The 72,089-nt window shown below is 31.8% G+C and overlaps 2 protein-coding genes and 2 non-coding genes across 4 annotated transcripts; 2 read left to right on the top strand and 2 right to left on the bottom strand.

Annotated features, from left to right (window-relative positions):
- Positions 1-25,191: 25,191 nt before the first annotated feature.
- LOC133031266 (uncharacterized) lies at positions 25,192-25,786 on the bottom strand. Its single transcript, XM_061104730.1, has 2 exons — positions 25,582-25,786; positions 25,192-25,472 (listed from the first exon to the last, which is right to left on the bottom strand). The coding sequence occupies exons 1-2, from the start codon at positions 25,784-25,786 to the stop codon at positions 25,192-25,194; spliced, it is 486 nt and encodes a 161-aa protein (XP_060960713.1).
- A 1,080-nt stretch (positions 25,787-26,866) lies between these two features.
- Positions 26,867-26,972, top strand: LOC115724235 (small nucleolar RNA R71). Its single transcript, XR_004013037.2, has one exon. It is a non-coding gene; the product is annotated as a small nucleolar RNA R71 (small nucleolar RNA).
- Positions 26,973-32,960: 5,988 nt separating this feature from the next.
- On the bottom strand, positions 32,961-33,072 carry LOC133031625 (small nucleolar RNA R71). Its single transcript, XR_009684727.1, has one exon. It is a non-coding gene; the product is annotated as a small nucleolar RNA R71 (small nucleolar RNA).
- A 28,969-nt stretch (positions 33,073-62,041) lies between these two features.
- On the top strand, positions 62,042-63,223 carry LOC115723454 (uncharacterized). Its single transcript, XM_030652942.2, has 2 exons — positions 62,042-62,729; positions 62,837-63,223. Exons 1-2 carry the CDS (start codon positions 62,054-62,056, stop codon positions 62,863-62,865), a joined length of 705 nt encoding a protein of 234 aa, XP_030508802.2. The 5' UTR covers positions 62,042-62,053; the 3' UTR covers positions 62,866-63,223.
- Positions 63,224-72,089: the final 8,866 nt, after the last annotated feature.

Consider the following 72,089-nt stretch of genomic DNA (forward strand, 5'->3'; position numbering starts at 1 on the left):
TACTCCACCATTTATGTTCGTTTGGTCAAGCTCGAAGGAGATCATCCTTTGCTTACTATTCGCCAGATAGAAGCTATAGATTCCATGTTTATGCTAGCGCTCCCACTCAATTGCACTACCGTGTTCCCAAAATGTACGTATCACCCTGACCTAAAAGTAGGCTTAACTAACAAATCAAAGAACACGAATAGCCTCTCGAGATTGAGCCTAATCATATCAGGATTAAGATCATTTGATCTAGGATCAACTAGGCGATATTGACTTGAATAGATATTACGGTAAGTTTAATAAATCTAGGTCAAAGTTCAATATCGGTCCCTTCCGATGCATACTCCATGCATCCAACCTGAGCTTTACTTTAACCAATGTTCTGGAAAGAACATAGTATTTCTCCAAATACAAGTAAACTCTTGTTGTAGATTATCATATCAGTAAAACCCTGTGTCTGATAAATCTAGGAAACTTTATTCACATAGTCATGTTTACTTTCCAATGTGTTGACAACACAATAAACAGGATCAAGTATGTGAAAAGGGTTTCAGATGAATTTATACATTATGTACATATAATCATGAAATAAATCATGTGAACCATGCAACATTAAATGTTATTTCTGATCTATATTAATAAGTAAATCTGATTATATTGAAATGAGTTTTATTTAGGGCATAAAACCCAACAAACTCCCACTTGCACTAATATAAAACAAAAAAGTGCGTTTCAAATAATCTCAACACCTTGATATACAAATCAAGTGTAGTAGTAGTAAACTCCTCGTAATAGGATCTGAAAGGTTGAATTAAACACAACCTTTTCTCCACCATTACTCTTCCTTTAATCACAAAATCATTGATAATCGGAAATTCCTCTCTATATGTCTACTCTCTTGGGATACTGGATTCTATATCTTTGGCAACTACTTTTGGTTAATCAGGAAATTAACACTAGTAGTTTAAGGCAATTTGGAATGGTGCCAAAAATGTATAGAACTTTCCTTAGACTGAATAAGTACCTTTCCTGCAACTTTAACATTCAGTCCCTCTCTGGTAGACCTAGAGACTTCAGATAGGTTTTTACACTTCTCCAAAATCACTATTCCACCCCCAGAGTAACCACCATCTTATCAGAAAGATTTACTAGCACGAAGGCAAATTTCGAACTCTGGTATGGTGTAGTCTAAGAGTTTTAAACACACCCTTATAGACTAACATATAGTTCCTCTTCTTAATCTTAAGATTTACTTGATTGTCTTCCAATGTTCTTCTCCTAGATTAATCTGATACCTACTCATTACTCCCACTCAACAGCAGGTGTCTGGTCTAAGGCATACAAAAGCATATCTAAGACCTCTCACTGTTGATTTAAGAAATTCTTTCATGGCTTTATCTTTTCTGGAATAGTTGAGACTTTTCCTTAGATAAATAAAATCTATGTCTAAGAAGTTGTGAAGCTTCTATAGATTGCCATTAGAAAGAAAATGCTTCAGCATCTTACTAAAGTAAGTTGCTTGCATTAGAGTAAGTAATTACCAGGTATACCACAAGCCATAGGTTTAGATAAACTCAAACCTATAATACTAGGAACAGGAAGTTTTGTTAAGTCTATAGAATAGACTTATTAACTAAAATTTCATTTTATGTCCTTGTAATAGAAAACTTTAGGTTATTCCATGTGAATGGATTAAACCATAGTTCTATTGGCTTTCTTCTTAGTTTCTTATCTTGACAATCCATTACTTGTTTAAACTCACAATGGATTTAAATCACTAGTGTCTCCCAAGTCATAAGAAGGTGAGTTCCTAGAAACTCTCCCACTACGACAAGGCACCGTGAATTATGTCTAAGAAAACTAAATGGTATTGATCTCTTCGGTTGTGACAAGACAACAGAGGCAGTGGGATCATCATATGTTATATAAGATGATAGAACACTTTTGGAATCAAGAATTAAATATCTCCTTTATTTGCTACTTGTTTTCAGACTTAGTCATTATCTTAGAAAAGTAGTATTTGTTTGAACAAACACTTTCTTATCTATTGACAATGGGATGGTCCACCCCTAATCACTTAGAATAGCTAACAAACCATGGTTAATGGTTCTAGCTTTTCTTAAGATTTTGATTAGGTCATCCATGAATCTAGTAATGATTTACATTAAGTATACAACCATTACATCATTCTGAAATTGTATTACCATAGAAGGAATTAGGCAACGACTAGTAACTAATTATCAACATGCAACTCGAAATTTCTGGGGAGGTAAGTTTGGATATAATTCAAAAATCAATTTAATGATCTTTGAACTGCATATCTACTAACTATTTCTCCACCCCTATCAGTTCGCAAGATCTTTAACCACTTACCTTAATGGTTTTAACCATTGCTAGAAATTAATGAAATTTTTCAAACATTTCAAATTTCTTTGCTAAAAGGTATAATCTAGAGTTATCGTTTTAAGAATACAACGAAAAACTCATATCCACCCCTGAATGTACATCCATCTGCGAATGAGATGAACTACTTTCAGTGGATATAGGCATATTAACTCTTTGCAGAGATTGATCATGTCAAATTCACTATGAACAAGATACAAATGCCATAGATTAAAAAAAACATGTGGTAGTGTCTTTTGATGACTTAGGTTTAGTTACATCAAAGAATTCTTAGAATAGTGCAAGTGGATCCTGGTCACAGAATACCTAACTCATATTCCATACAGCTTTAATCCATTAATAGAAGATGGATATTAAACACTTGAGAAAGTGTAACTGTATTGTATTCTGGAATTAGAAATATAAGAAAATTTCTGTTTGGATTCTAAAATTAAAGTCAAAGACTTAAATTCAACCAAATATAATGAGTAATTCTTTCTTGGACCACCACTACTAATACAAACTCTAAGTCAGATTTGCCCATACAAGTAGGAGATTTCTAAGATTGAGGATTTATATCAATTGGGAATAGAATTTCGGGATTATAATCATATGCGTCATTTAATTTCTTAAGAGAAAATATAATGACATGAAATGATTTATCGACCATTCATCCAATGATATATTATGGAGCTAATTCGAAATGAATAAGCTAAGAGGAATTAGGATAATTTCGTTTATAAATAAGTATCCAACGATGCTTCAATTAGCGAAAGACAAAGTAATCTTATTTATGTAATCTTCTTGTTTCATATCGTAAAAATACTAGTCTTAGGTGTCATCAATTGATGAACAGCTAGATGTCGCATATACAATATTTATCTTTCGAGATCTTACACTATTATGTATGTCTAATGGTGAAAATCCACTAGGGATTTATCTCATTAGATAAACAAACATGTTAGACCAACAATGAAGATTCGAAATTAAACTACAACTTAATAACAGAAAATAAATGGTTCAATATAAATTCATACACAATTCAGAAATTATAAACATATAGCAAGTAGGAATGACTAGTGAAAATACTAAAACATACAATCCTAAATAATTTCCAAGGTTTTCAACAAACTGATACAAAGGTCCCGTAGGCGAGAGTCAAAGCATCATTTATTGAATAGAGTTGTCAGCTCATCTAAAATAGAAACCATTCTAGCAACCTTTTATTCGATCAAAATAAGAATCCAACGTTGTCTCGGTAGGCGAGAGTCAAGGTTATTCTCATTTTATGAGCTTCCACCATTGTTTCATGTTTCATAAGTTTATCTCTAAGTAGTCACCGTAGGGGAAAGTCTAATAGAGACGAAAACTTACAAAACACTTATCAAATGAAATCTTACGGTGTTAAATGCGTTCAACGAATAACCATCCATAGGGGGACGAAGTCTAGCGTCTCGAGGTTATATTGAAAACATTTAACTTTTGTAAGACCAACAATGGAGATTGAATATCTTAATAATAATCAAGCTCATTATTTAAAGTGAGTTGTATTTTCTTTGATTCTCTTTATTTAATTTATTTATTTTAAATATATATTTATTTAAAATTTCCAATTTAGAATGAAAAATTCTAAATATAAATTTTAATTTAATATTTATAAATTTTACTTAGATGAATTATTTCCATCTTAGTAATAATTTCCAATAAATATTTAGAAAAATATTCAATTTAAGTTGTTACAAAATTAATATAAATTAATTTACAACTCAAATTTAATTTTCTATAATATATATTGCATTTCGAAAAATTAAAGTATTTAAGAATACAATTTTTGAAAATTCATGTTAAAATAAAAAATTAATCCTGGAAAAATTATTCTAATTTAATGTTGGCCCAAAATTAATTAATAAAATTAATTTACAACAAAAAATATAATTTTCCTATTTAATTAAATATATAAGAAAAATTTCAAATATTCAAGTATGATGATGAAAATCAACTTAAATATTAATTTTCTATTTAATTAAATACACTAGAAAAAATACTTCAAGCAAAAATATCACATATCTAGATTTTCCTTTGACTAATTAATTTAATTTCTAATAATATACTTTATTCAATTTATTTTAAATTAATCAATAAATGAAAAAATCATTGATTTAAGTTGATCCAAGAATTAATGAAATAAATAATTAATTTACAACTTAATCTATTTTTCAAGATAAAATTCGAAATTCTAGCATTTAAGAAATGCAATTTCGAAAATTGATTAATAAAATAAAAAAAAATATATTTTGAAAATTATTTAAATTTAGTTGAAAAATTAAATTTCAACTAAAAATAATTTTCTATTTAATTAAATGTCATGAAAAAGAAATATTTAAGTATGATGATAAAAATCAACTTAGATATTTAATTTTCAAATTAATTAAATGTATTAAATTCAAGAAATAAATAATTAAGTGTAGAGAAGGCTTAATTATTAATTTCTAGTTTAATACTAGGAAAAATATACTTAAAATAAATTGTACCAAAATTAATTAAATAATTAATTTCACAATTTATAATATTTTCCTATTTAATATTAGAAATAATAAGTAGTCTAGAAATAACTATCTAGAAAATATCTTATTTGACTAAGTATCTTTTCCACAAAATTTGAAAAATATCTAATTTAAGTTGTATTAGAAAAAAATCTAGAACTTAAATATTTTTCAAATTTAAATTTAATTAAATATCAAAAATTAAGTTGTAACCACTTAATTTAAAAATATTCCATTTTAAGTTAATATTCGAAAAGATATTAACTTAAAAAAATATCTAAAGAATCTTAATAACCAATGCCTAAAATTCCTCAACTTAATTTTGAAATTTGAAATTCAAAAAATATTCAGATTTAAGTTAGTTAGTTGTAGATAGCTAAATATCAACTTAAATAAGAATATTTAATGAAAAATTTAAATTAAGTTCCAGAAAGAATCTAGATGGTTATAATTCTATATTTAATTAAATACAACAAAATACATATAGTTTAGCTTAGAATAAAAAATTCTTTAAACTATAATTTTCTTAAATTAATTTCAAAATAAATGAAATTAATTATGTTGCTAATCAATTTTATTAGGTTAAACTAGTGTAATTAACCTAGTACAGTTGTTCAAATCAGGCAAATGGGCCTTCACAATTGGGGTGGTTCATGTGAGGGGGTGCTGGGTTCAGTATGTCGTACCCACTTCTATGGCTCCCAACTCTCACACAAGGCCCAAAAGAGAGGAATTTAACCTTAATAAGAACAACTGTTATTAATTGAATAAGCCCAATAACTAAATGGGCCTAAATAAATTCTATCAAGAACTATGATAATTTATTTTAGCAACAACAACCTATATGTATCTATAATCAAATTAAACACATAGGCTCACACAGGCACACTTTGGATGGGTCCTATCATGTTGCTAGGTCATACACAGATGAAAGAAGATTGTAAATATACCTGTTACAAATTATTATCTTGACCAAGGGAGCCATCAGATCATTAGATCTGGCAAAAAGTAACCATGGCTATTTGCAATCAAGTAATAATAGGTTTTGAAAACTTACACATAAGCTAAAACACATACTCCTGCAACAAGGTTAGCTGGATAGTTGGATGTAGGATTTATTTAATTTTAAATTAAATTTTTAATTACGAAAATAATTAATTAAATAATAAAAAAAAATTGAAATTTTTTAAAAAAAAATTGAAAAATTCGAATTTTTTTTTAAAAAAATTAAATTTAAAATTAAACCTACAATTTTTGAAAAATTAGGTTTCAACCAACCTAAATATCATTTCAAAAATTTGCTAACTACTTTTAAATTTTAAATGTTATTTTATAAATAAAAATTAAATAAAAAATTAGAAAAGATAAATAAATATCTTTTCAGATTTTAAACTTAATTTAAATAAATAAAATAACAAAATTTAAAAGTTAGCAAAATATCTTACATCTATTTAAAATTACATGATTATAAATATCTTATTTTAAATTTAAATAAGGTCAAAATATCTAAAAAGATTTAATTTTAAAAAAAAATCTTAAAAGATAAGATATAATTAAAAATATCTTAAAAGATAAGATATCTTAAAAATATCTTAAAAGATTTTATAAATATCTTATAAAATCTGACCTTAAATTTAAAAAAAAAATAAGATATAATCAAATTTAAAAATAAGATAGATTTTTAAGCAAGAAGATAGATACTAATTCTATTCAAATTCAAATTACACTAATATCTTGAATTAAATTTAAAAAATATTTAATTAATTCAAAATGATAATCAGAATTGAATTAGGAATAGTAATAGTATAAATACAAAACTATACAAAACATTGGAAGTTAATTCCATGAAAAAGCATGAAAAATCGAAGAAAAACAAAAACAAATCGAAACTGTACGGACAAATTTGCGATCGCAGGAAAAAATCAGCACAGCCCCGATTTTTCCAAATCTTCAAAAAATCATAACTAATTCAAATAAAATCCAAATTAAGTTCTGTAAAAGGCTAACTTGCTTAATTTTTTCCATACTATCCAATAAAAATAATTCCAGAGATAAAATCGCAATTATTTTTCACGAAAATTTCACAAACATCAATCAATCATCAAATAACACTCAATACAACATGATACCATCCAAAGAACATACAAACAATCATTTTAAAGTCCAAATTTCTTACAAGTAAATCAATTACCATGGCTCTGAGGCCAGTTGTTGGAAATTATTTTACCAGGATCTTAGATCTACTCACAAGTATGTTTATTAACATCCTAAATATGAACTTTCTAAAACGATAAATTAAACACATATAAAGTTTAAGAAACCTTACATTGGGTGCAGCGGAATATAATGACTCCTTCCGTTCAGATATCTAGCCCTTGATTCCTTTCTGTAGCAGAGCATTATCAATATCTGAACCTGGATCTCTTTCTCTGAATCTTTGATGCTGAACCTCCTTTGCTGATGATCTTTCTTCACGATCTTCCTCACTATGATTGAGGTATCACTTGATGTGTGCGGGCACTACTCAAATCACTGAGGATTTCGAAATTATCAAGAGGGAAGAGAAGAAGTGGCAGCTAAAGATAGGGAGAGAGAAGGCTCAGTTTTCTGAATCAGAAAGTCTGAAGAAAAGTGTTATTTTTCTGAAGCCTTCACTATCTATTTATAGCATTCCACTAGGGTTAGATTTGAATTATATGGCATTAAAATAATGAAAAAATCAACTTAAAAACCTACAATAGGTGGCCGGCCAAGCATTAGTGGATTGGGCCTTGGGCTTTGCAATTTTGCAATTTTAACACCTTTTGTATCTGATTTTCTCAAAAATGCCAATTTCCTAATTCAACCATTTAAATGCCAATTCTAACTATTTAATAACTATAAATAATTATTAAATAATATTGTCATTTATCATATTTATTAATTGAACCATACAAAGTATCATAATTAACAAATATGCCCCTATAAACTCTTTCTTTACAATTTCGCCCTTACTTAGTGAAAATTTCACAAATAGACATAGTCTAATTTGAGAATTATAATTGATTAATCAAAACCAATTACATGAGTCTTACAAGCAATATTATCTCAACTAGTGGGGGGACCATGGGTCTATATAACCGAGCTTCCAATAAGTAGATCAAGAATTTATCACTAAAATTCACTAACTTATTAATTCTTCGTTGAATCCACGCATAAAACTTAGAATTGCACTCTCAGTATATAGAATGTTCTATATGTTCCACCATATAGACACATCATTAGTTATCCATTGTTATAATCCTAATGTGATCAATGATCCTCTATATGAATGATCTACATTGTAAAGGGATTAAATTACCGTTACACCCTACAATGTATTTATTCCTTAAAACACTTGACCCCGTATAAATGATATTTCAGCTTATGTGAAATGAGTACTCCACCATTTATGTTCGTTTGGTCAAGCTCAAAGGAGATCATCCTTTGCTTACTATTCGCCAGATAGAAGCTATAGATTCCATGTTTATGCTAGCGCTCCCACTCAATTGCACTACCGTGTTCCCAAAATGTACGTATCACCCTGACCTAAAAGTAGGCTTAACTAACAAATCAAAGAACACGAATAGCCTCTCGAGATTGAGCCTAATCATATCAGGATTAAGATCATTTGATCTAGGATCAACTAGGCGATATTGACTTGAATAGATATTACGGTAAGTTTAATAAATCTAAGTCAAAGTTCAATATCGGTCCCTTCCGATGCATACTCCATGCATCCAACCTGAGCTTTACTTTAACCAATGTTCTGGAAAGAACATAGTATTTCTCCAAATACAAGTAAACTCTTGTTGTAGATTATCATATCAGTAAAACCCTGTGTCTGATAAATCTAGGAAACTTTATTCACATAGTCATGTTTACTTTCCAATGTGTTGACGGCACAATAAACAGGATCAAGTATGTGAAAAGGGTTTCAGATGAATTTATACATTATGTACATATAATCATGAAATAAATCATGTGAACCATGCAACATTAAATGTTATTTCTGATCTATATTAATAAGTAAATCTGATTATATTGAAATGAGTTTTATTTAGGGCATAAAACCCAACAAGATTTGCGTTGGAAGGTTGGTAATGGAACTCAAATTGTCTGTGCATCTGATCCATGGTTGCATGGTTTTACCTCTTTTAAGCCTCTGATTTTTAAAGATTCTAATAAAGCTATGATAGTCTCCTCTTTGATTACTGGTTCGAGATAATGGAATCACTGCTTGCTTAAACAATTATTTTTGGATTCTGATGTCACAAAGATTGAAAGTATTCCATTAACTATTTGTGATCAACAAGACCAACTCATATGGCACCATGAATCTACTAGTTTATATTCAGTCAAATCTTGTTATGCATTAGCTACTCAACTTGAAGAGCATCAGCCTACTACTAGTTCAAACCAGGCCCTGCAATGGTAAAAAAAAATCTAGTCTTTGTCTCTTCCTTCGAAAATTTGTTTCTTCTTTTGGCGGGCTATTCATGATTGTCTCCCTATTTTTGGTATACTCCACACCCGTCACATTAGCAATTCAGCTAGTTGCTCTTTATGTCACTGCAATAATGAGTCAATTATTCACGCTTTGTTCTATTGCAAACACACTCAAAAAGTTTGGCAATTTTCTTCATTTTGTCTCTAAGAAAACCTGTCAAACAATATGTCCTTGAAAGAATCAATGCTACATGTATCCACGATTTGGTCCTCAAAGCAATTAGAGCAATTTGCTATAATTTTTTAGAGTATATAGAGTAAGCAAAATAAAGAAAGACATGGGACCAAGCCTAAACTGCCTGATATACTGTTGTATTTTGCAGTAGACTACCTGGAAGAATATCATGCTGCTCATAACAAATAAGCTTCTAAATCTTCTCCCCCTGCTTTCGCTTCAAAGCTGCTATAGCAAGATTCTAACTGGTTGTATCCACCATCAGGTATACTGAAGTTAAACACCGATACTGATGTTAACTCAATGAACAATAAGTCTGATTTCGGTGCAGTCCTTAGTAACAGCACGGGTGATATTGTAGCCGCCATGGCTATGCCCTTTCAAGAATGTTTTTGACCAGAAGTGATGGAAGCAGTAACTTTTCTTCATAGTTTGTAATGGCTAAAGACATTCAATTACCAGTTCACTATATAGAGACCAATGCTCTTTAAGTTATTAAAGGATTACAATTATCTCGAAGATTTATTTCAGATTTTCATTGTTTGTTAAACAATATTTCTCTAATAGTTTCTAATTTCCTGGAGCTCAAATCTCAGCCAAATTTGCTCTTTTCGGTGGATACTAATTGTTCATGGTGTGAGGAATTACCTACTCCTATTATGCCTATTGTATTTGAACTATTTTTTTCAATATAATGGTATTTTATCTCAAAAAAAAAATTATATTATACTTAAGTGATATAAAAGAATAAGAGAGAAGTTGATATATGGTATAATGTAAAATAAAGAAAGTGAGATTTTAATGATATATTTTAAAAATAAAGTAGACGTTAATGTATGAGTACTCTAATATTTCATAACAATATTCTAAATTTTATAATATTTACTCACACTAATTTTAATGTATATAATTTTAAAGATAATTTACATTATTTTGAATTGTAGTGTAGTTAAGTTTTAATATCATCGTGCTAATCGTTCTATTAATAATTATTATATTGAAAGAATTCAATTTAATAATTATATCACTAGTTGTTAATCATATATATATATTTAAAAAAAAAAATAGCAAAAATGTATCAACTAAATTAATTCTTATTGTTGACTGAATTTTTAGCCAACCAATGTGGAGTCGTAATAAATGAGATTTAAATTAAAATTACAATAATAAATGCAGTTAAAAATACTGGAATTTGCAATAAATGTAAATAAAAGACACCAGAATTTAAAGATGTTCAGTCCTAGATGTCGGTGATAGCCTACTTCCCTTGTGTTTTCTTGATCTGAGTTGTAAAAGTCAAGAACAAGCTCTTGATTGCAAAGAATGAGAAATGTTTATTTTTCTAAGTATTCAAGATTGCGCACCCCCTCCTAGGTCATGGATGACCCCTTATATAGGGGAGGGGGTCAGTGCTTCTCGCTTTAGGAGACGCGACGAATGCGGAGCTACCTCAACTGTTTTCTTGAATTTCAGAGATAGTTGAAGTCTGATTTTTATGATAATATCTCGCTATTTTCATGGGTTGACAGTTGTCTTTGAGCCTTTCGTGTGATTTGAACGTTTGAATGAGCTAGTGACGATAAGAGGTGTGACATGGTCGTCAACCGCCTTTGGGGATGAAGGTCATACTTGGGGGCAACACCCTTGGGACCCTCGTTGAGGGGGGTGGCGACCACCATCGTTGGGTGATCTCCCGGGATCCAACTTGAGGGGAGGTGACAACCACCATCGTTGGGTCACCCTCCAGGACCCAACTTGAGGGGGCTGACAACAACTATCGTTGGTGACCCCCCGGGACCCAACTTGAGGGGATGACAACAACTATCGTTGGTTGACCCCCCGGGACCCAACTTGACGGGGGTGACAACAACCATCGTTGGGTGACCCCCCGGGATCCAACTTGAGGGGGGTGACAACAACTATCGTTGGGTGACCCCCGGGACCCAACTTGAGGGGGGTGACATCCACCTTCGTTGGGTGACTCCCTCGTCCGTTGTCAGTAGTTATACTGTAATGTGGATACCCTTATACCTTTGAGAATGTTATTGTATCTATGATAAAATGCATGACTTGTACCATGAAGGTGTAGAACGTAGGGTTATACCCTTAGACTAACACTTCATGGTTGGCGGTCATCAATCTCAATAGTTATGACTTTACATATTCTTTATTATTTTAGTCTCGATATTTTTGTGCCACGTGTTGTTACTCTTGACACGTCATCGTCGTAAAATTTTGAATAAACACTTATGAAAACAATAAATTAAAATTTATTGATTCTCATAAAACACAATAAATTAATTACATATATAAAGATATGTAATGAATAAATTGTTAAAAAAAAAATAGACAAGTAATGAACAAAATTCAAAGTCATCTATTCTTACTTTTTTTTTTTAAGAAAAAGAAAGCTGATCAAGTCCACAAGTGGGAGCTGCTGTCTCTTGGAAAGCAACAAGTTGGGATCAAATAATTATTTACATTTAAGGATGACGGTTTACAAATCCTTCATTATTTATATATCAAGTTGCTCAAGTTTTATTGCAAAGAATAATTAATTTGATTTATTAATTCATGTAAGAAAGGGTTGTGGCCAAGGGCTCTGTATCAGAATTATATATATTTATAGGATAAAGTTAAAGACTTTTCATGGCGTTGGATTTCATGAAGTGAATCTAGGACAGTTTTAAGTCATTCAACTTGAATTAATAATAATAGTATATATATTATATATTTAAATAATTTCTATTATATAATATTATGTATTATTAAATGTATTGGGAGCAGCAAGGTTGGATTGGAAATGCATCTTATGTATAATTAAATATTGATTCTAAATTTGTATACACTGTCACATGTGATGTGGGATTGAGTTAGTTTTAATGCGAAGCTTTGCATTATTATGTTATTATATATTAAATTGTACCATATTTAATTATCCATCTATATCGTTTCTTATTTCAAGGCCTCTTACTTGAGAGGGAAAAGAAAAATCTAAGAAGGGCACTGAAATATTCTATAAGTAGCAAAGATCCAAAATAAAATAAAATAATATATAAATATATATAAATATATATATATTTATATATATAAAAAAGACTAATAATGGTCTACTCCTGTTTCCAATACTTTGAGCTTTGAAATTTAGGTAAGAAGCATATCTTAAAAGGAGTTATAAGCTCGCTATTTGAAAAAATTTGGACTTTGCTGTCGTAAGCTACAGTATATGAAATACTAATGAGAATTGGAAAAGGGTTTTTGTAGCTAACTATTTTTTTTTTTAATATAATACTTTTATTTGTATAATTAAATATTAAATTTTATATAATTTTAAAAATAATTTTTAAAAAATATCGTTAATTAATAATAAAGTGTCACTTATAAAAGATACTAATACTACTTATATCCAATAACAATAATATTTTAATTTATTAAGAATAGATAATCAATTTAATACCTTATTAAAATTAACTAATTTTTGTATACTAGTTATAGCTAGCTTATCTAAAAGCAATTATAGAGTATTTTACACATTATTATATCATGTATGTTACTTAGGTGCTACTCATTTAATTATTATACTAAACCTTAGGATATGTAATTAATATATATTTATATAATTAGTAATTAGTATGCAAATGATGTTATTGTAGCCTATTGGTTTATTTGATCCATTTCGGATAATATATCTAATTATAATGTTTGTTTATTAATTTACTAATGTGTCTTTACATAGGATGACACGTTCAAATAAGGACTTAAAATTTATAATCAACAATTTATCAAACTATTTTCATTATGATCCTTGTAATTTTCTTAGATTATTTATAATTTTTTGTAAGTTGTAAATTCTTTGAAATACACATAACGAGACTATGAAATCATTCCCTACCAATACCTCATCCAATCCTAAGGATCCGTTTGGGCATAGATTTGGATAGGATTATTGGATTTTATTGGATTACATTAGATTGGGATTAGGATAATGTATACTATCTAGTGTTTGGTGTAGTCTTGATTGGACAAATTTTTTTAATTATTATTTTTAAGTGTAAAATAATTTAAATATTAGTAATTTAATTTATATTTCAATCATTTTTATTTAAAAATGAATAAAATATAATGAGAAATATTGAAAGACACTAATGGTGTCTAGCCCCCTCATCGGTATCATATCGCTATAAGTGTAATTAAGTATCGGGTCTCATGTAACTTAAGAAAATATCTTGTAGGAGCATCTCCAATGGAGCATAACATTTATAGTTGTAAAATACACACATCATCTTAAAATATTAATTTTTTTATTTTCTCTCTCATCCACATAAAATTTGTCACATTTTCTTAAAAAAAGTACTCTAATAGTTGGCAATTCTAAAAGTTGTCCACCATGATCCCACATCAAATTGTATTAATGACTTATTAGGTAAGAAATAAATTTTCTCTAATAAAAAAAACAAGTTCCTTCTCTCTCTCTCTCTAGCTTTCCTTCAACTCACAAGTTGGTGCCATGGAAAAAATGGGCTAAGACGCAAGGGAAACTCAAAGCTTCTATCAAGAAACGCAAAAAAATGGGTCCTGATTCAAGTTTTGATGTGCAGAAGAATAATCCATGGATGAGATACTTGGAATGGAACCCATTCACTTCTCAGAGTCAGAAGAGGAAGATATTAGAAACCTTCATGATTCAAACATTGCTCAATCCCCTCAATCGACTTTGAAGAATAGCATACATTGAGAGGAAATCAGAGTGGAATTTGCACATTTCTTGGAGGCAAAGCAATTCAGAGATGAAAATCGTCAAGCTTTCATTGCCATTTCCCAAGGTAAGACTGTATCTCCTCCTATCTTGAGATCTGGTAGTATTGTGCAGAACCTAGATAAGAAATTCTCTGAATCTAGAAAGAAATAGAGGGTTAAGATAACTCTAGGTGATATAGAGGATGAAGTTGCCTACTGGAAATCATCGATAGTATGTTATGTTCTCGGAGCCAACCCTCCTTTGTCAGTTTTAGATGACTTTGCTAGGCGTCTCTCGAAGGATAAGATTGACAAAATTGGTTCTCTATCCTATGGAATCTTTATCATTAGATTTCATTCAATTGAGGATAAATATGCAATTTTGAAAGGGGGATATGTCTTTTATAACTAAAGACCTATGATTATGAAAGAATGGGACCCTAATACTAACTTCAAGAAAGAAGGCATCAGGTCTGTCCTAGTATGGGTTATACTTAGTGATTTAGAACTAAAGTATTGGGGGGAAAAGTTTTTCTTCAAAATAATTGGCCAACTAGGGAACCCTCTAATGGTCGATTCTGCAACAAAGGAGAGGGATAAACTTAATTTTCCTAGAGCTCTGTTAGTAGTACGACTAAACTAGTACTTTTGTTGTGAAAATTATGTACGTAAGTATACGCAGTCAAACAAGTAATACAATGATAAGTAAGATTGTCTCCACAGGGATTGTAAACAAAAATATGTTGTAAAACCAAGTAATTACAATTTAAAGTAAGAGGAAATAACATGCAAATGGTTGAGTAATGATTCAAAATTGAAATTAACATGAATTAAACTTGCTAAAATTAAAACTACTGCTACTAGAAAAATTGCTTGCAAGATAAAAAAATGTAATATGGTAAAAATGGCTTGAATAGCTAATTCCTTCTAGTCAGGTTTTTTCCCAGGTGTTACAGCATCTGTTTAGCATTACTCCAACATTCTGCACAGAGATAACAAAAATTCCTCTAGGCTTGTAAGAATTTTCCAACACTCACAAATTTAATTCTACCACTTAGCTCAATATATTCCTATATCAAACCAACAAGCAGAACACTATTCAAACATTAATTTTATAAGTTATGCAAGGTAAATGAAATATTCCAATTCCACTTAAAAAGAAAAAACCTAAATCTAGTTTTTCACTTGCACCATTCAAGTTGAACTACTAGATCTAGCCCTTCCGGAACAAGATCTAGCTTAGCAAATTGTTATTCATGGCTAAGAAACAACAATCAAATACAATGAAACTCACTTGAATGAACAAAGCAAAAAAAAAAAATCCTTAAGTAAGCTTAAAAATTAATCATACCCAACTTAGACGTTCATAGCTATTCAAGCCTCAATATTCTAGGTCATATTCAAGTAAGAAAGTAAAATCCAAGATAAAAAATTATTTTCCATGGCTGTTGCCCGTATGTTTTTACAGTTCAACAAGTTTGAAGTCTCTAAAGACAAGAAATAACAAAGGAAAAAAAAGAAAGAAAAAGATAAAGAGAAGGTAAAAGAAATTCAAACAAAAGAACTTGTGTCCTTCTCCTTGCACTTGGGTTCCCCTTTCTCTTCTTCCTCCTCTGTACTTCTGCAATTAATTCTCTCAAAATGGCAGCTACTTCATTACGTGATGGAGGATGATGATATGTACTTTCTTTCTTTCCCCTCTTAGTTGTTTGGTTCCTAGGGTACAAAATCACTCCCCAAAATGAGAAGCCCAATTCTTTTAGCACTTTGGCCCACTAGGTTTAGTCCCCTTCCTTCCACAGCAGCCAGCTGGTGTATTTTGAGTGATTGAGACGAATTTGCTGATGTGGATAAGTGAAACTCGTGTTTCCACATCACTGCCAGAATGCTCAATTCGCTTCAGCATAGCTTCAGCAATCTGCCCCAATTTCAGCTTGTGTTCCACTTCTTCTTTGCTTCCTTTTCTTTTTCCTATCAATTTAATTCTTCCTTTTTCAACACAAACAAGCACAATTAATTGGAAGAACACACCTAACAATACCAATTTTTACAAGACTTAAAAGTTAGCTTACTAATTAGAAAATGAAACTAAAACTAACTAAAGTTAAGCAAACAAACACATTTTCACTACTCTTCTCACTATACTTTTAGTTTAAAAGCATAAAAAATAACTCTATACCATAGAGTTATCACACCCAAAACTTAGAGTAATGAAAAACAAAAAGAACTAAACAATAAAAATAGAAAATAACAGCGACACTAACATTCTTCCAGCAGAGAAAATACTGCTCTTTCACACTTGGTTTAGCGACGAAAAATGCTCTCAGAATTAGATGGAATGGATGTGTAATTAGTGTTAGTGAATATGCATTGAATTTGTGTGTTTCAATCGAGTTTTACATGCTATCTATGTCCTTAATACTTATCAAGAGTAATTCAATCAATAAAGTGTGCAAATACTTCCCACCAACACCTTGAATTTCTATAACAACTACCCTCGATCCTCAAGTTTAAAAAATTTGCTTCCATCAGTAGAATTAGTGCAATCCTCTCCACTAATGTAGCTTAGCTTTACAACTTAGATCAAAAGGACTTTAATAGGCTTAAAATGTGAGGTTTAAGTTCGGGTTCGGTAAAGGATGACATTTCTTAGGCTCATGACCTAATTACCTCAATTTATCAAGGACTTTTTGTTTCTCAAGCGCTCACCCAAAATTTCATTCTCAACCCACAATGTTCACTCAATCTAGTTCCCATTCTCTTGCTATATGTATGTACTATGTATATGTATTTTTTTTTTCAAATCAACTAGATAAAGAGAGAAAAAACAACAATACTTTTCTTTGGCTAGGGGTGGTACACCCCAAACTTAACCTTAAACTTGTTTTTTTTTCTCTCTTATTTTATTTAATATTATGATTGTACATATATGTATATGTATTTTTTTTTTTGTATTTTCTTTTCTTTTCTATTTTTTTACATATCTATATATATAGCAAGATAAAGGCTTTAGTGTTATGTGAATCAAAACTCTCACCACCCCGACTCACATCCCATCATCATCTCTAATGTGAACTTGTTCACCACATTTTGTAAAGTTGTATCCTCACTTTCCTAACCCCATTAATGTTTGATTAGTCCTTGATAACTTAAGCAATTAGGTTTGGGTTGTGAAGGATAACAGTTTGTGTAAATGTGTTGATATATTAACTTTGATGGGTGTTAAGAAAACTAGGTTTTTGGCTCAATTAGGGGTGACTATTGACACTTAAATATTCTCGAGTTGGCTTGAAAGGCTCAATCATCCAAAAATGGCTTAAATCATTTCCAAATTATAAAGCTCGCTAGGATTTTGCCTCAAGGATTATACTAACCAATTCTATATGCTAAAACTCTCTCAAGGTGTTAGCTATTCTAAAAACTCAAAGGATGGTGGGATAACTAACACAAGCACACAATAGTTGAAAGCATTCCTCGTAGGCTAGCATTTAGACAAGAATACACTTAAAATTAGGGCTGAACATCGGGCGGGTTTACCGGGTTTCGGGTTCGCGGGTTTCGGGTTCAAAAAAATGAAACCGAACTCGGACCCGGATAGAGTACGGGTTGGTGGGTTGGCGGGTTACGGGTTGGCAGGTTTTGGTTGGCCGGGTTTACCGGGTTGGCGGGTTGACCTGGTCAACTCTTTAAAAAAAATAATTTTTTATTCAAAGATAAATTTACTCAATTATCTGACCTCAAAAGTCATTAACAGCCATGTTAGAACCAGAGTCTCTCAAATTTAATCCAATGGTTGTTCCATTGGGTTAAAGAACTTTAAATTTATATATCTCGTCTAAACTATTACTACTTCCATCATTGGTTCCAAACAATTGCATTTTTGTTCCTTTCTGGGGGAAACATTTTTTATATCATCCAGAAAACAGCCAACCTGGAAATTTTCAAACAAAAACCCAGCAAATTAACAGAAACTCGAATTTGAAACTAAAGAAAAAAAGAAAAGGAGAAAACCGAAGCCACCATAATTGAATTGCTTATGAGTCTCAATTATATTTGGAGGTTTGAGAGAGAGATGACCACTAAGGCCTTGTTCGAATGCCACATCAATAATAATCTTAATGGGTTGCTCAACAATAATACTTTGAAGAGTTCTTCTAGCCCATCATCATCATGATCATGAAGATATAGATATCAAAGATCACAGCCCAAGCATTAATTTTGATAATCTTCTTTTCTTCATCATATTTTTTTATGATATGATTTTTCAGGTTTTTAATTAATTGTATAAGTCTGTGTATGTTGATTTTGAGAGTTTGACTGATGATTACAGAACAGTAATTCAGATCTATATTTTGAGGGTTAATTTGTTTTTAATTGTATTGATGGACCCTTGAATCTTGATCCATCAAATCATTGTATATGGTAATTAATATATATAGAGTTATATATGGGGCGGTGAGTCTGGTTTGGTACTCTGCCGTCTTTCTCTGTCGTGTAAGTGGTGAAGTTGAAAAACTAATATATAATATATTAATATGTAATAAAAAAATAAAAATATATATATAATGTATTTACATGCGAGTTGGCAGGCGGGTTCGGGTTCAACCCGAAACCCGGTGTCTCCAAAAACTCAACCCGCGAACCCACCCGAAAGGCACCGAGTTGAACCCAATCCGCCCGAATATTTTTTTTTTTTAAAAAATTGCTGGTTGACCGGGTCTGGTCCGGGCGGGTTGGCCGGGTCCGGGTTGAACCCACTCAAAATGTTCAACCTACTTAAAATTGGCATTTTCAACACACAAACCAATGCACTCCACAAATAGAGGAAAATAAATATTTTTCATCATCAAGCTGTTAGGTTATAATTAACCTATATTTCGGGTCTTTAAAGTTAGCATTATCTCGTCTATTGGTGTCTTTTGGAGCAGTTTTACGCTTGATTTTCATTATTTCAGGTTCCCGGGGTGTTAAAGTTCGAATTCAGTCAAATGGCGAAAAACTGGGACAAACTTGGAAAAAAATTGGAAAATTCGGTTCTAGAAGCATCAGTAGTCGCGACCTCCAGAGAGCCAGGTCGCGACCCTTTTTCCTGGTCGCGACCCTGGTCGCGACTTCGTGAGTTTGGCAGAAACTCGGTTTTTCGAGTTTTGCCTGTAGTCGCGACCAGCTTAAATGCTAGTCGCGACTAGGTACGGAAATCCCAGATTTGACCTAATTTTGATTTTTCACTCAATTGGAGGCACAGCACTCATCCCTATATAAGGAATACGACATTGAAGGTCAGAACTAAGCAAAAACAGACCTAATAGTGGAGGCAAGTGGAGAGGAAGCTATCTTGAAGACCCGGAGCAATACCACCTTCTAGTTTCTTTCTTTTACCCTTTTTATTCTTCTTTATGTTTGTTTTTATTTCTGAATTAATCATGGATGTTTTTAGAGTTATTATGAACTAAATTTCCCAATAAGGGAGGATGATGATTGTTGTTTAAGTTTATGCCTAGTTAATAAATAATTTCCATTCCTTCATCTTTTGTGTGAATACTATCTTTATTTGTGTTTAATTTCATGTGCAAGCTTGATCACCTTTTACATGTTCTATGATCGTAATTCGAAATCTGAAAAGTGAGAATTGGGAATGCTAAAATTTGGATAGTCTAGGTTTTGATGTAAAACGAAAGTATTTACATAGCCTCAGTGACTAATAGATTATTGCTTAATGCTGATTTTGTGTTGATCTAGTTAAGAAGTTAATTAGAGAACATATTATTTAGAACCTAAAAGATCTGAAAATAGTTAGGTTAATTTATAATCTGTCTTTCACATTGAGATAAGGATAGCAATTAGGTATTAACATAGGTAGCTTATCAACAGGATTCACCTCCCTAATCTCTCATCTTGATTAATTTTCGTTTATTTTCTCTTTAATTTCTGAGTTATTTACTTTTAAAATTGCAAACTTATTATTTTACCAAATAGAATCATAAGTATAGTTTAGTAGTACTTAATCCAATTCCCTGTGGTTCGACCTCACTTGCGTGAGATACTACTTGATACGTACACTTGCGTAATAAACAGAATTTTCGTAACAAGTTTTTGGCGCCGTTACCGGGGAATTGTTTAAAGATTAATATTACATAAAATTATACTAACTTCTACTTTGGTTAATTCTTTTGCTTATTTCTAATCTGTTTCTCTTAGATTAAATTTTGTAATATTATTAAAAATTAAATTTTGTTCTAATTTGGTTTTTCTTTTTAGTTTTAGTATTAATTTTGTTGTTTCAATTTTTTATCTTTTTAGTACTAATTTAGTTATATTTTGTTTTTTATTTTACTAATGTTTTACTTATGAGTTTGAACTGCAAGATAAATCCAGATGCTATATCTTGAGGATTTTGTCCAACAACACAATGAACCATTCTATTCTGCTTGGAGGAGATTTAAAGAGCTTGGAGAGAGATGTTATCCCACTTTCTCAAGTGGATGTTTTACATGGCTCTTGTATAATGGACTTAACGATGAAACAAGAAGCTGGGTTGATTATGGAGCAGAGGCAACTGGAGCACCTTTATTAATGAGAGGCTATGATGTAATAAATCTGTTGAATGATATGGCAGATTTTGATTACGATTGGCATTGGAATCCATCACTTCAGGGTTGGAGTCTCCAATACCCACCTTATTGCCCAAATTCATCCCAACAAACTGAAAAAGAGGAGCAACTACTATCACTTCTACAATCACTTCCAGGAGAGATTAATCGCTTAACTGATATGGTGAGATCTTTATGTGATAATTCAATGACTCATGATTCAGAATGTAATAACTCCAATGATGAAAGTTATGAGAGTTGTTGGTATAATGAAGAAGGGTCATTATTTGAATACAAGGAAGATAATGAGCCTACAGTTGAAGATCAAGATCCTTGTGAAGAGGAAATCATTGAATATGAAATCACAAGTGAGGGTATGGATAGCCAAGTAGAGAGTGAGCAACAAGAAGAAGGGTTGTTAGATGAAAGTGTTGAAACTGTGACATTGGAGGATGAGGAAGAACATGACATCATTAATTCAACTGCATCAATGATATTGACAAACAAACCACCAATGGATCCATATATTTCATCAACACCATATTATATCCTGTACGAGCTACGAAAGGCTTCTCCCCAAGCTCATCATCGAAAGTCTTGTGTTGTTGGTGTGGCTTTTGGTTCAAAATCATTACATGCCAAGCTTGAGGGCCTTTTTAAAAACAACTTTCAAGTTGTCCAGCATGATACTTATTACGGGCGTCAACCGCTTGTTGATGTGGCGCTCAGGTAAGTTTCCTTTCCTTTTTCTTCAATGTCACATTGGGGACAATGTCATATTTTAGTTTGGGGGGAGAGCCGTAAAAATTTTAAATTCTGCACTTTAATTTCTGCATTTTAATTTTCTGTTTTAGTTTTTTGTTTTAGTTAAGGAATGGCAATAAGCTTGACGATAGTTGTATACTGCTGATTAGTGTGATGTGATCTGAAACTGTAAAATAACTGTGTGCTTAATTTTGTTAACTCTTTGGATTAGTTCGGATGCTTAGAAACATGTGTTTTTCAGCAAATACTCAAGTCGTGAAAATTGTTATAACTGTTTTACTATGGTTTGTGGTAAGATTGACAGGATAGCTTAGAACTTGCATGTTTATTCTTTTGAGGCGAAATCCTTGATAGTGTTCAATTGGAATATGACTTAGGCATTTGTTGGATAGTTTGAGCCTTTCAAGCCTACCATAATGTGTATCCCTAGTTACCCTTTTGAGTCTTAACCTGTTGTGTTTTCACCCACTGATTTGAAATTTTGCAACCACACTATTAATTTTTATTCTTACCATGATTATCCATGATATCATAAGCTATATGATTAGTTTGGGGGAAAAGAAACATTTAGTGTGACGAAATAGTGAGAGGGAGAAAAATTTGTGTAAGATTGAGAAGAAAGAAGAGAAAAAAATTGTGTAATTCAATGTCACTGAAAAAAAAAAAACAAAGCATTGAGAAAAAAAAGAAGTAAAGAATATGATTTCAGTGATGTTGGAAAATAAAAAAAAAATATATATCTTTTCTCAATCTTGGTAAACTTGGGAACAGTATGGGGTTTTAGAAAAAGAAAAGTAAAAAGCTTGGGGGTTCTGTTTGTGTGCTTATGATATCTTGAGCCAAAATTGTCTCTTGCCTATCCCTGAATATCTGAGCCATATTACCTAAGCCTTGAAAAGACCTAATGATTCCAAAGAATACTGTCAACATTAGTGGAGAAAGGTAAGCATGCAAGATTATGAGTTATCGGGCTGTGGAACTAATGGAAAGAGTAAAACTTTTATAACAATGTTTCATATTTGAGTAGATTGTTGCAGTTGTACATAGTGTTATTAATTGAGCATCCGAATTAATCGTTAGAGTTAGTAGGATCAAAATTCTAGTTTATGCAAGGAAGAAAACAGAGCATGAGTCAGCAGCGTAGTGATTATCTGATAGCGTAGTTAGTTTTTTTTATCTTACTCGGGGGCGAGTAAGAATCTAGTTTGGGGGATTTTGTTAGGTTAAAATTAACCTATATTTCGGGTCTTTAAAGTTAGCATTATCTCGTCTATTGGTGTCTTTTGGAGCAGTTTTACGCTTGATTTTCATTATTTCAGGTTCCCGGGGTGTTAAAGTTCGAATTCAGTCAAATGGCGAAAAACTGGGACAAACTTGGAAAAAAATTGGAAAATTCGGTTCCAGAAGCATCAGTAGTCGCGACCTCCAGAGAGCCAGGTCGCGACCCTTTTTCCTGGTCGCGACCCTGGTCGCGACTTCGTGAGTTTGGCAGAAACTCGGTTTTTCGAGTTTTGCCTGTAGTCGCGACCAGCTTAAATGCTAGTCGCGACTAGGTACGGAAATCGCAGATTTGACCTAATTTTGATTTTTCACTCAATTGGAGGCACACCACTCATCCCTATATAAGGAATACGACATTGAAGGTCAGAACTAAGCAAAAACAGACCTAATAGTGGAGGCAAGTGGAGAGGAAGCTATCTTGAAGACCCGGAGCGATACCACCTTCTAGTTTCTTTCTTTTACCCTTTTTATTCTTCTTTATGTTTGTTTTTATTTCTGAATTAATCATGGATGTTTTTAGAGTTATTATGAACTAAATTTCCCAATAAGGGAGGATGATGATTGTTGTTTAAGTTTATGCCTAGTTAATAAATAATTGCCATTCCTTCATCTTTTGTGTGAATACTATCTTTATTTGTGTTTAATTTCATGTGCAAGCTTGATCACCTTTTACATGTTCTATGATCCTAATTCGAAATCTGAAAAAGTGAGAATTGGGAATGCTAAAATTTGGATAGTCTAGGTTTTGATGTAAAACGAAAGTATTTACATAGCCTCAGTGACTAATAGATTATTGCTTAATGCTGATTTTGTGTTGATCTAGTTAAGAAGTTAATTAGAGAACATATTATTTAGAACCTAAAAGATCTGAAAAGAGTTAGGTTAATTTATAATCTGTCTTTCACATTGAGATAAGGATAGCAATTAGGTATTAACATAGGTAGCTTATCAACAGGATTCACCTCCCTAATCTCTCATCTTGATTAATTTTCGTTTATTTTCTCTTTAATTTCTGAGTTATTTACTTTTAAAATTGCAAACTTATTATTTTACCAAATAGAATCATAAGTATAGTTTAGTAGTACTTAATCCAATTCCCTGTGGTTCGACCTCACTTGTGTGAGATACTACTTGATACGTACACTTGCATAATAAACAGAATTTTCGTAACACAAGCGCTACCCTAAACCAAGCTGAAATTACAAGCACTATTTTTCTCAATTGCAAGCCAAAACAGAACATAACAAACCTAACAAAATAACATGATTAATACACATCTACTCTACATAATGTTTATTACTCACACAACTAAAGACAACAATAAAAGTAAACTAATTAAACAATTAAACACAACCAGCAATAACAATTAAACTAAGGAAAAAGAAAACTCCCTCAAGATTCAGACTCTTCCCAACTAGAGTCCGTGCTTCAAAATGCTGAAGCAATGCTGTAACAACTGAGACTTACTGCTTCAGCACACAAATCTGCTTCTCACCATACTACTGCAACCTATTTTCTGTCATTCCATGTCTAGCACCTGCAATAAAAAATACCACACCACAGCAAAACTATTATTAAAGGTAGGAAGTTGAAAGTTATATATATGTAATTATATAAGTATGTATATAATAATATGTATATATATATTTTTATTCTCTTTTTTTCTTATTTTTTTTTCTTAACAAGTGGTGGCACACCCTAAACTTATTACATAACATATATATATAACTAGATATAGTCTTGTTCCTCCGCTCTCGGGGTTTCCCAAATGTGATTCACTAAAGTCATGGAAACCTGAAGTCCTTCTTCAAGCTTCTTTTGAAGTGATGGAGCTCTTTGCTCGGTTGATCTCACCACCCCCAAACTTCACTCCTTGGCCTTTCACCAAGAATTTTCTTCTTGAAAGTACATCACGTAGTTCCACAACCCCATCGGGGTATACTCTCACCACCAAGAAAGATCCATCACACCTTGAATCTAGTCGTCCATGAGTAGCCTTCGATAAATAGTTGGCAAAAATCACTTGTTGCCCAACTTCAAACATTTGAGACCAAATTTTTCTACTATGTTTCTTTTTCTTTCTCTTCTTTTTGGTTGGTTTGTTAGGGTCAAATGATATTTTGACATTGCTTTCTCGTGGCTCGTGACCCTAAGCAATTTCTTTAAGGGGAATCTTCTTTCTCACATTCTTACTATTTTTGAATTAGGACTCCTCAACCATGTGAGGATCCATATCTCTAATTGCTAAGCATTCTCCTATTGCATTCGGAGCACGCATAGGATGAAAGACCTTGAATGTGGCTTGCTCATCTTGATCTCTCATGGTAAGCTCTCCTTTTTCAGCATCTATAAAAGTCCTTCCCGTACCAAGAAATGGCCTCCCTAAAATAATTGGAATTTTCCTATCTTCCTCATAGTCAAGAATAATGAAATCAGCCGGAAAAATGAACTTATCCACTTGCACCAACACATCTTCAATTTTCCCTTACGGATGAGCCATGGAACGATCCGCTAATTGCAAAGTGACGGTGGTTGGTCTTGCTTCTCCAATTCCCAACTTCTTGAAAAATAGACATGGGCATGAGATTAATACTAGCTCCCAAGTCACAAAGAGCTCTTCCAGCATCTCGACCCCCCATAGAAATTAGAATTGTAAAGCTTCCCGGATCTTTCAATTTGGGTGGAATTTTACTTTTCAACATAGCACTACATCCCTCCGTCAAAGTGACAGTTTCAAACTCGCCAAGCCTCTTTTTCTTTGTCAAAATATCCTTCAAAAACTTCACATAGGTTGGCATTTGCTCTAAAGCTTCCACTAATGGTATATTGATGTGGAGCTGCTTTAAAACATCAAGAAATCTCGAGAATTGACCATCGTCTTGTTGCTTCTAGAACCGTTGAGGAAATGGTGGAGGTGGCTTTTGTAAAGACTCTTCTGCAGCAGAATGTTGACTGGATGCTGTAACCACTGGGGGAATTTCAGCAACTAAAATTGTAGGTTTTTCTTCATTTCCCCCTCTTTTTGGATTGAAGAGGGCTCCTTACTGCCTATTGCAGCCACATTTGATTCCAGAATTTTTCCACTTTTCAAAGTTACTGCTTTGCAATGCTCTTTGCTATCTCTTCTTGGGTTTTCATTGTCACTAGGCAAAGTGCCTTGTGGTCTATTCTTCAAATCATTGACCAATTGCCCCAATTGAATTTCGAGATTCTTAACATATGCTGCCTGACTTTGAATTACAGTGTAATTCTTGGCCATATAGTCTCTCATTAAGCTCTCCAAAGAACTAGTTTGAGAGCTTTGAGGTTGGTGTGGTTGTTGATGTCTTGGTTGTTGAGAAAATCCCAGTGGAAATGATTGTTTTCCTTGTGCTTGTGCTCCACTTGAACTTGCCCCTTGACCTCCCCATGAAAAGTTTGGATGATGCTTCCATGCCGGATTGTAGGAGTTTGAGTATGGATTGTTGTTGCGGTTGAAGTTTTGATTACCCACATATCAAACCGAAGCTGGATTGGAAGAGCAATTTTCAAAAGTATGCCCATCACCACAATACACACAAGAAATTTCTGCCCTTTGACTGGCAGCAACTGGTTGTACACTTCCTCCCATGTTCATGTTCTTCAAAATTTTGGTCATTGAGGCCATTTAATCAGTTAGAGCGGTCAAAACATCTACTTCAAGAACACCCGCTACTTTTTGGCTTGTAGGAGCTCTATTAGTTGACCATTGATAGTTGTTGCTAGCTATCCTTTCCAAAATCTCAAAAGTTTCATTGTAAGACTTGGAAAGAATGGCTCCATTAGCAGAAGCGTCTAACACCATCCTAGAAGCCGCATTGAGACCATTGTAAAATGTCTCAAGTTGGATACAATGAGGAATACCATGGTGTGGTCACTTCCTCAACAATTCCATGAATCGTTCCCATGCATCACTAGTAGTCTCATCTTCCATTTTTTGAAAGGACATGATCTCACTTTGAAACTTTGCGTTTCTTGTTGGAGGAAAATACTTTCTTAAGAATTTTTCAGCCAAATCATTCCAATTAGTCACCGAATCGGGAGGAAGAGTAATAAGCCATGCTCTAGCCCAATCCCTCAAGGAAAATGGGAACAACTTCAATCTTAAAGCCTCTTCACTTACTCCTTGTAGCTTGAAAGAGTCGCTAACCTCCAAAGATGAGCGAATATGGAGTTGATGATCTTCCGTTGGTGACCCACCAAATTGACCAACCGTTTGGAGCATTTGAAACATGAAGGGCTTGAGCTTAAAGTGAGGTGCTTGTATTTCGGGTCTCACAATACCTGGATTAAGCTCATTGAACATAGGGGCTGCATACTCTCTTATTGCTCGAGCTCTATCATCGACCAAAGTAATAGGATTGGCTTCATTATGAGCACCGCCAACTTCAAACCCATCGACCATATTACATCGTTTTTTAACCTTTTGTTCCTTTCTCCTTTGTCTGAAAGCGTGTTCAATTTTGAGGTCAATAGGAGCAAGTTCAAGGTCTTCTTCTTGCTCGTGCATGCACTAGATTACACCTAAAAAATAAAAAATCAGCGCACCAAAATGGAATTAAAATCTCAAACCAAAAAATAAATTGCAAAATAGTTGATAATACACAATTTTTAGTTTCAATCCCCGGCAATGACGCCAAAAACTTGTTGTAAAAATTATGTACGCAAGTATACGCAGTCAAACAAGTAATACAATGATAAGTAAGATCGTCTTCGCAGGGATTGCAAACAAAAATATGTTGTAAAACCAACTAATTACAATTTAAAGTAAGAGGAAATAACATGCAAATGGTTGAGTAATGATTCAAAATTAAAATTGACATGAATTAAACTTGCTAAAACTAAAACTACTGCTGTAAGAAAAATTGCTTACAAGATAAAAAAAATGTAATATGGTAAAAATAGCTTGAATAGCTAATTCCTTCTAATCAGGTTTTTTCCCAAGTGTTACAACATCAGTTCAGCATTACTCCAACATTCTGCACAGAGATAACAAAAATTCCTCTAGGCTTGTGAGAATTTTCCAACACTCACAAATTTAATTCTACCACTTAGCTCAATATATTCCTATATCAAACCAGCAAGCAGAACACTATTAAAACATTAATTTTATAAGTTATGCAAGGTAAATAAAATATTCCTATTCCACTTACGAAGAAAAAACCTAAATCTAGGTTTTCGCTTGCTCCATTCAAGTTGAACTACTAGATCTAGCCCTTCCGGAACAAGATCTAGCTTAGCAAATTGTTATTCATGGCCAAGAAACAACAATCAAATACAATGAAACTCACTTGAATGAAAAAAGGAAAAAACATGCTAAAGTAAGCGTAAGAATTAATCATACCCAACTTAGAAGTTAATAGCCATTTAAGACTCAATAGTCTAGCTCATATTCAAGTAAGAAAGTGAAATCAAAGCTAAAAAATTATTTTCCATGGCTGATGCCCGTATGTTTTTACAGTTCAACAAGTTTGAAGTCTCTAGAGACAAGAAACAACAAAGGAAAAAAGAGAAAGAAAAAGATAAAGAGAAGGTAAAAGAAATTCAAACACAAGAACTTGTGTCCTTCTCCCTTGCACTTTGGTCCCCCTTTTTGTTCTTCCTCCTCTGTACTTCTGCAATTAATTCTCTCAAAATGGCAGCTACTTCCTTACGTGATGGAGGATGATGATATGTACTTTCTTTCTTTCCTCTCTTAGTTGTTTGGTTCCTAGGGTACAAAATGACTCCCCAAAATGCGAAGCCCAATTCTTTTTGCACTTTGGCCCACTAGGTTTAGTCCCCTTCCTTCTAGAGCAGCCAGCTGGTGTATTTTGAGTGATTGGGACGAATTTGCTGATGTGGATAAGTGAAACTTGTGTTTCCATGTCACTGCCAGAATGCTGAATTCGCTTCAGCATTGCTTCAGCAATCTGCCCCAATTTCAGCTTGTGTTCCACTTCTTTTTTGCTTCCTTTTCTTTTTCCTATCAATTTAATTCTTCCTTTTTCAACATAAACAAGCACAATTAAATGAAAGAACACACCTAACAATACCAATTTTTACAAGACTTAAAAGTTAGCTTACTAAATAGAAAATGAAACTAAAACTAACTAAAGTTAAGCAAACAAACACATTTTCACTACTCTTCTCACCATACTTTTAGTTTAAAAGCATAAAAAATAACTCTATACCATAGAGTTATCAACTTTGTTTCCATACCTGTCAAATATGAATGGAAATCATTCTTGTGTGGTCATTGTAAGGGTATGGGTCATGAGACCAATGATTGCAGGAAGAAAGATGGTAAAAAGTATAAATGGTTCGTGAAGACTGATAAAAGGAAAACAGAGGTCGACCTTGACAAGAATAAGAAGAAAATTGATGAAGTTGGCTTCCAACAAGTTACCAAGGGGTACAAAACAACAATGACTATTTCTCAAGATAGAATGATAACTGACAATACCTTTCAAGCCTTGACATAGATAATTGAAGGAAGTAGCACACTGATTTCTGCAGTAGGGGAAAAAATAAGAGGGGAGGGAGTGTCCCCTCTTCCTAATGGATAATATTTTATCTTGGAACGTCCGAGGAATATACCAATATGAGAAGCGAAATGCAGTCGAGCTTATGATTGCAAAACAAAAGATTGGTTTGGTTGGTCTCCTTGAGACTAGAGTTAAGGCCCATAATATTGGTGCCTTATTTGTTAAGATATTTTTTGTTTGGTGTTTTACTAGTAACATAGCATGGCATAAAGGTGGTCGTATTATGATTGCTTGGAATCCATTGATGTTCGTGGCTGATATTTTGTATTATTCCAGCCAAATGATTCATATGAAAGTAGTAACAAGCGATAACAGGAAGCAATTTTATGTGACTTTTGTATATGGTTTTAACAATGAAGAAGAAAGAAAGCTTCTCTAGAAGGATTTGTGTATGCTGAATGGAAAGGATCCTTGGATTGTGTTTAGGGATTTGAATGATATCCTTTCAAAGGAAGAACGAATAGGTGTTAGAGTAAAGTTTAATTCCTCAACAGATTTTCCCAATCGTTTAGGAGCCTGTCAATTGGAGGAAATAAAATATGGTGAAAATTTCTTCACATGGTCTAATAAACAACAAGGAGAAGACAGAATATACTCAAAAATTGACAGAATACTTACATTCAAGCCTGGTTTGATGTGTTTCTAGATGCTGAAGTCTTGTTCTTGAATGAAAGAACTTTTGATCACTTCCTGGTTTGCTAACGGTCTATCCTCAACTACCTAGTGGGAAAAAACCATTTAAATATTTTAGGATGTGTAACATGCATCCTGAATATTCTGATTTGGTTTCTAAATATTGGAAGCAGAATTTAAAGGACCGCTTATGCATCAAGTTGTTTCTAAGCTTAAAGGTCTCAAAAGGATCTCAAAAGAGATTAATCAAAAGGTTTCTCTAATATTCATGCTTCAAAGGAGGAAGCAAAGCAAGCCCTCACTGAAAGCCAAAACCTACTGCGAGATGACCCTTTTATTGTTTCTTTATAGCTACTGGAAAAAGAACACAGGGAGAAGTATGTTGATATACATAAGGCCTATTGCTCTTTTTTACAGCAGAAAGCCAACCTTAATTGGGTAAAAAAGGGAGATTCAAATACCTCATTATTTCTCAAATACCTCATTATTTCATACAACTTTTGTCAAAGAAGAGTCCATAACAGAATTTATTCAATCCTCAATGCAGATGGAGAAAGAGTATTTGGAGATCAAGTTGCTTCTACTTTTCTAAACTATTATCAAAGTTTACTTGGTAGTAGACTAGAAAACAGAATGCATGTGAATATTGATATAATGCTCCAAAGACCTCTTGTCACCAAGCAACAAGCAGACGTTCAGACTATACTTTAGATAAAGTTAAAAAAGTCTTTTTTGATATACCTGGTGATGAGTGCACATTTTACACTCACTCTTAGTTATTTTTTAGATAGATTAGTATTTATTTTTGTATAGATTTGATGTGTTTTCTCCAAGTGTGTAGGTTTGTGCTGAAAAGACATTTTGTGATGCACTAAGATCTTTGAGCCTATTTTTTACAATGATTTCTTCATTTTCTTGAAGAGCTTATGAAACCCAAAAGGAAAGAGCTCGTTCCCAGATTTCCAAAACATGTTAAATCATCTGCAAAAGTTATGCATGATTTATAGAGCAAGGTCGGAGCAGAAAAATAGAGACAAAAAATAGCCTATGGTGCTATAGCGCCCAAATTTCTGCGCTATAGCACCGATTTTGAAAAAAAATATTTTTTTGCGCTAAAATGAAGCCTCAAAGAGTACCGCATGGCGCTATAGCGCGCGATCTTCTGTGCTATAGAGCAGCACTTATCTTTTTTATAAAAAAAATCCTAATTCTAATGGGATTCATCTATCTTTTTTTGGCCTATTTAAAGAAGGGGTAAATTGAATTTAGGGACGACTGGAGAGATAGAGACAAGCAACTTTGAGATTAAAAAACACAATGAAGAGTAAGAGAGAAGAGATTCAAAGCGATCGTCATCAACTTTCATCATTAGAGTTATTTTCTTCTACCTATTTCTTCTTTATTATTTTGTTTAGTTATTTAAGTATGAACATGATTACTGTAGTTATTATGTTTGTGATTATGAAATAAACACTCATTCTATAGTGTTGATAGAACTATTTTAGATTATAAATTTAAGTTTTTAGATTATTCCCATATTTGTTCTTGCTATTTCTTTATGCAATTCTATGCTAATTATCATCTTCTTAATGCTCGATCACCATTATTTAGTATAGAGATTTTAGGTTTTACACTTGAGAGACGTAATCTAAAATTTAACTTAGAATAGAATGACCTAGGAAAAGTTTGAGATTGAGAGATTCTATTAATTCTATGAGTTTCATTTAAAAAGAATCATATTGCTTTATGAGTGTTTAATTGATTAACATTGAATATCGATATCTTATTAGTTAATTTAAGTTAAATTTATCATTTCTCCAGAGAGGTTAATATATTATATTATGATTGTTGAAACTATAAATTATAGGATAAATTGGGATAATCGATAAATTGAGATTCATAGTTTGAAATAAGTAAATCAATGCTCTAAATTTTTTCTTTTTGATTAAAAATCATTGTTTGTCTATTTATTTTTCTATTTATCTTATTATTTGATTCTTAGTTATATTTGCTTGGTGTTATCTAATTAAAGTATAAAATTAAAAAGTATAATAATTAGTAAAATTTAAGAATCAATTCCTGTGGGTTTGACAACCTTTATTATTAAAACTTTACTATAACAACGTTGTACTATTGCAGCAAAAAATATGTATCAAGTTTTTGGCGCCATTGTTAGGGATTGAAAATTCTTAAATTATTGCTAATATTATTACTAAAATTTTTTGCTTTAAATTAGATTTTATTTTGTTTGTTGCATTGTGGTTCAGTTTATGCGAACAAATCGAAGTGCCACACCACTCACACCACTAAATCGTGAGATTGAAAGAACTCTAAAGCAGTTGAAAGCAAAGAAAAATTTAGATTTTACCACGACAGCCAATAACAACAATGGCCCTAATAACAACCAACCAACACCTGCTGCAGCTGATGCACAACCACGAGTTGTTCGTGATTATTGCTTACCTGCGGTGAATCAAAATTTTACTGGTTTCTAATCAAGTCATTGCTGCTAATAATTTTGAATTGAAAGCTGCTTTAATCAATATGGTGCAACAAAATCAGTTTGGTGGGTTGGCTACTAAAGATCCCAATATCCATCTAGCCATATTTCTAGAGGTATTTGCTACTGTGAAGATGAATGGTGTTACTAATGACGTCATAAGACTACGACTCTTTCCTTTCTCTTTAAGGGATAAAGCAAGAAGTTGGTTACAATCTCTGAAACTAGGTTCTATAACTACATGGGATGAAATGGCTAGAAAGTTCATGGTGAAATTCTTTCCTCCATCAAAGTCTGCACAGTTAAGGAGTGAGATTGGGCAATTCAGACAGTTTGATCCAAAGCAACTTTATGAAGCATGGGAGCGATTCAAAGATTTATTACGTCCCTGTCCACAACATGGCTATGAGAGCTGGATTCAAGTTTCAATTTTCTACAATGGGTTGAATGGTCAACCTAGGTCTATTATTGATGCTGCTGCTGGAGGAGCATTATTGTCTAAACCTGCAACTGAAGCCATTAATTTACTGGAGGAGATGGCCACTAATAGCTATAATCGGCCCAATGAAAGAAATACTCCAAGAAAGGTAGCTGGGTTACATGAAGTAGATCCTATGACAAATATAGCATCTCAAATTTTTACTTTATGTAATCAAGTGGCTGCCTTAGTTGCTTAGAAGAATACATCAACTGTAGAAAATGTTGCTGCTACATCCACATCACAAGTGCCTGATATGAGTATCGAACAAGCACAGTGTATGGCCAATAGACTTTACAATAACAACTACCGAGGAAATCCAATGACTAACTACTACAATTCGGGGTTGAGAAACCATGAGAATCTTTTTATGGTAACACTAAAAATGTCTTGCAACCACCTTCTGGGTTTAATGAACAACAACAAGAAGAGAAGAAGTCATTAGAAGACATTCTGGGTACTTTCATGATAGACACCAACAAGAGATTTAACAAGAATGAAACAAGGTTGGATAACATGGAGACTCACTTGTTTAATATTACTGTTTCCATGAAGAGCATATAGGTGGAAGTGGGACAACTGGCCAATGTTGTGAGTTCTTTGCAGAAAAACTATAGTTTCCCTAGTGATACAGTTGTCAATCCGAAAGACAATGTAATGCCATCTCACTGAGGAGTGGTAAAGTACTTGATGGGGGTGTAGAAGATAAGTCAATTGGTGTAGAGGTTGAAGACATAGTAGAAGCCAAACAAGAGACCCGTGAAGAGAAGCCTACTGACAAGTGTATGAAGAAAGAAGATCTTCCAATGTATAAACTGCCAATTCCTTGTCCTCAAAGATTTATGAAGAAAAAACTTGATGAGGACTTCGCTGAGTTCTTGGAAATTTTCAAAAAAAATCAACATCAACATTCCTTTCGTTGATGAATTAGAGCAGATGCCCAATTATGTTAAGTTTATGAAGGAGGTGTTGACAAAGAAGAAGAAATTTAGGGATTATTCGTGAGCTAACTGAGGAATGTAGTGCCATAATTAAGAAGAAGCTACCTCAAAAGCTTAAAGATCTAGGTAGTTTTTCAATTCCTTATGAGATTGGTGCTTTGAGATTTGAAAATTCTTTATGTGATCTTGGGGCTAGTATAAATTTAATACCGCTTTCGGTATTTAAAAAGTTGGGTAATGGTGAAGTGAAGCCCACAACAATTTCGTTACAATTGGAGGATCACTCATTCACTTATCCAAGGGGAATAATAGAAGATGTGCTAATTAAAGTGGGTGAGTTAGTATTTCCAACTGATTTTGTGGTACTAGACATGGAAGAGGACAAGGAATTGCCATTGATTCTTGACGTCCTTTCTTAACAACTGGTGGTGCACATAGATGATCGAAGAGGTCATCTAACCGTGAGTGCTAATGATGAAGAAATCAAGTTCAACATTTATAATTCTTATAATCAAGCAAATACTGAGAATACATGCAATATGGTTGAGTCTTGTAATTCTAATAAAGTCAATCGAGAGACTTATCATAAAGAAAAGATAAAGAAACCTCCAGATAAAAAGAAACCAAAGGAGGAGCTTTTAATAGCGCAAGAAGTGTTGGTGATTCATTCAAAATTTATATCCTTGACAATTAACGTTATTTTGAGGTGGAAAAATCCTATTAAAGCTAAAGAGTTACTTCCTTGTGGCCTTGTAATACTTAAAAATGATAAAGGTGGGATTCTAAAGGTTCACAAGCGTAAACTGAAGGGATGCACCGATGATAGTGGAGTGTTGACTGAACATCTCCTTAGTGAAGAAACTTAAAGCAACAACAACGTCTAGCTAAAGACAATAACAAAGCACTTTATGGGAGGCAACCCATATATTTTTTTTTCTTTTCTTTTGTTTCTTTAGTTTTTAGCTTTTATTTTTTAAACGAATTTTTTTGATATATTTTTTTTCTTATTTTGTATTTTATTTAGTCGAGAAATCGTGAAATATGTGAAAAAAAAATTAGCGACATGTAGCCACGGTAAGTGAAATGTTGCCTGGTGACTGAACTGAAAAAAAACGCTAAGTTTTATGCAACTTTTGCTAGCCATTTGTCATACACTGATTATCCTTAGTTTCTTGATGAGCTCCAACGACCATACCAACCACCTGGGGGTACGGCTGACGATCCACCTGCTACTGATGGTGGTGATACAGCTATGGCCCCGTAGTCCTAGGTGCTCTGATTTGTTTTCTCTCCTTTAATTTTATTCCACAGTGAGGACACTATTTATTTTAAGTTGGGTGATGGGAAGGCAATTTTAATGTTTTTAATTTTTTGTTTTTGTTTTAATTTTAATTTAGTTTTCATGGGTAGATTTAAGGCTTTATTTATTATTGTTGGATGACTATATCAACGTTAACTTAAGACCTATAGGAATTCGATGATGAACTTATACTAAACTCTTTGATATTATTTAGTATGTGTGAAAAACTTTTGGATTGTGTACTTAACCTATTATGCTTTCTTTTGATATTGTTATATGAGTTATGTGTTGTTCTACTTGTTCTATATATTGTGATTTTATGTACCAGTTAACGCAGATTTTCGTTAACTAAAATAAAATAACCTTTATGTAATAAATTATCTTTAGAAATATATATAAATAATAAATGATCAGATAACACCAGAAATGTTTTACGTAGTTTGTAGTTAAAATCTACATACTCTACAAGTCCCTATTATTAGGGATATTTATTGAGTACAGACTACAATATCAGAATTTGAATAATAGTCTTTTCTCTCTCAATTTTGTCGTCCCATTTTTCTCTAGAATCTGCCCCGATTTATAGGAATATAGGTTGGCAGTTATTCCTTTTGGGGTTGATTCAAAATATAACGGTTCATAAAACGTGGATAATCTCCACGTTTCATTTAATCATATGTGGACTAATATTTAATAATTACTCAACTGCTTCTTACTCTTATCCTTTAGATGGTTATTGCTGAGTTGGAAGGCCGTATCTCGCTTGATTCGAGTTATCCTCCTTGTTCATCTTAATAAGAAAAAAATGTTAAGTCTTAGGAAGTAGATCATCTCGTCATATTCTTTTATTGGCATTAATAATGTGAGGCGGTCTTCTCGCTATGTGTAATGCAAGGCAATTATGTTGTTGCATTCATTCTACTCGAGTGGATGAATATCCCCCTTTATGTGTGTGTATATTCTGAGGAATGTATATGTCTCATTAATCCCAGCTCAATAGTTATTATCCTTGTCTCACTGTTGACTATAAAGTGAACGAGGTTTGATAGTTTTGAATATTTATCTATCAAACCTCTATGTATTAATAATGAGTTATTTAATATGCAACTAAGGATATAATATTGGTATATCCTTAAAGTTGATTCATATTCCCTCTGTTAGACACATGTCAGCTTCTGGAGAACGGCCGAATTTCGGGTATAACAATTGCCCCTTAAAAACTACTTTTTAATTAAAAAGAATATTTTAAATGATTACAAGGGTATTTTCATCTTAACCAACTTTTGAAAAATTGCATGCTTTGGGTTTTGGCAGTTCAGAACTTTGAGGCACATCATTAGCATTAAATGCTCTGACTGTAATCTTTTCCAATATTCCAATCTGTTAGATCAGATTTCTCTTTATTTATCAATAATTGGGTATAAAAACTGGGAATTACAATCTATTTCACCATTTTTGTATTTTAAACCTTCAAATCTTTTCTCTGAATCCCGGTTGTTTCTTCCTTAAAATTTGCATGCCCTCATTGTACTTTACATATTTCTTGCGTATCTTAATCGATTTCAACCATCATCCCAGAGATCTTCAGAACCCAATCTCACAATTTTCAGAATCTCAATCATCAAGCTTTTCTCTACCAAGGGATTCCAACCAAAATAGTAAGTAATACGCCCTCATTTTTTTTAATTGTTTCTTTTCCTGAACTCATATTCTTGCTTTCTTGATTGATATCCTTTTATCTGTGTTGTTTGGTTATTTTTAGGTAATTTTGTTTTGGCAGTTTGAATAATTTTAGGGTTTTAAGGAAAAGTCTAGGTTATTCAGTTCATAAATCCTTAGGTTATATTGTATTTAGATTTTCCAGAAACTGGGGCAATCATTTGTTCACAAATATGACCCAATTTTCGCTAGAAATTACAACCCCCAGAATTCTTAGAAACTAATTGTCCTAAAATTTTTACCTTTTCCTTCGAATCTAAAACTTATGTTCCTCAAACCATTCTTAAGATGAACGATGCCAAGATTAGAGATCATCTAATATAAACAAATCAAGACGAGATTTTAAGTCATTGTAGACAATTTTTGCAAGAAATGTCATTTTCTGCGAGATGCAGCTTGGCCTAAACCCTAAATTTTATCTTCTATTCCTTTAGCGAGACCCTTGTTTTTACCTCCAGACACTATTGTTTTTCACCAGGTGACCTAAACCTCGAAATTATGACTTCACAAGTCCAAAAATCCAAGACTTCTTAAGATCCCACAGTTACATTCGAGGCCGAACTTATTGAATCAAAGGTTAGGTCCATAGCAGCATATGTTGGTGATGCATTAAGATCATGTGACATCAAATACGAGAAAGGATATCGTGTTAAATTTGTTGCTCCAGGAGAATTTAGTTGTTTTTCCCCTGATAAAATAATCTGAGAGAGGGTTGTAGTACCAGTGGCTCATCTAGAATAGGCGCTTGGAGCCTTCAGCACATCAGAGCTGGGGCAGTACTCCCTCTGAGATATTATTCCAAGGAGATCTATAATTATCTCGTAATTGCCCCTTTTCAGTTAATTCTGAGTTCTTATAGGATTTTGGCATGTTTAAAGGTCTTATATCAAATTATGGAGTGGGAGTGTCCAACTCCACTTGAAATTTTGTACATTTACTCTGTGAAAACCTGTCCTGCAAGGAAGCGAGGATCAGGTAGTTTTTATTATCTCGGGACCCACAGGAATGATCGAAGGATTATTGTGAGGCTACCTAACACAACTAAGTTCAAGGATGATTTCTTCTGCACATCTGATCTCTCCCCCATCAACACAACTGCATTTCGCTTAATATGTAAGTATTACCCTTTCTCAAAAACTTGGTTTTGATTTTTCAATTTATAAATTGAAGGCATTTACTTATTGTGCTTATTTTATTGACAGTAGTCTCGAAGAGGCCTATTCTAACTCCCAAGATGGAGAAACAACACAAGATTGTCCTAGGTCTTCTGTTTAGGTTGCATTCAGCTGACTTTCTATTGAATGAGATCAATCTAAAGACCTCTAATCTTCTCAGCACCAAACAATCCACTTTTGACTTCAAAGTCCCCAAATATTCTAAGTGACAACAGGTTCCTAACCTTGCTAACGAGGAAGACAAGAGCTGTGTGGCTCGCATGCACTTCCTAAAGAAAACATCCCCTCAGGAAGCTAAAGAAGAAGCAACCCGTGGTAATAACTGTGGATGTCTCCTAACGTGCTTAGGGCTGACCGTACTTTGCTAATTAAATTTGAGGATAGCCAGTATAATTTTTATACCTAGGATAGTTTTTGTATAGATCGCATAACTCATAGATTTGATAGTTGGTACCCCAAATTTCATGTCCAATTAAGTTGCAATAGTTCTTACTTCAGAATTGCTGAGCAGTATGGTACAAATTTTGATAGGGCGAGCCATCTAGACTATGGTAAATTCCTTTGATTGCTGGTTCTAGGGAGTTTAGTAGTTATTATAGTCCTTCTTCATCCTCGTCTGATAACTATGGTAAATTTCTCTAAGTAGGAGTATATTCCCCACCTTTTTATTGTTTATTTTGGATAAGTGTTGACTTATTTCTTTTCTTGCATATATGGATCTCGAATTTGAAGACATGCTCTTTAGTCCTACTCTCTCAACTAAGAAGTCCAAGAAGCGAGCGACTTCAACAAATGAGGCCTCCGGATCTACAAGGAGACCTCAAAAAGAACAAAAACTACTGCAAATAAAAAACGATCTTCAAATCAACTTACTATTGAGCCTACTAGCCGTAATAGCCCACTTCTCTCCTCCAAGTCGATAGTAAGTGTTGCTGGTTTACTCTAGAATGTCTGCTACAAGCGGAGCCAGATCACTGCCAACATTGGTTTGGAGCCTTTCTGAAGCCACTAGATGGTTAGTGACTGGTTTGGATTCTTTAGATCCCAAAACCAAATTAGCTAGTTCAACTTTGTGTTTGGTGGCAATCACAGTGGCCCGTTGACAAAAATCATCTATCTCAACCTCAAATTTCCTTAAGGAGAATTGATTTGATGCTTCAAGTTGGACACATGCTTCTTGTAGCATCTCTAATGGACAAATAGTCAAAAGTAAGTTGGATGGAGGTAGAGAAGAAAGAGATACCTTTCTAGACTGGTTCTAAAGGAATACACCAAAACTAAGGTTTGTGTCCGATGACATATATTTGAGACTTCCTTCCCAGTACGGGAACTTCTCCTAGGTTTCAACCCCTTATTCATTTTCTCATTCCCAAAGAGGCCAAGGATAACAGCCTCTTGCACCACAGCCGTAGGTGCTAATTCCTTAATTCCTGTCTGAGAAGATGTCCAGACTTGCTTTTCTCCTTTAATGATTTGATAGTCTCCTTGGCCTCTTTGGTTCTTCTGTTGATGTTCCCCAAAAAGTTGTTAAGAAGACCCATTTAGATAGGCTAGGGGTTTTTCACAAAAGAAATAAAAATGTTAGTAATATGGAGGCAATAAGTAATAAAAAGTATAGTGGGTGACAAAAGCTCAAGTTTAGTTCTAACTATTAACACATTTATGCTTTGGATCCTCACAAGTAAATAATGAGATATCTTCCATGCCAAAGAAGCTACCATATTGGAAAAAGCCTAGATGCTCCATCATTATGAATGGATCAACTCTAACACACCGGTCAGGAAGAAGAAAATTAGTTGGGCTCTCAACTATCTCATCCATCCTATCATAAAAATCATTCATGGGGCATCTATCATGATCTAATTCCAAGAATTGTGGGCCAAACCCCCTGGTCAACTTGATCAATGAACTCCAAACACGAAGCACAAATTACCAGATGTGTTGGATCCACGAGTACCTTTGTCCATAATAACAGCCTCAAAAGAGACTTCGAGTTCCGTCTCCACACTCATAGGCTCTAGATGAAGTTGATGTTGGGTTTTGTGCCCTAAATAAAACCCATTTCAATATAATCAGATTTAATAATTAATAAAGATCACATATCGCATTTTATGTTGCATGGTTCACATGATTTATTTCATGATTATATTTAGTGTATAAATTCTATTAAGTCCAGAACATATATAAATATGTATATATTTGTTCATGATTATAGTGTCGTCAGCACAGTAGAATATAATCATGATTATAAGTTCAAAAGTTTAATTCTCATGATTTGTCAGTTCACTAGATTTAGACAGGCATAATAATCAGCGATAAGGTATTCTTAAACCTTAGATAAGTGTTATGTCCTTTCCAGGGCATTGGCAAAGTTTACCAGTATCGAATGTATGGAGTATACATTGGAAGGGACAAATATTGATCGTATATAAGATATCATAAACTTACTGTTATATCTTTCAAAGTCAATATCAATTGTTGATCTTAGATCTATGGATCTTAATCCTAATATGGTTAGGTTCAACTTAGTTGTATTATTTATGTTCTTTGACTTGTTCGTGGAAGCTAACTTTTTGTTCTGGTGGATACTTACATCTTGGGAACATGGTAGTTCAATTGAGTGGGAGCGCTAAACGTAGATATGGAATCTATATAACTAAGAGTGTATTCAATTTCAAATCTCTAGTGGAGCAAGGCGGAATTAATAAGTTGAGAATTTACTTGGTGAATTCTAAATCTACTTATTGAAAGCTCAGTTACATAGGCCCATGGTCCCCTCACTAGTTGAGATAATACTGCTTGCAGACTCAGACAATTGATTTTAATTAATCAATTATAATTCTAAGATTAGACTATGTCTTATTTATGAATATTCACTAAGCAAGGGCTTAATTGTGAAGATAAGAGGTTTTAGGGTTAATTTGTTAGTTAAGAGACTTTGCGTGGTCTAATTAATAAATTAGATAAATGACGATTTTATTTAGTAATTAATTATAATTATTAAAGAAATAGTTTTGGCAATTATAGGTTTGATTTGGAAAATATGGTATTATTGAAAAGAAGAATAAGTGGTTGAAATAAAGTGGCAAAAATCTAACTAGAAATGGGTCCACTATTATGTACGGCCATAAGTGATTTTTGCCCAATATTTTATTCTTTTTTAATCCATATAATTCAACCCTAAGCCTTAGTTGGAACACTATAAAAGAGACATGATACTCTCACTCATCCACTTCATGCCTTCAACCAAATCAAACCTAGTTTTTTATGTCAGACAACTAGTTGATGAGAGAGTTCCTTCCTTAGTGATTCAAACCTCCTTCATTGTTCTTCACCTATTCGAACCCATAGTGAATGAGTGATGTGCCCACACATAGCAAGTCAAGTACTCAATCATAGTGAGTAAGACGATGGTAACCAAACCCGAAGGAGAGAAAGAGATCCACGTTCAGATCTTGATAATGGTCTGCTACAGAAAGGAATCAAGGGCTAGAGATCTTGAACAGAAGGAGTCATTATATTTCGCTACAATCAATGTAAAGTTTTCTTAAACCCTTATGTTTTTATTTCATTATTTTAGAGAATTCACATTTAGGATGTTAATTCAACATATTTGTTAGTAAATCTAGATCCTGGTAAAATATTTTCAACAACTGGCCTCAAAGCCATGGTAGTGATTGACTTTCATGAAATATGGATTTAAAATGAGGAATATTGTTTGCATGTTGATTTGGATGTGTTCATGTTGGTTTATATGTTATATGATGATGGTATGTGATTTACGAAACTTTTTCATGAAAATAATTTTATTTTTAATCTGAAAATATTTTATTTAGATTTCTTATGAAAAATTAAGCAATTTTGGTTTTTACAGAACTCAATTCCGATAAAAATTGAGAAAGATATGAATTTTTGAAGTTTCAAGTTGAATGGGTGTCGAGTTGGTGCACGACGCACAGACCAGGCTTCGAACAAGGTGACCATCCGCGCGCACATGCTAGGACATAAAGTGTCTGAAGACACGATCGGCTCGGCATGCACCTAGGTTCAAACAGGATGATGCGCTCGTAACACCCTGCTAGGAGGGTCATTCGCAACGCAGATTCCTTCCCAGATGCCCTCGTGCGCGCGCGTCCAAGGCTGCTAGCAGCCTTCTTGGGCTGCACGTGCAGCCTCTTGAGCAGCAACACCCAAAATCCGATTTTTATGTGATTTTTTACCCAATTTTGGATTTTTCAACTTTCGAACCCTAATTTCAAAAAAATAAAATATTATTTTTAATATTTAAACTTAAATATCAATTTTGTAAATTAATAATATTTAATTTTTTTAAATAGATTATTATTAATTTATGATAATTTGAGGTTTAAATTTAAAAATTGAATATTTTAATTTTATTTATGGTCAGATTTCAAAAATTTGTTAATTTCTTTAATATTTATATATTATTTAATTATAAGATCAGATATTTTATTATTAGCCATATTTTAAATTAAAAGATATCTTTATCTTTTTAATTTGAAATATTATATTAAAATTATCTTATAAGATAAATTAAATAATTAATAAATTTAAAATTAACTTAGATATTTTTATGGATATTCTAACCATAATATTTTTCAAATTCAAAATTGGTTAAATATTTAATTATTTATAAATTATAAGTTTGAAAAATGATTTTTTATTTTTACTTATAAGAAATTTATAAATAGTATTTTAATTATTTCAATAACCTAGATATTTATGTAGAAATTTTGAATAAGGCTTAATTTGAGATATGTTGACATAAAATTAGCATCATTATTATTTATTTATTATTTTTTTCTTAAAATAATAATTGTCGAACCATATCTATTTTAAAATTAGTTTATTTTATGATTTTAATTGTATTAAATTATAAGATTGGAAAATGATATTGAAAATATTTATTTGGCTATTTTCAAATCATTTATCTTATTAGATATTTAATTTAATTTGATAAAATATTTCAAATAAACCTAGATATAATAAAATTAGATTCATTTTTGAATTTTAAAGTTTGAAAAAGATATTTTAGTTTGTTTTTAACAACCCTAAATTTTCAAAATTTAGTTGGTTAGTTAAATAATTTAATTATATTAATATCTTATTTCACATTTGTTACATGGATACTGTGTTTGTTTTATTTAAATGTTTATTCAAAAAATTTTTTAACAAACCTATTATTTATTTGATCTAAATTGCTATGATTAACTTGTTGACAGATCCAATGATCTAATTTTAATCATAGTCCAATTGTCAATAGATCTTATAAATAATTTGTAACTAGTAAATTTTGTACTTCTCTCATCTGTGTAAACCTAGAAACATGATAGCGCCCATCCAAATCAATTTGACTGTGTGAGCCTATATGTTTGCTTTTGGGCTTAGAAAGCTCATTTATTTTTTAGATATTTAAATGGACTAGGTTGCTAAAATAAAATAGGGAAATTTACATAAATTACTAACTTTTCCCAATTTATTACATTTATACTGTCAGGCGGCATTATTATCTTTTTTACTGTGTATGCTTTTTTTATACGGCAGTATAGACTTTTTTTTTTTTTTTGAATCAACAATATAGACTTTTTTGTGTACAAGTTTTTTAATTACTTTTACTTACTCGTATCTCTATAAGATTTTCTCACATCAATATTTAAAGTTTTTTGTTTTATTAGAAAAGTTGATTGGATGTGGGATGTGACAAAAGTGACAAGCATTTTAATCATTTTTATAATATTTTTGTTTGCATGTAAAATTTGGAAATTAATATGTTATAACATCATAACATTCATGCATGCTTGCCACGTACATCTCCTCTCCTATCAACATATATATATAATGTCCAACTCTCCCACACGCGGACATCGTTTTATCTACTATTATATATACTTAATTATATTGAAGGAACCATTCAAAAAAAAAAAAATTATATTGAAGGAAAAGAAAGAAACTTAGAACACCGGCTGCAAAGACACAGAATAGATAATTCATGGCTGAGATGATGAGGGGAAGGAAGACCATGAAGGTGATAGTTCTTAGTTCTTCTTCTTCATCTTCTTTTCTTTTCTTCTTCTTCTTTTTTTTTTTTTAATTTTTTGAAGTTCTTAGTTATGTTTTTTTTTATAAAAATATAAGAGTTAGTGTGTTTTTTTTTTGTTCTAATTTTCTAGAACTTTTCTTGCAAATATAGTGCATTTAGTATTGAGGATGTGCACAACATAGTTAATTTTTGATCATTTTTTTTTATTGTTTTTTTTGTTTTAGTATTGTTTTAGTATTGTTTTACTGTTGTTTTTCATGATTTATTTATTTGATGCCGATTTCACTGCCCTTGCTCCATCTCGCTGGAATTAATAGGTATTTTCTGGGTGTTCTCGTGTTGTTGTGATGGTTATGTCTGTGAGTGTGGAAGATGGAGGCTATAAATACATTTCTTCTTCGTTCTCTTTTGCTATTTTTGTGGTTTTTTTCTTTTGGTTCTCCTATAAATATATTTGACGAGCTCACTCACAAGAGAGTTTTGAGGTGTGTGTTTCTTTTATATTTTTCTAAGTAGTTATATTTGCTTCATTTGTTTTTGTGTTGTTTCAGTGTTGTTTTAGTAGTTTTTTTTTTATAATTTTCTAGGAATAGACTTGCAAATATAGTTGATTTTGCATCTGGTGTTGAGGTTGTGCAGCAGATTGTTTGTCTTTTTTAATCATTTTTTTCTTTTGTTTTGTTTGATTGTTTTAGTGTTGTTTTACCGTTGTTTTGCCATGATTATTTATTGACGTCGATTTTACTGCTTTTGTTTATTCTTGCCGGATTTAATGGTTTTTTCTTGGTGATGTCCGTCTCCGGCGACTCCCCACACACGAAGCAGGTTGTTTTCCCGTGTGTTTTACTGTTCACAGTATAAATGTTATGCTGTTGGGCTTGGGCAGTACAAAAGTAAAGAAATTGGGCTGGGGCAGTAAAAATGTTGTTTTTGCCGTGTCCCAGTATATTTGTAAAGTTTTGGTCCAAAAACAGTATTTTTGTAAAATTCCCATAAAATATCACTTAAGATAGTTTTATTTAGGCCCAATTAGTATTGGGCTTATTTAACGAATAATAATTATTTTATGAAAGGTTAAATTCCTTTCCTTTGGGCCTTGTGTAAGAGTTAGGAGGACATTAGTAGTGGGTACGACATACTGAACCCAACCCTGCCTCACATGAACAACCCAACTTGTGAAGGCCCATTTTCCTTATTTAAATAATTGTATTAGGCTAATTATACTAGTTTAACATAATTAAAATTGCATTAGCTATATAATTAATTTTAAAATAAATGAAATTAATTTTTTATTGGATTATTTGAAAATTAATTTAGATAAATACACTTAGTTTAATGAAATATTCTAGATAGTGATTTCTAGTAAGTAATTTATATTTTCTAATATTTAATTAACTAGAAAAATATATTTAAGTTGAAAATTAATTTATTAATTTTAGACCAACTTAAATTAGAAAAACTTTCTTAGAACTTAAATAGAATTAATAATTAAGTTGATTTTATTCAAGATACTTAATTATTTGTTTCTATTTCATGAAATTTAATTAATTAGAAAATATATTTAAGTTGAAATGAATATTTTTTAGTTAATTTTGGACCAACTTAATTAGAATATTTTCTTAGATGTTAAATTAGAATTAATAATTAAGTTGATTATATTCAAGATACTTAATTATATCTATTTTAATGAATTTAATTAAATAGAAAATTTTATTTAAGTTGGAAATTTTTCAATTTCAGACCAACTTAAATTAGAATAATTTTCAGAATATATTTTATTCTATTTTAATAAACATTTTCCCACCTAATTTCGAATTGCATTTATTTATTTTAAATGTAGATATTTTCGAAATTTTTGAATTTTGAAAATTAGATTAAGTTGGAAATTAATTTTAATTAATTTTAGATCAACTTAAATCAAGTAATTTTCATTAATGATTTAATTAAAATAAATAGACTAAAATATATTATATTTTAATTAGAAAATTAGTAATTAGTTTATGAATTATCAATATAGATATTTTTTAGGTAGACTTTTTGGTATTTTTCTAGATATATTTAATTAAATTAGAAAATTAATATTTAAGTTGATTTGTTCTAGACACTTAAATATTTGATATTTTTCTTAAGAAATTGTATTAAATAAGAAAAGTATATTTCTGTTGAAAATTAATTTATTAATTTTAGACCAACATAAATTAGAATAATTTTTCCAGTTTTATTTTATTTGTTTTGATGAATTTCAAAATGTATTTTTATAATACATTGGATTTCAAATTCTGTCATATATATTTATAAAAAATTAAATTTGAGTTGAAAATTAAATTTAATTAATTTTAGACTAACTTAAATTAAGTAATTTTCATAATGTTTCTTAGAAAATTAATAGTAAGGATGGAAAATAAATTTTTATTTTTTCAGATCTTCCTAAGGTATAATTTTATAATATTAAATTAAAATTTATATTTAGAGTTATCTAAATTAGTAATTTTAATTAAATAAATATATGTTAAAATAAATAGATTAAAATACAGTGCTATAAAATAATGAGCTTTAGTTATAAGGATATTTGATCTCCATTGTTGGTCCTACATTGTTAATTTTTTTTCAATATAACATCGAGACGCTAGACTTCGTCCCTCTAATGGATGGTTATTCGTTGAAGCATTTAACACCGTAACGATCTCTTATGATAAGTATTTTGTAAGTTTTCGTCTCTATTAGACTCTCTCCTATGGTGACTACTTTGAGATAAATTTACGAAGTATGAAACAATGGTGGAAGCTCATAAAATAAGAATAATTTTGACTCTCGCCTACTGGGACAACATTATATTCTTATTTTGATCGAATAAAATGTTTCTAGAATGGTGTCCATTTTAGATGAGCTGACAACTCTATTCAATGAATGATATCTTTGACTCTCGCCTACCGGGACATTGTATCAGTTTGTTGGAAACCTTAGAAATTATTTAAGATGTGTTTGTTTTATATTTTCACGTGTCTTTGTTATTTGCTGAATGCTTGATAATTTTTGAATTGTGCATGAATTTATATTGAACCATGTTGTTTTCTGTGATTAATTGTAGTTGTAAATTTCATGTAAAATAAGAATAACTTTAACTCTCGCCTACCGCGATATTGTTGGATTCTTATTTTAGTCGAAATTATCCTAACTTTTCCTCTTAGCTTATTCATTTCAAATTTGCTTACATAGTATATGATTAGATGAATGGTTTATAAATCATCTGCTTATGATGTCATTCTAATTTCTCTTATAAAATTGAATGGCACAGATTACTATATTTTCGACATTCTATCCCGAAATGATATAAATCCTCGATCTTAGAATCTCCTACTTGTATATGCTTATTTTAGGCAAAGTAAACATAGAGTTAGATTAGTAGTGGTGGTCCAAGCTAGAATAAAACTCATTGTATATTTGGTATAAATTTAAGTCTTTGACTTTAAATTTTAGATTCCAAATAGAAATTTTATTTTTCAGTTTCCTAAAATACATTTAACAATACATTATGACTTTCACAAGTTTTTAAATTTTCTGTCAATGGATTAAAACTATATGTTTATGTATGGAATTTGAGTTTAGTATTCTGTGACCATGATCCACTTGGACTATTCTAAGAACTCTTTATTGTAACTAGACCTAAGTCATCAAAAGACCTCAACCACATTTTAGTATCTATGGTATTTGAATCTTGTTCATAGTGGTTTTGACAAGATCATTCTTTGCAAAGAGTTAAACATGCCTATATCCATATGAAAGTAGGATCATCTATATTGGCATATGGATGTACTTTCAGGAGTGGATATGAGTTTTTGTTATATTCTTTAGACGACTACTCTAGATTTTACCTTATGCAAAGAAATTTGAAATGTTTGAAATTTCATGAATTTCTAGCAATGTTGAAAAGCATTAAGGTAAGTGGTTAAAGATCTTGCGAACTGATAGGGGTGGAGAAATATTTGGTGGATATGCAGTTCAAAGATCATTAATTTGAGCTTTGAATTGTATCCAAACTTACCTCCCCAAAAATTCAATTTGCATATTGATGAAAGTGAAAGGTCTATGATTAGTTACTAGTAGTTTCCTAAGTCCTTCTAGGGATATATCCTAGTGATATAGGAAAATTTCAGATTGATGGAATGGTTGTATACTTAATGTAAACCATTACTAGATTCATGGATGTCCTAATCGTGACTTTAAGAAAAACTAGAACTGTTAACTAAGGTTTGCATGTTTGATAGCTATTGTAAGTGATTAGGGGTGGACCATCCCATAGTCATTAGATAAGAAAGTGTTTATTTCAACAAATACTACTTTTCTAAGAAAATGACTAAGTCTAAAAGCAAAGTAGCAAAGTAGAGGAGATATTTTTTTTCTTGATTCCGAAAATGTTCTATCATCTTATTCTATATAACATGATCCCACTGCCTCTGTTGTCTTAACACAACCGATGAGGCCAATACTTTTTATGTTCTTAGACAGAAAGTCATGGTACCTTGTCGGAGTGGGAGGGTTTCAAGGAACACCCCCTGTTTTGACTTGGAAGACACTTTTGATTAAAATTCATCGTTAGTTTAAACAAGTGATGGATAGTCAGAATAAAGAACTACGAAGCAAAGCCAACTGAAATATAGTTAAACCATTCATATGGAGTAACCAAAAGTTTTCTATTACAAGGACAAGAAAGGAAATTTTGTTAGTAAGTCTATTCAATGGACTTAACAAAATTTCCTGTTCCTAGTATTAAATGTTTGAGTTTATCTAAACCTATGGCTTGTGGTATGCCTGGTAATTTACTTACTCTAGTGCTAGCAACTTACTTTAGTAAGATGCTGGAGCATTTTTCTAATGGCAATCTATAGAAGCTTCTTGACTTCTAGACATAGATTTTACTTATCTAAGGAAAATTCTTAACTATTCCAGAAAATATAAAATCCATGAAGAAATTCCTTACGATCAACAGTGGGTGGTCTCAGATATACAGATATGCTTTCCATATGCATTAGACCAAACATCTGTTGTTGAGTGGGAGTAATGAGTTGGTATCAGATTAATCCAAGAAAGGAACATTGGAAGATAATTAAGTGAATCTTAAGATAATGAAGATGAACTATATGTTAGTCGATAAGAGTGGAATTTTAATACTCTTAGACTACACCAAATCAGGTTTCTAGACTTGCCTTGATGCTAGAAAGTCTACTGATGAGATGGTGATTACTCTGGGGTGGAGCAGTGATTTTGGAGAATTGTAAAACTGATCTGGAGTCTCTAACTCTACCAGTGAGATTGAATGTTAAAGTTGCAGGAAAGATACTTATTCAGTCAATGGAAAGTTCTATACATTTTTTGGCATAGTACCAACAATTTATTAACTACTAGCGTTACTTCCTGACTAACACAGAAGTAGTTGCCAAAAAGTAAAGAATCTAGTATCCCTAGAGGAGTAGACATATAGAGAGGAATTTCACAAAATTAGGGATTTTATGATTAAGGAAATATAATGGTGGAGGAAAGGTTGTAATGAATACAACTTGTCAAATCCTATTACGGAGAGTACACTACATACTACACTTGATCTGGATATCAAGGTGTTGAGATTAATTGAAATGCACTTTTTGTTTTATATTAGTGCAAGTGGGAGTTTTTTGGGTTTTGTGCCCTAAATAAAACTCATTTCAATATAATTAGATTTACTAATTAATAAAGATCAGAAATCGCAATTTATGTTGCATAGTTCACATGATTTATTTCATGATTATATTTAATGTATAAATTCTATTAAGTCCAGAACATATATAAATATGTATATATTTGTTCATGATTATAGTCTCGTCAGCATAGTGGAATATAATCATGATTATATGTTCAAAAGTTTAATTCCCATAATTTTTCAGTTTACTGGATTTAGACTGGCATGATAATCAGCGATAAGGTATACTTACACCTTGGATAAGTGTTATGTCCTTTCCATGGCATTGGCAAAGTTTACCAGTATCGGATGTATGGAGTATACATTGGAAGGGACCGATATTGATCATAGATAAGATATCATAAACTTACCGTTATATCTTTCTAAGTCAATATCAATGGTTGATCTTAGATCTATGGATCTTAATCCTAATATGGTTAGGTTCAACTTAGTTATATTATTTATGTTCTTTCACTTGTTCGTGGAAGCTAACTTTTGGTTCTGGTGGATACTTACATCTTGGGAACATGGTAGTTCAATTAAGTGGGAGCGCTAAACGTAGATATGGAATCTATAGCTTCTATAAGTTTTTAGAAGTGAAACAATGATTTCCTTCGAGCTTGGCTGAATAGAGATAAATGATTGAGGTCTCATTTCAGTAATTATATTAGTTTATTGAAGTATCATTGCGAAGTGTTTTAAGGATAAAATACATTGTAGGGTAGAACGGTAAATTTTTTCCTATTCAATGTAGATCATCTATAGAGGATCCTTGACTATTAGGATTGTAACAATAAATAATCATAACGTATCTATATCGTGGTACATATAGAGCGTTCTATATAACAAAGAGTGTATTCAATTCCAAATCTCTAGTGGAGCAATGCGTAATTAATAAGTTGAGAATTTACTTGGTGAATAATAGATCTACTTATTGAAAGCTCGGTTATATAGGCTCATGGTCCCCTCACTAGTTGAGCTAATACTGCTTACAGAATCAGTCAATTGATTTTAATTAATCAATTAGAATTCTAAAATTAGACTATGTCTTATTTATGAATTTTTACTAAGCAAGGGCTTAATTGTGAAGAAAAGAAGTTTTGGGGTCAATTTGTTAATTAAGGGAATTCGTATGGTCTAATTAATAAATTACATATATGAAAATTTTATTTAGTAATTAATTATAATTATTAAATAAATAGCTTTGGCATTTATAGCTTTGAATTGGAAAATATGGTACTATTGAAAAGAAGAATAAGTGGTTGAAATAAAGTGGCAAAAATCTAACTAGAGATGGATCCACTATTGTGTACGGCCATAAGTGATTTGTGCCCATTATTTTATTCTTTTTTAATCCATATAATTCAACCCTAAGCCTTAGTTGAAACACTATAAAAGGATCATGATACTCTCATTCATCCACTTCATGCCTTCAACCAAATCAAACCTAGTTTTCTATGTCAGACAACTAGTTGATGAGTGAGTTCCTTCCTTAGTGATTCAAACCTCCTTCATTGTTCTTCACCTATTCGAACCCATAGTGAATGAGTGTTGTGCCCACACATAGCAAGTCAAGTACTCAATCATAGTGAGTAAGACGGTGGTAACCCAACCCGAAGGAGAGAAAGAGATTCAAGTTCAGATCTTGATAATGCTCTGCTACTGAAAGGAATCAAGGGCTAGAGATCTTGAATGGAAGGAGTCATTATATTCCGCTGCAATCAATGTAAGATTTTCTTAAACCCTTATGTGTTTATTTCATTGTTTTAGAGAATTCATATTTAGGATGTTAATTCAACATACTTGTTAGTAAATCTAGATCCTGGTAAAATATTCCCTACAGTTGAGCCCATTCTTCTAGCCATCTCTTGTTCTTTTTTATGGCCTTTTTTTCTTCATCAGAAGTTTTAGAGATTCTCCATGAGGATCTTTAACTTGATAAGTGTCTATGCTCTAGTCAGGAGCAATCAGACCAACTTGCCTATAGTTGGCTGTAGTGGCAAAATTCTCCACCTTCAAATCCCTTGGAGGATAGCTTCTGTACATGACCTCCCAAGAAAGTAAGAAAGGGATGGATGTTGGATGTACAATCTCATCTAAAAAGGGAAGAAATAGGAGAATCCTAATCAAAGACTATAATAAAGGTAAGGGAAGAAAATTAGACTGCAAAGGATAGCTCCACTTACTTGCAGTATTGAAATCAACTGAGAGGGTCAAAACCCTTTTCAACAGGAAACCCGTGGTGAAAAATTGGTAATTCCAGAAGTCACACTTGTACTTCACAATGCTAGTTAGACGAAATGCCCCATAACGCTTCTCAAGTCAAAAGAAGCCAATCCTGCTCTTATTCTTCTTCATGGGGTTAGATTTAACTTGTGGAAATAAAGAATTTATTCTAGAGTCGGGACGTCCACGTTCTTGGCCCAGCAATGTATAAACCATCCTGCAAGTAGCTTATAAACTTCGAAAATAAATTTTAAAGGGGCAACACCCACATCCACATAGAAGTTTATGAAGTAATTTCTGAGTGGAAGATGTGCTCCCATCTCTGTATTGGTCCAGCTCTAGACACCAAAGTTGTTCGCACACTTGCATGGAGATTATCTAAGAAAGGAGAGCCTCCTCCTGAAAAGACCAGGAACACTCTTAAGGTCCCAACAAACTTTGTACCTCTGGAGAGCTTCATAGTTTCTAAATTTATTGGTGTACTGATCAATCTCTCATTGAGATGAATGAATTATATACTACTTTTGGAGCCTCGACATCTTTTTGTTCCATGATCTCCACCTCGTATGCTAGAATAGCCCAAGCCATGACAGAAACTAGACGAGAAAAAGAAAAGGAAATCCCTAGCAGTTAGATACTCATACTAAAGAAGATAGTAGGGACAGAGGAGAGTCCTCCATTCATACTACTTGGAGAGGTCCCCACCGAACCCTATGCCAGGAAGCATAGTTCTCAAAGAATATTTTTTCTAGAGAATCAGATTGGTAGCACAGAAAGCCAATAGAAAGTATAAACGACATATCATTTGCAACCATGATGGTCTCAGATAGAGGAAGCAAATTTAGCAATATTTTAATCAAATATTCAACAAAAAGGGAAAATATGTGAAAAATATCTTATTTCTACAAAACATTTATGAAATACTCCATGGCCTAAATCCTATTCATCAACAACTCAAGGAAAGCATGGAAAAATTGAAAAAATAATGCCAAATCGAGACAGTTAAAAAGATTCTAGAAAGATAAAAAAGAGAAACATACCTGAAGAAGAACTAGATGGGGATGAAGAACTCAGGCCAAGGATTTGGAGATGAATCATACGAGTCTTACTGATGAGCTCTTCAACCTTCGCTTGAATATCCAGTGTTCTTGATTGCGTTGAAGGATCAACAATTAATACTGGGGGTCAGTACACCTAGATTCGCTCGTTCGCGAATCTAAAAAGAAGATGAATGCAATGATCGATGTAATACTCTAGGGTTCTCTTGTTCGTCGACATCATATCTCTGCAAATTTGAACACAATTTTAAATTTTGGGTAAAAGTGGTAAATGGAAAACTTTCACCATATTTATACATGAAGAAGGTGATCCACGTGATCCCAAATCAATGGTTAAGATCACATTTAAGAAAATACAAGACAAATCCAAGGGTTCGGGAAAACTGTAAGATACACATTTAATGCGATGAATGAAAATAAGATATCGAATGATGATATTCTCCTCAAGACTCGTGTTGACATAATCAACTACCGTTTCATGAAGCCTTACTGCACGTGCCCTGTTAAGAAAAGTAGTCCCAACGAGCCAAAGATATAATGACACGTGTCGCTTCATTTAAAAAAACAAGAAGCTATCAACCATAAACAATTTTTGTTTTGAATTCAAAAAAGTTTCACCTTTAGCCTTCACCTGTCCTCACGGTGTCTGAGAGGAAGGGTGCAAGCTTCCATAACCCCTAGAGTTTTAAAAACTTAGGGGTAAATGTTATCCGTATTTCCAGAAGCAGGACACGTGTAATATCCAAAGCCAATTAAAGCTCAGTCACTTCAGGCCCAATAGTAGGCCCAACCAAGATAGTGGACCAAATCTATTAGTAAATTAGATCTTCCAGATAACATACATGCAACTCGTTTAGGCGAGACAATCCTCTAACACAGCGAGAATCCAGAAGACATCATTTGGAGCGTCCAGAGAAGTAATCAGCAAACGTCTGGACAACTAGCTTCGTCTCGTACTCATTAATTATCAAATCTCACGATATTATGATTTAACTCCCAAGATCTCCCCTGTGGATCGTATCTTCCCAATATGAAACAATAAAAATTGAGTATCAAGAATTTAATATGCTTTTATTATCCATAATTATAGGACATAAATTGAAAAATTATCAAGATGATTTGACATCCAGATCAGCCTACAATCAGTGCCACATGGGCTAGGCTCCACGACATGGACCCAAAATTAATTTATTATTTTTATTTACCCTATAAGTAGAAAAAGAAAAACGAATAAGAATCCTAGCACTATAAATATAAGAACATCAACCTATGCAAAGGATTGAAATCTCATTCTCAATTGCTCAGGTAAATTGTAGGTTTCAAATACTTGTGTAAATCCAAAGACTTTTCTAGTCTTAGTATAATAATATTGACTCGTATACTAAAACTTATTAATGCCCCAACCATGTAAAATTTCGGTAAATATTTATCTTACAATAAAAGACTTTATTATAGTTTGTTAAATTTATTTCTTGAATGCAATTGACTGGTTTATATTATGTATGAGACGTAACTTTCTAATTGATGTTTAATTTATTTAAGTAAAACTAAAAACATACTCCCAAAAATGTATGTTGTTTGCTATGATTTCAAGGTCACTCGTAAGTTTTTTTCTTTTTCTTTTTTTGATGAAAATAAAAACTGTAATACTTATGGTACGCCGTATAAGACTTGTATTGTAGTAAATAATAAATAACATTATGTTTGGATAAAGCAATGTATTGTATTAATTATTACAGCTAAAAGTTTTAATACAATGTATGTTGTATTATTTAATACATAACAAATGGTCCGTATTAGCTTGTATTATAATATTTACAAAGGATTCAGGGTCAATCCTAATCTCCGACCCAGACCCACACCTTGGACACAAACCCGAACCCAAACCTGGGTCTGGTTTAAGGTCTATATCCCAGACCCAGACCCAAAATTGGACCCGGACTCGGGACCTAGAACCAGACCTGAGTCTTAAACCCAAGACGCGAGACTCGGACCTGAGACCCAGACCCAAACCTAGACCCAAACTTAGACCCGGACCTAAACTTAGACCTAAACGTGGAACCTAGACCTGGGACCCGAGCCCGGACGCGAACTCAAACTGGGACCAAGACTCGAGACTCAGACCCAGACTTGAGACCATGACCAAGATCGAGATTGGAACCAGGACTTAGACCTAGGACCTAGCCACGAGACCAAAACCCAAACCCAGACCTAGGACCCAGACTCGAGACTCGGGACCCAAGACCTAAACCTAGATCCACACCTAGAATCGAACCCGGACTCGGACCCCGTACCCGGACTTGGACCCGGACCCAGCCCCGAGACCCAAACCTGGATCTGGACCCAGCCCTGAGACCCAGACCTAGACCTGGACCCGAACACGGATCTTGACCTGGACCTGAACTTGGACCTAGGAGCCAAGACCCGGACCTAGACCTGAGGCTCGAATCCGAACCTGAGACTCAGACTAGGACTTAGGACCCGAACCTGGACCCAAACTTATTAGGACACGTGACCAGGACCGAAACTCAGGACACGTGATCTGGACCCATACTCAAGACCCGAACCTAAACCAAGACTCGAACCTGAACCCAGACCCAGACCTAGACCTGGACCCGCGCTAGAACTCAGACCTCAACTCGAGATGAACTCAAGCCCGTACCCGTACCCAGACCCCGACCCCGACCTATGCCCAAACTTCAGAACTCGAGACTTGAGATCTGCGAGTCAGACCCGAGACCCAGACTCGAGACTCGGACCCAGACTCGAGACTCGGACCCAGACTCAAACCCGAATTTGGACCAGGACCGAGACCCGATCTTGGACCCAAGACCCAGAACTAGACTCGAACCGTAGTTAGTGTTGGGGTCGAGTGTATTGAAAATATATTATAACTTTACACAATCTATTAAGAAAAGTCAATACTAAATATAGTATTGTATTAAAAAAAATACTGATACAATATAATACAATACCATACAATCCAATACAATACAATATAATACAACGTACCAAACGAGCCTTAAAATGTGTGTATTATATTTTATTAATTTTAAAAATAAATTTGAAAGTTACTAAAATATATATTAAATAATAATATATTATCATATAACCTAAAAATAAGTAAATATTTTTTTAAGACGCAGACAAATAAATTTTGAATGTATCTCAAATAATGTGATCTAGAAATGAAGTTTTTATATATATAAAAAAATAGTAATATTAATAATAAATACAGATAACTATTGTCGGAGGAATTTGAACAGCACCAAATAAAAAATAAAAATATAATTATTTAATAAAAAAGCGCGAGTACTCAATCTAGAACAGTGAATATTCAAAAAGAAGGCACACAGACAAACTGAAAAACTGATAAACATAATGAACACAAGAGAATTATAGTGGTTCAGTCAAATCACAGTCTGCCTAGTCCATTGTTGCAAGAATTTCTATCATGTTTTTATTCATATTAGATCACTCCTTTATATACAAAGCAAGTGTCGCTTTAATTACACAAAACTTAATTATTGAACCGTTTTATAATGAATATCAACATTAAATTAAGAGAAAACGTTAATTGAATAAATAAAGAACAATTTCGATCCGATTTACTAACCACAGTAACGTATGCAACCTCTATGGTGCGAGTTGTCTATTCATATTCTCGCACAAGCTCTCGGGCCTAGGGTGCGTATAGGACTAATGAGTCTTTGTGATAAGATATTTGCGCTCTATTCGAGTCGCGTATACGGATACTTTTTTAGCGTTGATAACTCAGGACGTGCGAGTCCTTATCGAGTCATCGAGTGCGTTAGGTCTTTCGAACCAACTCGCTAAGTGAAGAATCGATCTCTACTAATTTGCAGGAGAAGTCTTTATGGACATCGCATGTATCTTGGTAGATGCGAGTCTCAAACATGGCCTTCTTGGTCCTGCATCATGTGAGGTATAATAATGTGCTGGCTCTGTGAAAGTCACATTATCTTGCTAAGTTTGGTTCAGGTGAGGTTTATCCCCGAGTGGTCTTCTTTTGATAGCTTTGCAATCCTCGAAGAGAGTGAGTCCACGTGTCATCCTTATGGGAGCCTGATCTCGAATTTCTAAGTGAAAAATTCACACTATAACAATAACTAGTTAATATCTTATCTACATCATTGGTGTGTAATGTTTAAATTTGTATATTATAAAGTTTTAATTATTTATATAAAACAAATTTTAATTAAATGTTCTTATAATTTTAATTGTAAAATTCTTTGGGGTAAGTTGAAAAATACCCCTTTTATTAATCAATTAATCAAATTTGCCTCTAATTTTATATTTATTTAAAACATACCTCTATTTATATGTATTGTACCTAAAATATCCTGACATAAGAGAGTCACATGGAGAGTATCTTGAAGTGACAGGGGCAAAATTGGTACAATATTTAAAAAAAGAGGTAAAAATGATAGACTTTAAAAAAGAGGGTAAAAATAAAAGAGGATAACATAAAAAGTGTATAGAGTGTAATTTCCTCAAATTCTTTTAGTTGAATTTTTTTTTTATTATTTTGTCATCTTAATGTTATTTGAGTAAAGTGGTATCTCGGCCCAATATACAAAAGTCCAACATGGGAAAAAGATTGGGATTTTTATGCTCCATATTAAAATTTTCAACTTTTTTAATTTTTTATTGTGGGGACGGATTTTTTTTCAAAATACTGTATTTTTTAAAAAAAATACTGTGTAAGTTTTATATTGTGTCTTGTTTTAAGTTTTCACGGTTGTTCCATGATTTTTTTTAATTGTTCCACTGTTGTTTTAATTGTTCGGTTTTGTTGTTTTACGGTTGATTTATAAAAAAACAGTATTTTTGTAAATAAAATTCGCTTGACAATAAAATTGTAAATTTTTACCCAAAATACAATATTTTTATAAAAATCCCAAAAATTATGTGATATTTGATTATAAGAACACATAATATATGCAAATAATTCTACGGCCATTAATTATCAATCCAAAATTTGGGTTTCATTTTCACAACTTCAATGGGTATCATGTTAGTTGAAGCCCAATGACATAAGCCCAATCTTTGACCAAAGTTCAACTAAGGATTATTTCATAAATATACAAAAATAACCAAATAAAAAAAAAAATTACAACAATAATGTTGTATAAAATTTTAAATATTTTTACAATTTTTATGATTTTATTTATAAAAAATATGATTTTTATTGTACTATTGTTAATTTTATATTATCTATATATTATTTTTTTATTATTATTTTGATTTATTTAAATATTATTTTTCTAAAATTTTTATAGATATTTTCTATTTTAATAAATTGCTGTATTTTTTTTTTATTTAAGCGTTTATATATTACAACATGTTTTACCTGGGACTCGAACCCAGACCTCCAACACTCACACACCCACCTATGGCCACTTGAGCTAGCCTCAAGTGGTTAATAAATTGCTGTAAAAATATATAAAAAATGTACGAATGTAAACATTTTTACAAAAAATGTACGTGGGCAACTCTCAAATTCTCCAACAGCTGCTACGTACGTGCGACATCGATTTTAAATGCCACTTTTACCCATACACTACTTTATACACAAAAATATGGGCTGGGGAATCTTTCACAATAAACAAGATGGGCTATTTACAAAGATATGGGAAAATAAAAATAAGTTTTGATATATATGGCATAAAAATTTAATTACACTAAATATGACATTTTTTAAAAGAACTTACAAATATGGAAAAAAAATCATGAGGAATGTCATAAAAGACTCTAAATTTATGTTTCTTTTTATTTATTTTTTCTTTTTTAAAAAATTAAAATACTAAAATAAATAAAAAATGATATCAACTATAGATATTATTTTTTTTTACAGAAATTAAACTAGTTTTTTTTTTTATTTAAACTACTATTTGTTTTTTTGTTTTATTAAAAACTAATTATTTCATTAAAAGCAGTAAAAAAAAACCAGTTTCATCAACATCATCCTAAAAAAAATAATATAAAAAATTATAATCTAAAAATAATATAAACTTTAAAAATCAGTTTCATCAACATTGAAAGAAACTAATAATTTCATTAAAAGAATAAAAAAATAGTTTCATTATATTATTAGAATTTTTTTTCTAGTTATTTATTATTTTGTTTCTAGGTTCGAAACTTACACTTATATTTTGTTATTAAATTATTAGTATGCATTATGTGTTGTTTTGATTATATTTGTGATTAGTATTATTTTTTATTATTTTTGTGTGTGTGTGTGTGTTTTTATTTGATTGTCTGATAAAACTGGTTTCAATTAACTTTATTATTAACATTTGTATTTTGTTATGATTTTTTATAACGTTAAAACTGGTTTCACATGTCGAAATTGGTTTCACAGGTTTTAACTGTTCTGTAATGGGATTGCTCCATTTTTATGATATTATTGTATATTTTTTAGTTTATATAAAACCAGTTTTATTATTGTATGATATTTGAACAACAATTTTTATTTTATTTTAATTAATCAGTTTCTGACACACATATTATTTTATTACTTTTATAACTGGTTTTTTTAAGTAACTAGTTTTTATAACTATTTTTTTTTATTGTTGTTCATAATTGAGTTTTATTCAATTTTATATTAATTTATTTCAAGAAACTGGTTTTTATTTGTTTAATTTTATTTTAGTTGTTTTACTAACTGGTTTCTCACATTCCACTTTTTTTTTGTTATTCTTTTATGGTTTTTATTGCAACTTTGTCTCTTTAATTTTCTTTGTGTCTTTTATCTCTTTGATTTTAATTTATGATTCTCTTTGTTATAATTGCTGCATATTGTATGTTTAAATTAACTCTAATTTTTGAGCAAGCAAATAAGAAATTAAATGTCAAAATAAAGAATGAAGTTAGAAGTTTGATTATTAAGTATTGATATAAAATTTATATGTTCGAAACTGATTTTTAAATTTAGTATCGTTTGTAAAAGTTTAGTTAATAGGCATTGTGTATTTTTTATTATGTTATTGATGAAACTATTTTTTTTTTTTTTTGCCTCTTTTAATAAAATAATTCGTTTCTTTTAATATTGATGAAATTGATTTTAAAGTTAGTATCGTTTTTAGATTGTAATTCTTTTCATTATCTTGTTGATGAAACTATTTTTTTTTATTCTTTAAATGAAACTATTAGTTGTTAGAAATAATTGGGGTCAGAATTGTATATATAAAATGTGTGTTGGGTCATCAAATAAATAAGTCAAATTTATGTGGTCTATTTTGGAATAAAGTTTATGACTTAAGGGCATGATTGTCATGATTTTAATATAAGGATACCAATTAGATAGTTTCTGATTTGATGAGGGGCCAAATTAAAAATTATTAATAAATATTACCAACTGTTGTAACAGTTGGTAATATAACAGGAAAATAAGGTTTCAAAGGTTTTGATGCAAAATTGGAAGATCATACCAATCAAAGATCGATTCTATGGACTCCGGTACGCTTCCGCTAATTTATATTCTATTGTTTGATTCTCATTAGGGCTATATACAGATTTACAGTATTCTTAACATGTGGTATCAAGAGCATCCCTAAATTAGTTCTTGAAAATTTATAGTGACATTGATCTTCCATTAAATTATTGTTTTTGCATTTGGAATATTTAGTAAATTAAACTGTATATATATATATATATATATATATATATATTTCCTTACTTTGAAGTAATCGTTTAATTACTGTATAAATATATATATATGTGTGCCACCGGTCAGAATTTATTCTGCGATTGAAGTTTTTTTTTTTGATTTAACACATATATAAATATATAAGGTTCTTGATTCTGATAATAAATTTACCATATACAATTTTTTGGAATGTATACGAATGATTACAAGTTTCTAATCTGATAAATATACATATATATTTCTTTGTTTTATGAAGTCAGTGGCAGTGACGTGAACATATTAGATTATATATGTTCATATATATGTTTTATACAGATATATATTCTGGTTTTATTTTATTTTAAATACAAATAGCATATCGATTTGCTTCTGGAATTTTTATTGTTTAGTTTTGTTTTTTATTATTATTATTATTATTATTATATCTGAAATAATAATAATAATAATTCAGAAACAATTAAATTCAAATTTTGGTTTTAAAATTTATTAAGGATATCTAATATTTAATTAAATTAATTGAAACAAAATATTACCAAAGTGATCTCTTTTGTGTAGATTAATTTAATAAAAATATTATGATAAATGTGTGTATGTGATTCATAAATTTATTAACTAACCCAAAGGTGAGTTAATATATGGTTGAATTTCATGCATGTTTGTGGTGATAAATGTGTGACAATTATAAAGTATTTTGTGTGAATAATATGTTAGTCCAAAGATTGCATATTATTTGACATAATTTATTGTCAATGTTTGATTACTACAACAAGAGTACCGCTTACAATTAATATTACTGTCCAAAGACTTAATATTAATGTTGTGTTTGGTATCTTGAGATGGGATTAACCATTATTTGAATTTATTGTTTTATTTGGATTCTTATATGAGCATGTTATTTATGTAATTGTATTGTTCTTTTCAGCTGTTGCTAGTGTATCTGCTAACCTTAATTCGGTATCGGTCCTTAATGGTAATAACTTTAAGGACTGGAAGGAGAATATTTTTATTGTTCTTGGCTGCATGGATCTTGACCTTGCATTAAGGATGGATCGTCCTGCTTCTCTTACGGATACCAGTACCTCCGAGCAAAGGAGGATATATGAGAAGTGGGACCGTTCAAACCGCATGAGTCTTATGATCATTAAGCGCGGCATACCTGAGGCTTTTAGGGGTGCGGTGTCCGAGGAGGTCACCGATGCCACAACTTTCCTTGCTGAAATTGAGAAGCGCTTTGCGAAAAGCGATAAGGCGGAAACAAGTACTCTTTTAAAGAAACTTATTTCCATGAAGTTTAAGGGCAAGGAAAATATAAGGGAGTACATTATGGAAATGTCTCACCTTGCTTCAAAGTTGAAGGCACTAAAGCTTGAGCGTTCAGATGACTTGCTTGTGCATTTAGTGCTTATCTCTCTTCCTCCACAATTAAGTCAATTTAAGGTTAGTTACAACTGCCAAAGGGAGAAGTGGACTCTTAATGAGCTCATTTCATTTTGTGTTCAAGAGGAAGAAAGATTGAAGCAAGAGAAGACTGAAAGTGCTCATTTGGCAAGCACCTCTAAAGATAAGGGCAAGAAAAGAAAGAATGAGGTTGCTAAGGATAAAGGTCCTGCACATAAGAAACAAACTCAAGCCAATAATGATGATGCTTGTTTCTTTTGTAACATGAAAGGACACATGAAGAAGGAATGTGCTAAGTATATTGCATGGCGAGCAAAGAAAGGTACATTTCTTACTTTGGTCTGTTCTGAGGTAAATTTAGCTTCAGTACCAAGCAACACTTGGTGGTTAGATTCCGGTGCTACTACTAACATCAGTGTTTCTATGCAGGGTTGCCTGAGTTACCGAAAGCCAAATGATGCTGAAAGAAGCATTTATGTGGGAGATGGCAAGTCGGTAAATGTGGAAGCAATAGGGCATTTTAGGTTGTTATTAAGTACTGGTTACTATTTGGATTTGATAGATACTTTTGTTGTACCGTCATTTAGACGGAATTTGGTTTCTGTTTCTTGTTTGGACAAATTAGGTTATTGTTGTTCATTTGGAAACAATTGTTTTAGTTTATCTATTAATTCAAATACTGTTGGAACTGGTTCTCTTACGGTTTATGACAACTTATATTTGCTTGACACCGTTGCTTCTTATAATGAAACCTTGAATGTTGAATCACGTGGTACTAAGCGTAAAATGGATAATGAAAAATCAAGTTCCTTATGGCACAAACAGTTAGGTCACATCTCAAGAAATAGAGTTGAGCGACTTATGTCTGATGGAATTTCAGATTCAATTGCTTTTTCAGACTTTGATGTTTGCATTGAATGCATCAAAGGCAAACAGACCAAAACTAAGAAATTGGGTGCGAAAAGAGCTATAGATGTCTTAGAATTGATACATACAGATATTTGTGGGCCATTTCCTACACCTTCTTGGAATGGTCAACGATATTTTGTATCATTCTTAGATGATTACTCAAGATATGCGTACCTATTTGTACTTCATGAAAAGTCTCAAGTCTTGGATGTGTTCAAATCTTTTAAGGCTGAAGTTGAGAATCAACTTAGCAAAAGAATAAAGCAAGTCAGGTCTGACTGTGGTGGTGAGTACTATGGTAGATACGACGGATCAGGTGAACAACGTCCAGGACCTTTTGCCAGATATCTAGAGGAGTGTGGAATTGTCCCACAGTACACTATGCTAGGATCTCCTAGCATGAATGGTGTTGCTGAAAGATGAAACCGTACTCTTAAAGATATGGTAAGGAGTATGATCAGTCATTCAACCTTACCAGAATCACTCTGGGGAGAGGCACTTAAGACAGCAGCCTACATTTTGAATAGGGTACCAACTAAAGCAGCTGCAAAAACACCTTATGAGCCTTGGACAGGGCGAAGCCTAGTCTTAAGCACTTTCATGTTTGGGGATGTCCAGCTGAGGCTAGGCCTTATAGGCCAAATGAAAAGAAGCTGGAACCCAAAACTGTGAGCAGCTACTTTATTGGATATTCTGAACGATCTAGGGGTTTCAAGTTTTATGATCCCAAAGTAAAGAATATGTTTGAAACAGGAACTGCAAAGTTTTTTGAGGATATTGAGTTTGGGGGGAGAAATACGGTTAAAGACTTTGTTTTTGAGGAGGATTTAGAATCAACCACTTCTCTTGAAGATGAGTTGATTCCTATTCCAATAGTTGCTTTTGACAATATTCAGGATTCCATTCCTAATATTGATCAAGTTTTAGATCAAGAGCAACCAAACATAGTCAATCAAACCCCAGAGGTACAAACTCAACAACCTCAAGAACAAGTGCCTTTGCGACGATCCACTAGAGAAAGAAGAAATGCTATTAATCCAGATGAATTCATAGTGTATCTTCAAGAACATGAGGATGGCATTGGAATGATGGAAGATGATCCAATCAACTTTCATCAGGCCATGAAAAGTTCTAACTCTCAAAAGTGGAATGATGCCATGAATGAAGAGAATAAGACTATGCAAGACAATAAAGTTTGGGAAGTTGTCCCATTACCAGAACGTGTAAAACCAATTGGTTGTAAATGGATATTTAAAACTAAGAGGGATGAAAATGGTAATGTGGTGAGGTTTAAGGCACGTCTTGTAGCAAAAGGCTATACTCAGAAAGAAGGCATTGATTATAAAGAGACTTTCTCTCCGGTTTCATCGAAAGACTCTTTTAGAATAATAATGGCACTTGTTGCTCACTTTGATCCTGAGTTACATCAGATGGATGTTAAAACAGCGTTTCTCAATGGAGACATTGATGAGACAATTTATATGGAGCAACCAGAAAACTTTGTGGTTGGTGACCCAAAGAATATGGTTTGCAAATTAAAGAAATCCATCTATGGACTCAAGCAAGCTTCCCGTCAATGGTACCACAAATTTCATCAAGTGGTTCTCTTATTTGGTTTTGAGATGAATGATGTTGATGATTGTGTGTATCATAAGTTTAGTGGGAGTAAGTGTATATTTCTGGTTCTATATGTCGATGACATATTGCTTGCCACTAATGATATAGGCTTATTGCACGAAACCAAGAGATTTCTATTGAAGCATTTTGAGATGAAAGATCTTGGTGACGCCTCTTTTGTTTTAGGAATTCAAATACATCGAGACCGTTCTCGGGGTATTCTTGGATTATCACAAAAGAGCTATATCGATAAAGTACTCAAACGGTTTGGCATGCAAGATTATAGACCAGGTGATACCCCTGTCATTAAAGGAGACAAATTTTGTCTTAAACAATGCCCTAAAGGAAGCCTTGAAATTCAAGAAATGCAAAAGATTCCCTACGCTTCGGCTGTTGGGAGTCTAATGTATGCTCAAGTTTGTACGCGTCCGGATATAGCGTATATTGTTGGAGTGTTAGGCAGATACTTAAGCAATCCAGGAATTGATCACTGGAAAGCAGCCAAAAAGGTTATGAGATATTTGAAGAGAACAAGAGAGTACATGCTCACATATAGGAGGTCAGATCACTTTGAGATCATTGGATATTCTGACACCAACTTTGCGGGATGCCAAGATAGTAGGAGATCTACTTCGGGCTACATATATCTGTTAGGTGGTGGAGCTATATCATGGAGGAGTGCAAAACAAACACTCATAGCTTCATCCACCATGGCAGCAAAATTTGTTGCGTGTTATGAGGCATCCAACCATGGTATATGGCTGAGAAACTTTGTCACTGGGCTGCGCATTGTGGATGGAATTGAAAGACCACTTAAGTTGTATTGTGACAATAAGTCAGCTGTATTGTATTCCAACAACAATAGGAGCTTGACGAAGTCAAAACACATTGACATCAAGTTCCTTGTTGTAAAAGAAAGGGTACAAAGTGGACAGATTTGTATAGAACACTTAGGTACAAACTCCATGATTGCAGACCCCCTTACTAAGGGTTTGCCACCCAAGGTCTTTCATGAGCACACTGCTCGTATGGGTGTTTTAGATTATGAGGATATCTAGATTCAGTGGGAGTTTGTCTTTAGTGTGTTTTATTTGTTTTATGAAACATGTGTATTTGGATATTTTTCTGATCAGAAATTATGTTATTTAGTTTATTTCACTTTGTACATTTAAGCTAAAGTTTTGATCTCCATAAAGTAAAGTAGGACCAATTGAAAATTGACATGAATAGATCACCATGCATGTAATTTTCATACCACATTATCATGATTGATCTATGTCATTTGGCTATGTTGATATATGTGACCATTGATGAGTTTAGTTGTAATTGATACAACGAAAATCGCTTTGATCCTATGTTGATATAGTTAATGGACGAGATTACACATGCCTATGGTTATGATGACAAAGTTATGAGCTCAATAAGGTTAACACATTTATATGTATACATATGTGACCCAGTGGGAGATTGTTAGAAATAATTGGGGTCAGAATTGTATATATAAAATGTGTGTTGGGTCATCAAATAAATAAGTCAAATTTATGTGGTCTATTTTGGAATAAAGTTTATGACTTAAGGGCATGATTGTCATGATTTTAATATGTGGATACCAATTAGATAGTTTTTGATTTGATGAGGGGCCAAATTAGAAATTATTAATAAATATTACCAACTGTTGTAACAGTTGGTAATATAACAGGTATGGGTCCCCATTTTGCATCGTATCATTATTTTTTCAGAGTTCCTGAATCCCCATCATCAGGACAATAAGGTTTCAAAGGTTTTGATGCAAAATTGGAAGATCATACCAATCAAAGATCGATTCTATGGACTCCGGTACGCTTCCGCTAATCTATATTCTATTGTTTGATTCTCATGAATTAATTAGGACTATATACAGATTTACAGTATTCTTTACATTAGTTTCTTTCAATGTTGATGAAACTAGTTTATAAAGTTTGGATTCTTTTTAGATTATGATTTTTTATATTATTTTTTTTTTCAGGATGATGTTGATGAAATTGATTTTTTTTCTACTATTTTTAATGGAATAATTAGTTTTTAACAAAAAAAAAAAACAAATAGTAGTTTAAATAAAAAACAAGTTTAATTTTTGTAAAAAAAAATTGAAATATAAAAATACTTATTATATATATTAAGAGACAAAAATTAGTTTGAGAAAAAAAATTAAAAAAAAAAAAACAAAGAGAGACATAAAGAGAAATTAGAAAAAAAAAATGGAGAGAGATAAGAGAAAGAAAGAAAAAAAAAAGTAGCAACTGACTTAAAAATTGAAAAGAAAAAAGAGAGCCAAAATTGACTAAAAAATATATAAAAAAGACAAAAAAAAAATCTTTTTGAAGCTTCAATTAGTAAAATACAGTAAAAAAGAAAAAAAAATTTAGAAAAGTATAAAAGTAAAATGTTCTTGTCAAATTAAAAATGTAATGTTTGAAAAAAAATGTAGTATTTGGTGTAAATTTTCTAAATAGAAAGAAACCCTAAAATATAAATGTAAAATAAATTAAAAAAAATAAAACTAATTAAACTAAAAACAAAAACATAAAATATGGGATTGGATAATAAGTTTATAAAAATATGGCATATCAAATACCATAAAAAATCTTAAATGTGAAAAAATGACATAGAAGAGTGGCAAACCTATAAATGTCATATTTTTCTTTATGAAATCCCATATTTTATGTAATTTTCACTAAGATCATTTAGGAAAGTTTTAAGAAACACAATTTAGATAAGAACGATTATACACAAACTTTGTAGTTGTATCACTCTCTTTTATTTTTCATCTTTTAGAGAGTGAACATAAACTTAATGCTTAGTTTAAACTAATTTTCCTATTGGTGATATTATAGACGAACATATGTTGAAGTATTTTATATACTAAATGATTCTCTTGATTGTAAAATATACACATTTTAAATTTATTTAAGAGTTGAGATGTAAAATGGCCCTTAATTTGGTAACTAAGTTAGTAAATGTCCATTTTTTAAAAAAAATTAAGAAAATGGTCAAATTTAATAAATTAGCTAATAAAAATTATAAAAATAGATTTATCACATATTTTTTTTAAAAAATATATATAATAATAAAATTAAGTTACATAATTTTTTTTAGAATTGTATATTATTATATTGTAACAAAAATAAATAAATATATCAGATCATTTAAATATATACAGCAGTATTAGATATATCGTAGTACAGAAAATTAATATACCGCAGTAATAAAATTATATACCACAAAGAAATTATAACAATACTAAATTAATACTCAAAAAATATATATATCATGCTAACAAAATTATATATACCACCATTAAAATTTGAATACATACCAAAAAATTTATATATAATAAAATAGAAACTAAATATCATATTAAATAAATAATATATTATAGACAACAAAAATCATATACCATACAATAAAACGTATATACCTACAATAAAAAATAAAACCAAATAATATAATATTATTAAAAAAATTATATATATATATATCATATTAACAAAATTATATATCACCTTTATGTATACTAAAATAAAAACTAAACATGCATTATCTAAAATAAAATGATATACTATACAATAAAACTTATGTACCATATAACATAAAATATATACCTTACAATAAAAATATATATAATAATAACAACAAATAAAAATAAAAATATATAGGATGCTAATAAAATTATATATCATGTCAACAAAAGTACAATAGAAAATAAAACTTAAATATTATTTAAAAAAAATTATATACCGTATAACAAAAAATACATATACCATACACCAAAACATATGTACAAAAAAATAATAATAATAAATATATAGATTACTAATATATATATATACTAGGTAAAAGTTACGTGCCGAGCCACGTAAATGTTAGTTTTATTTAAGGTGTTAGGTAAAACATAGTTGTGTCTATAAATATGTACATTGTTATTAATAATTAAAAATATGTTAATCTTAATATATACACTCATATAATAGTTATTCTTACTGTGAATAAATAATTTGTGGTAAGTCATAACAATATATGACTTTAACATTTATTATTTGTTTATAGAAAATTCAAAGGAACAATATATTCGTTTTGTAAAATTTTAAAAAATAGCAAAAAAAAAAAAAAAGTATCATCTTAAAATAAAGAAAAAGAATTATTAAGTAAAGTCTTTTAATATAGAATAGCTTACGAAAAATAAAACAAAACATAATGGTATTATCAAATATAACCAATGAATAAAGAGGAATCAGAGTGGTATTATCAAATATAACTAATGAATAAAGAGGAATCAAAGTCGATCATGTCAATTATCAAATATAACCAAAAGACTAATCAAACATGAAATTTAATCATTATAATAATTTTACTGCTATTAAACCAGATTTGATATCTCTATGGAAATATTGATTTCTCTGTATTTAATAAAGATAAAAAAGATAAAAGAAAATAGGAAAAAAAAAAAAAAACAACCCAAATGGAGTACTCAACCACATTGATTGAAAAGCTGAGTGATCACCTTCTTATTTTCTTTGCCTTTACTTTCTTGCAAAGATAAGAGAAACCTAGAGAAAGAAAATGAAAGAGAAAATGTTAATTGCATAAAAGAATGTTAATTGCATAAAACACCAGCATAAAACACGAAGGCTCATTCGGCATTATTTCAAAATATTAGGAAAATTGATATTGGTAGTGTTAAAACAAATCCAGCCTAAAGAAAATTATATCTAAATCAATATCCGTATGAATGGAAGGATCAGATGAATGAAGTGTGAACGTAAAAAAGACCATCTTCCAAGAGCGATCAATACAATTTTTATTATTCAAAGGATACAAAGCCCACTTGGTGATAAAGATCAAAGAAATTGAAGAGAGAGTTTGATAGAACAAAAAAAAAAAAAGAAACTAATATAAGGGTCTTTGAGTAAGAATCGAATCATCGAGACACACAAAAAGAAGAAAAAGGATTTATCTAAAGTTAAAAATTATGTATAAATTTAAAATAGACAATGTTTAATATAGAATGATAATGGTAAAAAGCATCATAGTGATGAAATAAAAATTAAACTAACATATTAGTAAAATATATTCAACGTAATAATAGTGAAGTTATGAATTGTAGTTTGATTTAAAGAAAACATTGTACTAAGTTTTGAAAATTAAAGGAAAAAATTGGTAAAAAATATTTTTAAGAAAATTAAGGGTAACTAAATTAAAACAAAAAAAAAAATTAATATTGAAGTTTCTTTTAATTTGTTATCGACTCAACTAATAAAATGGTAAAATAATTTTTTTATTGTAACAAAAATCAAACAATCTGAACGAAAACGAAAAAAAAAAACAATAGATAAAGAAATTTGGATTTAAGTATCTTCAACCATATATTCAGCAAAAAAAATTATGATGAAACACTCTCTAATTACAAGAGTGCTACCTTTGTTTGACCTACTCATAATAATAATGCCAATAATAATGTATATGTGTATATATAAATAAATAAAGAGATTTTTACACCTCATGTCAAAATTGACACATTTTTTACATTTTTATCCATACACGGTTTTTTAAACTTTTTTAACTTTTACATTTTTCAATTTTACTTTTCAAAAAGTTTAATAATTACAATTTTACCTTTTCCCTTCTTCCTTACACACATACACGCACGCCACCTCATAACTCCTTTCTTATTTTTTTTTTTTTTTGAAATTTTTCATTTATCTATTCTTACACTCCACCTCCTCCATATCTGCCATATTCTTCTTCTTTTTTTTTTTTTTTTTCTCTGTTTCTCTTTCCTTTGTTCTCCAGAGCTCACCATCTAAAAAAACCAAAATCCAACTCCACCTTAGTCACAAAAACACCTCTCTTATTTAAACCCACCATCAACAATGTTCTTGCAGAAACTTCTTACTCTAATTCACCAAACTCTTAAAAAGCTCTTCTTATTCATCATCAGAAAAATGTCAACACCCACTTCAATTCCAGAGCTCAAATCACCCAATCCAGACCCAGAGCTCAAAACACCACCAAGTTCAGACCCACAGCCCAAGTCACTTGCTTCTGAGCCCCCACCCTTCGACCCCACTCGACCATCGGTGCCCGTGTCTTACCCGATCAAAACCCTTGAAGAGCTTGAGTCGAGATCTTACTTTGACTCATTTCACTACCCATTCAACAAAGCTTCGGTTCCATTTCCACGTGGAGCGACGTCATCGCCACCAGATAGGCCTCAGCTGCTTGTGTGCCATGATATGGCTGGTGGGTATGGAGACTGTTTTGAGAATTTGAAGTGGGTTTTTTTTTAGTTGTTTTTATATTCATCTATTGCTGTAGTTTTTTCTTTGTTGTTTTCTGGTTGTTGTATGGTTGATTATGATGTCACGGTCCCTGTTCCTAGAAAAAATGTATCGTCTTGAACTGATACAATTGTTTGTATTCATCTATAGAGTTTTTATGTATTTCTTTGGTTGTTGTATTTCTTTTATGTATTTTTATTGATGTTATTTTTGTGTTGTTATTGAGTTTTTTTTTAGTTGTTTTTATATTCATCTATTGCTGTAGTTTTTTCTTTGTTGTTTTCTGGTTGTTGTATGGTTGTTGTATGGTTGATTATGATGTCACGGTCCCTGTTCATCTATTGCTGTAGTTTTTTAGTTGTATTTCTTTTATGTTATTTATTTATGTCTTTAGAAGCTTCATTCTTCTCCTCTGAACACGTTGGGCTTTTGACTGAATGTTGTTTTTGAGTTTTTTTTTTTTGTACAACAATGGAGGTTGGATAATTTTTTATCCCTTTTTGTATTTGGATTTTCGGGATCTGAGTAGTTTTTCTTTGAGATCTACATTTTTTTAGATATGATTTTCCTAGTTTTGGAATGAAAATGGTTGAAAATGGTTGTTGGGGTTCTACAGCTGGGTCACGAAGAAGGAGGATCCCCTCTGTTTTTTTTTGGCAGGTATTTTTGTAAATAACAACTTTTAGTTTCTATTTTTGTTTATTTTCTCTATGTAGGTCATAAATGTAAATTTTTTTCATTTTCAGTTTATTATAGAAAAAATCCCATAAATAAATGTCAACATTCGAAAGTTCAATTTCATAGAAAAAGAATGATAAAAAAAGTTACCATCACACATG

This window comes from Cannabis sativa, chromosome 9 (genome assembly GCF_029168945.1).
Source record: "Cannabis sativa cultivar Pink pepper isolate KNU-18-1 chromosome 9, ASM2916894v1, whole genome shotgun sequence".
NCBI classification, from domain to species: Eukaryota; Viridiplantae; Streptophyta; class Magnoliopsida; order Rosales; family Cannabaceae; genus Cannabis; species Cannabis sativa.

What these genes read in the sequence shown, in the direction of transcription:
- LOC133031266 (XM_061104730.1), bottom strand. Translation starts at nt 25,786, where the DNA reads ATGCCAACCTATGTGAAGTTTTTGAAGGATATTTTGACAAAGAAAAAG. An exon ending in TCTTTGTGACTTGGGAGCTA is followed by an intron (nt 25,473 to 25,581) that starts GTATTAATCTCA and finishes CTCATCCGTAAG; the next exon opens with GGAAAATTGAAGATGTGTTG.
- LOC115723454 (XM_030652942.2), top strand. Translation starts at nt 62,054, where the DNA reads ATGGATCGTCCTGCTTCTCTTACGGATACCAGTACCTCCGAGCAAAGG. An exon ending in TGCATGGCGAGCAAAGAAAG is followed by an intron (nt 62,730 to 62,836) that starts GTACATTTCTTA and finishes GTTTCTATGCAG; the next exon opens with GGTTGCCTGAGTTACCGAAA.